Source organism: Procambarus clarkii, chromosome 35, assembly GCF_040958095.1.
Source record: "Procambarus clarkii isolate CNS0578487 chromosome 35, FALCON_Pclarkii_2.0, whole genome shotgun sequence".
NCBI classification, from domain to species: domain Eukaryota; kingdom Metazoa; phylum Arthropoda; class Malacostraca; order Decapoda; family Cambaridae; genus Procambarus; species Procambarus clarkii.
In genome coordinates, this window is record NC_091184.1 from 36,682,324 (window position 1) to 36,736,101 (window position 53,778).

The window sequence follows — 53,778 nt, forward strand, 5'->3', positions numbered from 1 at the left end:
CACCCCTTCCACTGGCTGTTTCACCATCACTACTTGAAGCACCCCTTCCACTGGCTGTTTCACCATCACTACTTGAAGCACCCCTTCCACTGGCTGTTTCACCATCACTACTTGAAGCACCCCTTCCACTGGCTGTTTCACCACCACTACTTGAAGCACCCCTTCCACTGGCTGTTTCACCACCACCATATCCTGAAGCACCCCTTCCACTGGCTGTTTCACCACCACCATATCCTGAAGCACCCCTTCCACTGGCTGTTTCACCATCACCATATCCTGAGCCCCCCCCCCTTCCACTGGCTGTTTCACCATCACCATATCCTGAGCCCCCCCCCCCTTCCAATGGCTGTTTCACCATCACCACCTACAACACCACCACCTACATCAGCACCTCAAGCACCGCCACCACTAGCACTACAATCTACAACACAACCACCACTGGCACCACAACCACCACCACCAACATCACCACCATCAACAGTATTACCTCCAACACGCCATCCTCAACACCACATCTTTCAATACCTCCAACACTCCTCGCCTGCAAAACCTCCAACACCACCACATCATCACCACACCTGCAACATGTGCAGGTGTGCACAACATTCACACTCAACACTACAGCTTGAAGTACCCCCCCCCCGGCACTACAGGAGCCACCAGCGCCAACCCCAGCACCACCACCACCACCTACTGCACGGCTACACACAGCACTACAACATCAGCACCTCCACCACTACAGTATCAAGCTGTGGACTGTGTAGAGCTGGACGTAGAGGTGCTGGAAGCTACAGTGCTGGGGGTGGTGGTGCTGGAAGCTACAGTGCTGGGGGTGGTGGTGCTGGAAGCTACAGTGCTGGGGGTGGTGGTGCTGGAAGCTACAGTGCTGGGGGTGGTGGTGCTGGAAGCTACAGTGCTGGGGGTGGTGGTGCTGGAAGCTACAGTGCTGGGGGTGGTGGTGCTGGAGGCTACAGTGCTGGGGGTGGTGGTGCTGGAAGCTACAGTGCTGGGGGTGGTGGTGCTGGAAGCTACAGTGCTGGGGATGGTGGTGCTGGAAGCTACAGTGCTGGGGGTGGTGGTGGTGCTGGAAGCTACAGTGCTGGGGATGGTGGTGCTGGAAGCTACAGTGCTGGGGATGGTGGTGCTGGAAGCTACAGTGCTGGGGGTGGTGGTGCTGGAAGCTACAGTGCTGGGGGTGGTGGTGCTGGAAGCTACAGTGCTGGGGATGGTGGTGCTGGAAGCTACAGTGCTGGGGGTGGTGGTGCTGGAAGCTACAGTGCTGGGGGTGGTGGTGCTGGAAGCTACAGTGCTGGGGATGGTGGTGCTGGAAGCTACAGTGCTGGGGATGGTGGTGCTGGAAGCTACAGTGCTGGGGGTGGTGGTGCTGGAAGCTACAGTGCTGGGGATGGTGGTGCTGGAAGCTACAGTGCTGGGGGTGGTGGTGCTGGAAGCTACAGTGCTGGGGGTGGTGGTGGTGCTGGAAGCTACAGTGCTGGGGATGGTGGTGCTGGAAGCTACAGTGCTGGGGATGGTGGTGCTGGAAGCTACAGTGCTGGGGGTGGTGGTGCTGGAAGCTACAGTGCTGGGGGTGGTGGTGCTGGAAGCTACAGTGCTGGGGGTGGTGGTGCTGGAAGCTACAGTGCTGGGGGTGGTGGTGCTGGAAGCTACAGTGCTGGGGATGGTGGTGCTGGAAGCTACAGTGCTGGGGGTGGTGGTGCTGGAAGCTACAGTGCTGGGGGTGGTGGTGGTGGTGCTGGAAGCTACAGTGCTGGTGGTGGTGGTGCTGGAAGCTACAATGCTGGGGATGGTGGTGCTCGAAGCTACAGTGCTGGGGGTGGTGGTGCTGGAAGCTACAGTGCTGGGGGTGGTGGTGCTGGAAGCTACAATGCTGGGGATGGTGGTGCTGGAAGCTAGTGCTGGGGATGGTGGTGCTGGAAGCTACAGTGCTGGGGGTGGTGGTGCTGGAAGCTACAGTGCTGGGGGTGGTGGTGCTGGAAGCTACAGTGCTGGGGATGGTGGTGCTAGAAGCTACAGTGCTGGGGATGGTGGTGCTGGAGGCTACAGTGCTGGGGGTGGTGGTGCTGGAAGCTACAATGCTGGGGATGGTGGTGCTGGAAGCTACAGTGCTGGGGATGGTGGTGCTGGAAGCTACAGTGCTGGGGATGGTGGTGCTGGAGGCTACAGTGCTGGGGGTGGTGGTGCTGGAAGCTACAGTGCTGGGGATGGTGACGTGGGTGGTTGTGCCTGGTATGGTGCTGGGTTGATGGTAAAGTAGGCGCTGGAACATATTTTCTTTCACCTTATGCACCTGTTCACCTAGCAGTACATCGGGAACTGTTATGGAATGCATCCTGGTCAATGTCACCAGTTATCCAGCACATCTTATGAAACTTGTTCTCTGAAGAAATATATATAACTTTAATAAACTTTTCTCAACGTTCATTTAACGGGAAAATTTAACATTTATCCTCGTGCACTTGGAATGATTTGTGAATATGGATACATCACTTAACATTTTAACCTGACCCTTGAGCGTGACCACACGACCAATTGCTCAAATAACATGGCCTCAAAAGCAACTAATGCAGTTCAAAAACAGCAAAAGTAACCTATAATCGTTCATTTATAATTCACAAATTAACATTATTCGGGTAACGTCACAATACTCGAACAAGTGACTCCTTATTTTGATTTCCCTGGTGGAAACAAGCTAACAGAACGCTAGCATTTAATTATTTATTATATAGGCATCAAATTCCAAAAGATCGTGTAAATATGAGAGCAAGATGATAAACACGGATACTTGGCATCAAGTTTACAAGGCAACATACCTGGGTAGAATGTCACTAACAACAAAGACTTTCGAAATTAAAAAAGTAATTAAACGCACCACGTCAGAGGACTTTCAGGAAGTGTAGCCAGACACAGAGAGCCACGTCTTATGAGCCCTGGTAGTGGAGACATTATATTATATTAATATTCTACACGTTCGTGGATTCGAGACACCAGGTACGATTCCCGGGTGGGACAGACATGGTTGGGCAAGTTTCACCTAATGCCTCTTCCCACCTAGTAATAAATAGGTTGCCCAACTGTACCTGTTGTGGGGTTGCATCCTGGGAGGGTCAGTAGTTCGACATTTGGGAGACATCAATACAAGCCTAAAATATATATACACACAGGCTTCTTGTCCACGACAAAACTCAAATTATTAGTTAGGATTATTTGTTCCACAGGTTTAACACTTTTTGACAAACATAGCTTCCTTAAACTAATATCATATGCCAATAACTTGAACCTTTGACGAGTAACGTTTAAATAAGCAATATTAAAAAAGAAAACTTCCGTATCATGATTATCGTGTACTTCAAGAGTTGTTAATACTTTTCACCCGAGTGAAATTGTTCTAATATGATTAGAACATGATCACTAAGAACTCTTTGACCCGGCCAGGATTCGAACCTATGCCGTTCAGGATCACCCCACCAATGATCGTCTAACGATCTTTTATTAAAAAGTTTACAAGCATGAAAACTTCCCAATCAACTGTTGTTATTGTTATAAACAGCCTCCTGGTGTTTTGGAGCTCATTAACTATTTAATATTTGTAAACAAAGCCGCCAAAGATTGAGAAAATATGTACAGGTTCGTAAGTGCTTGCGTAACTGCTTCGTGAATCTCGCCCTTGGATTCCAATGTTATATACTCCTACGAGACCTCAACCTTCCCTAATTAGGTGGAAGGTAGGCAAGACACCTGATCTACAAATCTAAAAATATATAATTGATGACGCTTCGTTCCGTACATAATTATGTCATGTAATGGTCTTGACTTAATAATAATCCAGGACGGACCGAAACGTCGATTCTTTATTTACAGATTTGTGGTTTGGGTGTCTAATTTTCTGCCACGTTACTATGACTATGAATTATTGTCTGCGAAGACATAATTATGAAAATTTCCAGAAGCCTGATCAACAAGCACATACACCAGCGAACTAACGAGACTTGGCGCCCAGTTTGTGCTGAACCAATAGATAATTGAGCCAACTAGAGAGGATAATACTCTCGACTGCATTTTTTTTATCTAAAAAAAAAAAAAGATCTTTTTGAATAATCAAGAACTAATCCATGACATCACACTCTCAAATACAGCCTATTCGAATTACTACCTCACTGATGTAAAAACAAATAGAATGTGTATAACGGGTCCCGAACACATTATTCAATTATCAGGGAACCGAATAGACCCAGGTAAACTAGGACCAGAGTCCTGCTGGGCCGCGGGGACTTTACCCCAGGGCTCACGGCAAGGTAAGGAATTATCTAACATCGCCTGAGGAACAACATTGTACTCTTCAACACAATACAGAGATATTAAAAGCGTACAATATCTGCATAAAATGTCTCTTTGGAAAACTTGAGAAACAAATCTGATGGAAAAAAGACCACAGAGGACTACAGTATATAACAGAAGGTTTCAGAAATCGTAAAGCGGCCACAGATGGCCCAACACAGGAAAGCAAACCTCCACAAAGAAATCACTCTTTTTTTTTTCAACCTCTGCCAACAATTAAAAGAAATGTCGCAATAACAACAGCGGAAGCTTTAAAGAGAAAACTGGACACGTTTCTGTTGAAGTTCCCTGATTACCCTGACATTGATGGGTGTGGGCCTACGGGCTTCAAAGACAAGAGCCTCGCGGACCAGACAATAGCCTAGGAAGGCTGGCCTCAGGACAGGCTGTAAAATTTAAACTCAAATCATCCACATGCAATCACGTTCGATTTCCAGTATGCGTTTAATTTCAGTTTTACATTCTTGCCGGCGGTTTTCGGTTTGCTACTGCAATGTATGGTGTTAGAGGAGCTGGGGTGTATGTCCACACCTGTGCTAGCTTCAACCCTCGCTGGGGGGAGGGGGGATATTTTATATTAGTTCATAGTACCCCCTACCTGTAGGAGGCTATACAAGGCCTTTACTTCCTTATAAACCTCTCTAAGATGGTGGCCATTGTTTATGAGTACTGATCGAGTACAAAGGGTTTGGGTTACATACACGACACTGACCACGCTAATTCAAAATTTACTTAATAAACCATACATTACATAAGCTGTATTAAACTATTTTATAAGTACAATGAATAGGATTAACTTTAAAGGCAACCGTTGATCTGAAATTAAACTCAAGACAGCTTTGATGTTTTACAGTTATTTTAAGTGGGGATAATCTCGGCATCATATGTATAATTAAAGTGTATTTAATACACAATTAATATTCCAGGATCACCTCACAGGTACATATTCAGATACCAACCTAAATATCCATCTCGAAACCATGTACAGTATCAGTCATTGATGATCCAGCCTCCACACAATCCACGATATTTATCTGCATGGACAACACTTCTTAATACTGTCAGTAACTCTCACAACACAGTATTATTAAGTAACCTAATGTGGAAACTATGCCTATAAAGTAATAAACAATATACCGACCAACCCACCTGACGCGCCAGCACACACCCGTCCTCCAGTCTCGCTCAACACTAACTGACGCTGGCCACGGTTGCCAAAACTACTGTAGTGAATACACCAAATATATTACCTAAAAAGTATCAAATTTGACTGAAAAATACCAAATTTACAAAATGACAAAAAAAAATTATTTATAAATAGAAGTTAGTCAATTTTGGAGTTTGTTGTACTAAATTCGTATGTTTAACGCGGCAATACTGGCCGTAGCCATTACCGTACAGGTTCACACAACAAGTATCAGTCACTTCTACAATGAAACTTATGAATAAGAATTGAGAAAACTAATATAATCATGATTTTTGTTGTATTCCAATATTTGTTATTTTATATTTTGACTTTTGATCAAACTAGAAAAAATATCAAAAAAGAACCAAATTATAAACGCTTTTTATCAAAAGTATCAAATTGCAAGAAACGAACAACATTTTATACGAGAGTACCAGCAGGAGCCGTATTCATCAAGCACCTAGGCAAGTACTTACCAACCTCTACGTCTTTTCTCAATCTTTGGCGACTTTGTTTACATTTATTAAACAGTTTACGAGTATCGAAACGTCCCAGTCAAGTATTATTACTGTTATAAACAGCCTCCTAGTGCTCATAAACTGTTTAATATATGTAAAAAAAGCCGCCAAATATTGTCAAAAAGATGTAGAGGTTCGCAAGCACTTGAGTAATTGGCTGATGAATCCTGACCCAGACCCCCCCCCCCTCCTGACATTAGTAGAATGTCAGCCTATTAGTAGGCTGACATTCCTAAGGCAATGTCAGCCTACTAATATTTTACTCCGTATCTACCTGTGATTCCTGGCATCACTAATAGACAATTCCAGCTGTTTGCCACATTGATGAAGCGCTAGTTGTGTGATATTTGGGGTTTAAAATCACTAAAGTTAAATTCAAATCCTACTTACAGCTGACTCTATGGGACAAGGTGTCATGGCCGCTTAAGACCTCTGTAGTCAGTCACTGTACACTTGTTTACAAGATTGCAGAGTCTAGAAAGGCTCGTAACTATAAGTAAATACAATTAAAAATATAAATATAGTCAATATTTATTAGTATATAGTAAATATTTGTTCCTCTAAATATAGTAAATATCTAAATTATTATATGTCTAGGAAATAAACATATGTTTCATAAATGCAGCTTATGTAATTTTTCCGCATGTGGGGCCATGTATGTTCGTGCCACCTTACGTGATAAGTCTTAGCCCATTGATTATCAATTGGTCTTGCAGCGAGATATACCTGCCATGACCAGACCACACATCAGAAAGTGAAGAGACGACGACGTTTCGGTCCGTCCTGGACCACTATCAAGCCGTATCTCACACGGCTTGATAATGGTTCAGGACGGACCGAAACGTCGTCGTTTCTTCACTTTCTGAAGTGTGGTTTGGTCATTATATCTTCAACCACGTTGCGACTCATCGTCTGCCAGATATACCTGCTTATTTTCGATGAAATAAAGCATATACATACCACTACCACTTAGCAGCCACTGTTGCCTCACATCACTGTCACAACAATTACTGCCAGTTGGAACCTAACTGGTAGAGCAGTGGGCAACTAACTGTTGGAGCAGTGGACACCTAACTGTTGGAGCAGTGGACACCTAACTGTCAAGTCGTCTTAATGAACCCTAACACGTCACCACCCAAGATGGCCACCAAACGTGTTGACCCACTGGCTCGAAACTCAGGAATTATCTACTAGGAGGCTTTCACTATATTATCTACTCTCACTCTTACACTCATGTATCTACTGCCAGGCTTTCACTTAATTATTTGCTCTCAGATGTCACTATGAATTATCTATTTTTTTATTTAAAATTTTACAATTTGATATACAAAAAAAAGTTAAAATGCAGCAGTGGCGCGGGGGGGGGGGTAGAAATAGCCTAAGCTACTCTATCCCTTTGAGATGTATTTCTTTCTTATCTTAATAAACATACTTGAACTTGACTCCCAGACAAGAGAGGCTGTGTAGACTATAACAGAAATAAACAACAATATTCCTTACGGCGAAATCCTACTCCTCGGCAAAAAGAGTAACAGATCTTTAAATCACCAAAAATATGCAATTGTTCTCACTCCAGTGTTATTAGATCATCATATTATCATAAGGCTCTTCCCCACAAACGACAAGCATTCTTCGCCAGCTTGCTCGCCAAGTCACACTCAATGCACCAACAGACTTATATTATCCATCTTTCAGCCCGTCCTCATCAGCAAGTACGAGTATATATAACATTAATAATTGTGTAACTAGCGTCAAAAAGATTGTTATTTGCTTAGCTAAACGAAGTATTGGGTTCTGTTCCTGAAGCAATTATGTATCTCTGTAACCCTTTACACCACCGCCCACAGGATGGGTATGGGGTGCATAATAAAGAAAGAAATTGAATCATTCCAACCTATCCTCAGGCCAGCCTCGTTAAAGTGGCGGCCAACCCCTCCACCTCCTCCGCCAAAGATACATACATCAATTTTAACTTTATTAAAATATGTTTGTTCTCATATACAAGTTAATTTTATTATATATTAAAGATCTATGTATAATCAGGAGTGGGTTAGGTTAGGTTAGCTGTTTAGGTTGGTTAGGTTAGCTTATGTTGATTATTTGTATCACGTGGGTCAACCCGTTCTCGCAAATTTAATAAGTCAATATTGACTTATTAAATATGTGCATAGGTGACATACTTAACATAATAGATACTCTTAAAAAGATTCATAGAAAACACCGACCTTACCTAACCTTGTTAGTATCTTAAGATAAGCATCTTATTGCTTCGTAATTACAATTATTACCTAACCTATAATAGGTATAGGTTAAGTAATAATTGTAATTACGAAGCAATAAGATGCTTATCTTAAGATACTAACAAAGTTAGGTAAGGTCGGTGTTTTCTATGAATCTTTTTAGGGGTATCTATTATGTTTAGTATATCACCTATGCACGTAGTTCGCGCTGTAGCCCGTCCTCCATTCTATCCAGCGGTCGACCCGAAAGACGCATTCGTCAATGTTAACATTCTGTTCATTCAAAACAAAAAAATATATATAAATTAATATTATTATATATTAGCATATTGTGCATATGTAGGCACTGGTTCGGTTGGGTTAGGTGTTCAGGTTCCGCTCTGGACAATCTAAGACAGTTCCCCTACACCACCACCTACAAGCTGGACACTTTCCATACACCTACCCCACATAAAAGCTCACCTAGACACGTTCTTGCAGCAACACCTACAAGCTGGACACCTCGAAATCATCCATATCCACAGGCCCCTGTGGACCTGTGGCTGAGTGGACAGCGCTTAGGAATCGTAAATCCTAAAGCCGGGGTTCGATCCCGGGCGATGGCAGAAACAAATGGCCAAAGTTTCTTTCACCCTTATACCCTGTTCACCTAACTGTAAATAGGTACGTGGGAGTTAGACAGCCGGTACTTCCTGGGGATGTGTGTGCGTGTGTGTACTCACCTAATTGTGCTTGCGGGGGTTGAGCTCTGGCTCTTTGGTCCCGCCTCTCAACTGTCAATTAACAGGTGTACAGGTTCCTGAGCCTATTGGGCTCTATCATATCTACACTTGAAACTGTGTATGGAGTCAGCCTCTACCACATCACTGTCTAATGCATTCCATTTGTCAACCACTCTGACACTAAAAAAGTTCATTCTAATATCTCTGTGGCTCATTTGGGTACTCAGTTTCCACCTGTGTACTCACCTATTCACCAATGTGTCCCCTAGTGCGTGTGCCCCTTGTGTTAAATAGACTGTCTTTATCTACCCTATCAATGCCCTTGATAATCTTGAATGTGATGATCATGTCCCCCCTAACACCTCTGTCTTCCAGCGAAGTGAGGTTTAATTCCGTAGTCTCTCCTCGTAGCTCGGGTACTGGTCTGGTGTTTACTAGTTGTGTTTTGCGGGGGTTGAGCTTTGCTCTTTCGGCCCGCCTCTCAACTGTCAATCAACTGTTTACTAACTACCTTTTTTTTTTTTTTTTTTTTTCTTTTTTTTTTTTTCCAACACCACACACACCCCAGGAAGCAGCCCGTGACAGCTGACTAACTCCCAGGTACCTATTTACTGCTAGGTAACAGGGGCACTTAGGGTGAAAGAAACTTTGCCCATTTGTTTCTGCCTCATGCGGGAATCGAACCCGCGCCACAGAATTACTAGTCCTGCGCGCTATCCACCAGGCTACGAGGCCCCTGGTGTGTGTGTGTGTGTGTTAGAGAAATATATGTAGTAGACATAATACAGAAAAATAGATTGGTTAGAATGGCGGGGTCCAAGAGCTAGCAGCTCGATTCTGCAGACACCAATAGTAAATACCTGTGTGATGCCCCACCCAGAACTATCAAATGATCATCTAACAGTTTGCAAATAAATTATCAATGTCTTATTAACTTGCTGTAGTGTAATTGTAATTCATAATTTATTAAGTTTCAGTTGCAGAGCGGGAAGAGCCCCTCACCATCAGGGGTCCTGTGGCATTGTGGCAAATACAGTTCATCAGGTCCTCGGGAATATGAACCGCTTACCAAAGGTTCATTGTTTCACAGGGAACAAAAAATGTGGATGTGGGTGAATCTTGGGCACCACAACAGCAGAACCTCTATTGTAACAAGAGGAAGAAAGTGGAGAAATTGAGAAGGTAATGAGAAGAGAGTCAGGAAATCATCTGACAAAAATGTGAATCAACTAGTAAGGGAAAGTGGTGCATAGTTGTGTAGAGTAGAGTAGGTAGTGTGACTTACTGGCAGTATACGGGAGAATGAAATACATGTTAGAGTAGGGAGGACACACTACATCTTACGTTTTTCTGTCTGGATAGGAAAGATTATATTTAAATTTCAAATGAACAATGGGCTGTTATATTTAATAGTAACCACAGGCCACGAGTAAGCCATGAGTAATCACAATTAATACCGCAACTTGGAGCCTGGTAGTCTAGTATAATTTGGCATGACCCCACAAACTATCTGGGGCAGACATGAACTGAACTGACACTATGGCTACATTCCCAACAGAAAGATGAGCACTGATGTAGGTGAGATTGTTATAAAATAGACCATATTACCAAAATCAAAACTTGTACTTACAGTAATAATTCGATCTTTCTTTTGGTTTGGACTTCAAAAATATGTGTACCAATATTTTTGATGTTATTTGACACACAACATCCAATTTGGGTCCTGAATAAGGAATCTAGTTTCAATATTAGATCACTCAAGTGGTACATCTTTAATCTTCCCTGAGCTATTGGGAAGTATATAAAGTTTGTGGTGAAAAAGACAGGCTTGTTCATTTTAATATCAACACCAGAATAGAAGCTGAAAGCCAAGAAAGTATCTAAAGAAGGATCAGAGGAAGAGTCCAGATCATTCAGCTGAGAGGAACAGTCATAATCAGGACAGGACTGCCCAAAAGTCCAGTTAAGGTGCAAGGAATGAACTTTGAGAGGAATCAAACTCTTATACCAGGCTGGCCCAACGATCTTCCAGGAAGAGTTGTGCCTAGGCATACAAAAATATGAGAACTGCACATCCCTACATCACTAGTGCCCAGGGAAACACATGCAGGGACCTCTAGTTGTGCCTTCTCCTTAATGCCAGCTTGACTCTAATCCAGACTAGCCAAGTGATTTAGCCGGGTCACGCTGAACCTTCTGTTTTATCAGTTCTCCACCAAAGAAGTGTGTTGATTCCCAAGAGTCACAGCTTCATTCTAGACAGGCTTATCTTCCAGATGAAGTTAAACTGGGAATAGGTCTCAATGTATGGACACACACTAATCTGAGTTTTTTGTTGCTTCTCACCATAGCCTAGTATTGCATGAGCAGCCTACACACAGCCTTCACTCCACCAAAAAACATTTTCTTTTCCAATCTTAACTCGCCCTACTTTTGATCCATCTTGCATCTTACTAATATTCACAAACTTCTTTAAAAACATGTTTACAGAACTTGTTAGCTTTTTATTTTTAAATTCATATGCCTGTATATATTCTGAACTACTTTTGCTCAATTGTTCAATTTTAGATAACAAAACTGCCCCATATACTTAAAAGAACCGTACAGACTTTTCTTTGTTAATTCTTATTCCACAACCACATTTTCTACAAAGATGCAACATTACTGAAATTTTTATTTTCATAACTAAAATGTTTTTTCTCGATTATGAACAATGGATGTCTACTATAATTCATACATGCAATTACAGAATGCATACTGTAATTCAGCTGTGAGTAACATGTCCCAAGCTTTTACTTGCATATAGTATTTCTAGAGCTGTTATCCACGGTCAGTTATCAGATATCATGTGCCCGACTTACCCACTCTCAGCACCCAACATACAGAGTACAGATACTGTACTGTATATACTTTGCCTTAACCAATGTTTAAAGGGCTATTGACTAAATTCGATGTTTATTCAGAGCTTTTTATCTGAGCTCATTCTCTGTATAGGTTTCAGTATAAAGTAGAGTTAAGGATGCAATACCAAAAAATCCAATTATATATACATCAGGTATATAGCAATGAAAGTATTTAAGTAGAGCACAGAATGGATAATAGAAATATATCCCATTTTTTTTACATGTATTTATAAACAACTGCCATACAAAGAAAGAATCCGTCTCCAATGTTTCAGGCTTAACTCTAATCACTGTTTTAGAAGTTAACAAGCAATATAAAAATACGTCATATAATATCTCTATAGCTCAAAATTACTTTAAGGCCCAATTAACAAAGTACAAAAATTATTTATGCAAGCATATAATTTATAATTATCATTGGTCAATTAGTGTCCATAAACATTTAATAAAAAAAAAGTGATTCAACATGAAAATCGCATATACAAAATTTAAAGCATCAGATTACCGGAAGTGGCACCACAAGAGATTGCTTCGAATTTCAAAAGCTAAACTATTAAGGGCCAAAGGTTTCAAAACATTCATATTACAGTTAATTGGCCGAGAGAATATCCTTATCTGTGATATCACAGGTCTTTGAACTTGATGCATAGGACAGTCTCCCTTACCTATCAGTGATGGGTACTTACCAAAACAGCCTTTTAACTCACAACAATATGCTGTGTCGCCTTACCTACACATATACCTCCGAGTTTTGAAACCTAGAAGAAACTTACTTATGTTTGTCAATTTATGAGTATAAGCTGCATATTGAAGATCAAACAACGTAAGCAAGACTGTCTTTTGTATATTTAAAATAAAAGCATCTGCTACGAAGCATAGTTTGACACTGGGCAACACAGCTAGCAGGCACTTCAGCACTCTAGTATACTGCCATATGTCGAGGTAAATGCAAACAAATGACAGGACTGGCTGCAAATTTGGTATTACCAACTGACCCCAAAGCCTACATACTCATAAAGGAAGGACTTGCAGAGTCAATCACACAAACCTGTCAATTTATTTTCCCTGCACTTTAGAATATGACTATACACACCAGAGTAAATATTCATGCAAAAGGGCAAATCTTCTTAATTACTCTCTCAAATTCAATATTTTTACTTAACCTTCTATACATTACTTGTAACTGGACTTTATACAATAAATATCTTAACACCTATCTTGATATTTATTTTCCCATTAATCTTATCAATGTTAACGATCACAGTTTTCAGTAGCTAGCAACAATGAAATGTTTTGCACTTCACTGTTCTAAAGTGAGCAAACTCCAGACACCTTCATGAGTAACGCATTATGTCAGTAGATGGTGAAAAGTCGACTGCTTTTCATTTAAGAGAACATATCCCAGTTCATACCTCATAATAAATATAAAATACTTTAATTGGAATATATCTGGCAAGGAATTTTCATGTGGTAGTTACTTGCCAATCTGATCATTTATTTTAAGTAGGTAGACAGTAATGCCCATCTCTAACTGGTAATTATTAGGAGGGATTATTCATTTTATATATCTAAATACTCTACTGTACTTAATATATTTTCTTTGCAACAATTTTACTTTACAAGTCATAAATAAATCTCTTCTTTACATTGCATATCAAGGGAATGAGGGACAATTCAATATATATATATACATTTGTAGTTTTCTTCCTCAATTTTCTTTCAATAAATATATCTTTTTCTATATAAAACACAATACATTATACACATTTCACAGTTTATTCGGTTCCTGGCATGCGTCAAGTTATGAGTTCTCAATTATCTGCATTTTTCTGTTCAGAGGAAAAAAATAAATAAAAAATCGGGAGGCCTTCAACTTCAGATATGGGCCACACTATACTGTACTGTATATCTTCTAACACAAACAAGTCTTGGAAGATTTATCGAGGTGTGTTAGGAGGAGCCCATAGTTCTGGGTAATAAAGTAACTGATCATTGCACTCGTAAAGTGTCTTCAGCATTGAACACCGATGCCTTGGAGTACCTCCTGCTCGTGAGGATTGAGGTGTGGAACGAACACGGGGAATGCTGGGTGCTGAGCAAAAGTACTGATGAAGGTGGTCAGATACTGCTGAAGATCCAGATTATACAAGGGGTCACTCACCTGGTGGTAAATGTCAGGACATGTTTTACTAATTACAGAATCAAGCAATATAAAAGAACAGTAATGCCTTTAATACATTTTTCCAATACTGTTATGTCATTTGTTGATGAAATTTTGTTTAATTACACTAATAATATTTATTCCAGTACTCAAAACTTTAAACAAAATTAACAATTTCATTACACTCCTATAAAACTTTGGAAAATTAACTTCAGAATTCAAAGTGGATGTAGGTGTCAAAATTTTTAAGAGAATGGATAAGACTTTGTTACATAATTATTGGTACAAATTTTATTAAATTTGATATCTACCTATTAACCAATATTATAATTTACATAATGAATATTTACCAAATGAAATAAGTAAGTAATTATCAAAAGAAGGCACCAAACCGGGAAGGCTATGTAGCACCATCAAATACGCAAAATAATCAGAGGGCGCTAAATATCACCAAGGATGCCAATACGAGAACAAAAACGCATAAGGCGAACGATATCAAAAGTATCCGAGTCACCAAGAATTCTATCGAGGGACAGGTGACCGCGAGGGGCGGTCGGAAAGCAAGACACACGCTCGTCCTGGAAGTCAGGACATTCAAGAAGGACATGCACGACCGTAAGAGGGACAATGCAACTAGGACAATAAGGAGCAGGGCGGCGCTCCATCAAGTGACCATGGGTTAAGCGAGTATGGCCAAGACGCAACCTCGCTAGAGCTGTTTCCCACCGCCGGTTACGGTGGAAGGAGGACGGCCACGAGGAAACACAACATTTAAGAGAACGTAGCTTGTTACCAGTAACAGACAACCAAGAAGCCTGCCAACGGGTAAGGACTGAGGAATGGATAACCGGGTAAAAGTCGGAATACGGAATGCCTTTACGAGAGATGGGACAAGAGCGGACAGCTTCCTTAGCGGCAGCATCCGCACGCTCATTTAAAGACACGCCAATATGGCTGGGAACCCAACAAAACTCAACCGACTTAAATTTACTGTGAACGAGAAACAGCCAATGCTGGATCTCGACAACTACCGGATGAACTGGATTAAAGCACCCGAGAGCCATGAGGGCACTACGAGAGTCAACAACAACCACAAAGGAAGACTGACAACGAGAAAGCAGGAGACGAAGAGCATAGAGAATAGCATAAAGTTCCGCTGTAAAGATGCTAGTCTCCGGAGGCAAGCGACACATATAAGTGCGATCAGGAAAAACAACAGAGTAGCCAACACCGTCCGCTGACTTAGACCCATCGGTGAAGACAGAAACGGAGCGGGAGTGAGAAGAAAAGTGCTCGAGGAAAAGGCGTTTTAGAACTGTAGGAGGGGTAAAAGCTTTAGTGATACGAGTCAAGGATGTACAAAACCGCGGAAGAGGAACCCTCCACGGGGGCAAAGAAGGAACAACACGAGGAGAAACATCAGAAATACGAACGGAGAGAGAATCCTGCAGGCGAGATAACCGGACAGAAAGGGGGAGGTGGTGAAGAGGAACAGGAACCGCAGGAGGGGTAAAAGTTAAAGCACGACAGAGACGAGAGGAAGGATGTTGCAAGGACCGCGCAAGATAGCGAAGACAGTAGCGATCACGGCGGTCCTGGAGAGACAGGAAGCCAGTGTCAACATACAAGCTAAGGACGGGAGTCGAACGAAAGGCACCAGAACTGAGGCGCAACCCAGTATGGTGCAAAGCATCAAGACGGCGAAGAGTAGAAGGAGAAGCAGACGAGTAAGCAGGGCAACCATAATCGAGCTTAGACAGGACGAGAGAGGAATGTAAAGCAAGGAGAGTGCGCCTATCTGCCCCCCAAGAAGTATGGGACAAGACCCGAAGGAGGGTAAGGGACTTAGAGCACTCAACACGGAGGTAAGAGATATGGGGAGACCAAGACAAACGAGTGTCAAGGAATAACCCCAAAAGCTTCGCGGAATCTTTGTATTCAAGGGGATGACCATAAAGTGACAAAGAGGGACGAAGAACAACCCGTTTCCGCGTAAAAGTCATGGCACAAGTCTTAGAAGTAGAGAACTTGAAGCCATGACCTGTGGCCCAAGACGACACGGCATCAATCGCAAGTTGAAGCCGGCGTTGAAGGAGAGGCGAATCATCACCCTGACAACAAAGGGTAAGATCATCGACATAGAGAGCGGAGAAGACACCAGAAGGAAGAGAGGAAAGAAGACCATTGAGGGCAACCAGAAAAAGAGCAGTGCTCAGAACACTACCCTGGGGCACACCTTCGTATTGCTGAAAAGGGGGAGAGAGAGCGGTACCAAGGCGCACCCGAAAGGAACGACGAGAGAGGAAGCTGCGGAGAAAGAGAGGGAGATGACCACGAAGGCCAAAAGAATGAAGTTGAGATAGGATATGATAACGCCAAGTGGTGTCGTAAGCCTTTTCTAGGTCAAAAAGGACGGCAACAACGGAGGTCTTCGCAGCAAAAGCAGTACGTATATAGACCTCCAAGTTCACCAGGACATCTGTCGTGCTGCGGCACTTGCGGAAACCAAATTGAGAAGGGGAGAGGAGGTGATGGTGTTCCAGGAACCACATCAGACGAACGTTAACCATACGTTCAAAGAGTTTGCAGACACAACTTGTGAGAGCAATAGGGCGAAAGTCCTTAGGGGAAGTACCCAGAGACCCTGGTTTGCGAACAGGGAGGACAACGGCATCGAGCCAGTCCTCAGGGACTGACGACGACTCCCAGATCCGATTATACAGACTCAGTAAATACTGAGACGTGCTCGGAGGGAGATGGCGAAGCATCTCATAATGAATACCATCGGAGCCCGCCGCCGTAGAACCGCAGAGGGCCAGGGCAGAACGAAGTTCAGAGAGAGAGAAGGGATCATTATAGGGAAGCTGAAGATGAGTGCAGAAATCTAAAGGACGAGACTCAAGGACAGGTTTACGAAGAAGGAAAGATTGGGGAAGATGAAGACCAGAGCTAACAGAAGAAAAGTGGGAACCCAGTTCGGAAGCGACCTGCAACGGGTCCGCCACAAGAGTATCATGGAGGTGAAGGACCGGTGAAACATCGGGAACGAACTTACCCGCTATCTTGCGGATACGCTTCCAGATCTGGGCCAGAGGGGTTTCGGACGTAATTGTCGAGACATAAGATGCCCAACATTCACGTTTAGCCGTACGGATGGCCCTACGGGCCACCGCACTCGCTTTCCGAAAGAAAATAAAAGAATCGGTCGTCCGCCTACGGCGGTGCTTCTTCCAGGCTGCACGCTTACAGCGGACAGCCCGAGCACAGTCCGCATTCCACCAGGGAACGCACTTCCGTGGACCCCGAGAGGAAGAGCGAGGAATAGAGCGGAGGGCAGCGTCGAAGACAGTGTCATGAAAAAGGAGGAGAGCGCGAGAGAGGGGCAGAAGGGAGAGGTCAGAGAGAGTAGCACTGAGGGAAAACAGGGTCCAGTCCGCCTTAGCAAACTGCCACCTAGGGAAAGAGAGGGAAGGGCGAAAAGAGAAAAAGGAAACAAGGATGGGGAAATGATCACTTCCATGGAGGTCATCAAGAACCTGCCATGTGAAATCTAAGTAAAGAGAAGAAGAGCAGAGAGAAAGATCAAGACAAGAAAGGGTGCGAGTTCGAGAGTCCAAATGAGTGGGCTCACCAGAATTCAGAAGAGACAGGGAAGAAGAGAGGAGAAACGGCTCAAGGAGGCGACCCCGGGTATTCGTCAGAACGTCACCCCAAAGAGAATGACGACAATTGAAGTCACCCAGCAGGAGCACAGGCTCCGGCAAGGAGTCTAGGAGGTGTTTCAAATCAGGAAGAGAGAGCGGGACACTCGGGGGGAGATAAATGGAACATACTGTGTACCATTTCCCCACAAAGATACGAGCAGCAGAACAATGGAGAGGCGAAGGAAAAAGTAAAGGAACAAAGGGAACATCAGCCCGAATCAAGAGAGCAGAAGAATTAGAAGCCCCAGCAATGGCTGGGGGGGGGGGGAGAGAAAGGAATAGCCACGAAAACGACCAGGACGAGCACCAAGCATCGGCTCCTGGAGACAGACACAAAGGGGCGAAAACCGCGAAACCAGAAGTTGGAGTTCGAGGAAATTGGCGTAATAACCTCGAACGTTCCATTGAAGAATGGACAACGACGAGAAGAGAAAGGACAAAAACAGAGAACAAGGAAGAAACAAAGGCGAAAGACCAACAGAGCACGTTAAAGAATATCAGGGTCGGGATCAGGGTCAGCAAAGTCAGGGTTAGGGGGCATGGGTAAACTGAGCAAAGACGGAGGGAAGGAAACGGGAGAACAGATCAGAGGTGGGCGGGCAGGGTCCGGAGGAGGAGGAGGAGGAGGAGGAGGAGGAGACAACGGAGAGGAGCAGTCAAGGACAGCAGCAGGAAGAGGGGGAGTAGAAAGAGAGGAGCGCACCCCAGCAAGAGCAGCAACCGAAAGGGAAGCAGGGGCCAAAGAAACCTCCATAGCAGGAACAGGGGGCGCAAGCACTGAAACGGGAGTGGAAGGAGCAACAGAGCCAGAAGGAGGAGCTGAGGAAGAAAGCGAAGCCTTCTTACCCGCCGGGGAAGAGGAAGGAGAGGAGCCAGGCTTACGCTTCTGACTTAAAGAGACCGGTGTCCCAGCAACTACGTACCGGGCAACGGATTCCAGTGTCTCAACAGGAGAAGCCGAACGAGAGCACACACGACGGCCGTTAGGAGAGCGATGGACATCCGCCCGCACCGACAGGCGGCGGGGAGAGCCGAGAGATGGAGGAAGAGGATGGGAAGGAGGATCGGAGGGGGACGAGGAAGGAGACACAGAAGACACGACAGACCGGGTAGAAGGAAGGGGAACCCCAGACAGAGGACCAGGAGGAGGATCCTTCGGGAGAGAACCCAAAGGGACAGAGGAGGGGGCAGTGGGCGCATCAGGGTCCAAGGCCTGGAAACGGTTGTGAGTCTGAGGAAGGCGGGAAGGACGAGGAGAGGAAGAGCGCAACACGCGAGCATAAGAGATATTAGCATAAGGCGGGAGCCGGCGAACCTGGCGCCTCGCCTCAGGAAAAGATAAACGCTCCCGGTGCTTCAAGTTGAGGACGGCTGCCTCAAGCTTGTAATGGACACACGCACGGGAGAAGGTAGGATGGGCCTCACCGCAGTTGAGGCAACGAGCCTGGGGAGAAGCGCACTCCGACTTAGAGTGACCTTCGCCACCACACAAAGGACAGAGAGAGACAGTCCCGGAGCAGCGGAGGGCACCATGCCCAAACCTCCAGCACTTGTTGCAGAGCCGAGGAGAAGGAATGTACTCCTGGACAGAGCACCTGGCACCAGCAAGAATGACAGAGGGTGGAAGGGTCCTACCATCAAAGGTAATCTTCACAACCCGGAGGGGTTGACGGCGACTACCACGAGGGGGACGAGTAAACGTGTCCACCTGGAGAATAGAATGGCCCTGGGCAGCGAGGATATGTCGAATATCGTCGTGGCAGTCGCGTAGGTCCCGAACACCGGTCGCAACATGGGGCGGGAGCAAAATAGTGCCAACACTGGCATTCAACTGGACGTTCTTCGAGACCCGAACGGGGGTCTCGCCAAGGCAGGATAAGGCAGCCAAGCGGGAAGCAGCATCCTGAGAAGGAGCAGCAACGACACGCGTACCGAGACGAGTGGGGTTAAAAGTAATGGAGGCATCCACGGAATCAATGAGATGTCGATGAAGGGAGAAATCGTCAGGAGGCGCAGAATCAAGAGGGAGGAGATCAAAATATTTGGCCCACGAAGCGGGACCAAACAAGGCTTGATAGGTAGCAGAACTGGAAGGAATCGAGCGAGGGCGGCCGTGACGAGAACGGCGGTGAGAACCCCCAGAGAGAGAGGGGTTAAAAGGCGCAGTAGTAACAACTAGAGAAGGAGCCGCGCCAGGGGACGAGGTAGTCACCACTGGGGGCTTGGGGCTCGACCCAACCACAGAGGAGGGAGGGGAGCCAGGGGAAGGAGTCAGAGAGGCCAAAGGAGGAGCAAGGTCGGGGCCCAATGCAGCGGAGGCTACAGAGCCCGGTCTTCCAATACGGACCGACTCGGGGGCTTGGTCGCCCACCCCACGAGCCTGAAAAGGTAAGCCAGAAGCAGCCGAAACAGGGGTTATCATCTTGACGAAATTACGAATTCACTCACGAATGTGCCCCCACACCCACCATGGAGCCACAATTAGAGGCAGGACACCCAACAAGAAGCTATCGCCGATCTTGTCGGGGCCTCCTAGGGGTGCGTCGTGAGTATACGCCCCACAAACGCCACCTTAAGAAACCGACAGTCCGTCGAGATCGGGTTCAGTGACGAAGTGGGGATTGACAATAAAAGGTTCCCCTCGCTCTCGACGTCGGGTACTGCAGTTCTACGGGTGCAAGAGTATGCCTCCTCAAGCACCCGGGCGTCAAAGTAGAAGAAGTCCAAGGGAAGAACCAGAACGAGCAAAAGGTCGGCAGGAAACGGCAAGCAGATAGGAGAAGAGGGGGGAGAAAAACGAAACAGAAGGAAAAGGAAAAGATGCCCAGCAGAATTGGAGAGGACGGCAGCAGGAGCACAAGGCTAGAAAAGGACAGAGGACTGTCCCAAGGAGCATCACACTCCGGCAGCCGCCCACTAAGCCCCCAGACGGCGACAACGAGCTGAGCGGGGAGGGGGCAAATGAAATAAATAAAAGCACGGTATAATTTATCAAACTGTATCCTCAGTTTAACCTTTTACGTGATCACTCTTCTTTTCAAATAGTATTCTGTTGATAAACACTTGGAAAATAGAGTATTAGGATACTAGTTCTTTTCTTTACCTGGAGAGGATATAGAGCATATTAAATTTAAAGATGAATACCATTGAACGAGGGGTATGCAACTTAGGACTTTGTGAATGTTCAAGGTGTTCAGGTACATTAGGTGTGGATGGGCTAAAAATTAATCTCATATCACCCATTATGCACCAACACCTATCATGTCATTTTCAGTTTCACTAAAATATTTATAAATATTTAACGTTACCCATTAAAGTTAACCTTATATCAGATTATTATTATTATTATTATTATTATTAATCTACATTTTTTTTACTTGCATTTCTGTTAATGGAAATTTGTCAGCTTGATATTCAGACTGGATAAACATAAAAAATGTCCATTCAAAACAAAAATTTTAACTTTCACATGTAAATATTTTGCAAAAAATATGGGTCAGATGATATTTGATGATATGACATTTGCTGCCCGTTTCAACAGCAAGTTTTTCTTGACTACAACTTAGCGCACAGCAACCACCATGGGTTCATTCCAATAAACAGAGATTCTCTGAAATAACAATTCCAGAAAATTGACTGATACACCCAAATTATTAACATATTAGGATGGAGTTCAGAAATACAGAACTATTATTCTGGGTTTGACAGACCCTTTGAGTACTAACATTTGTATATTTATGAAGTTACAGTACTAGCTTGTTTTGTCAGCCACAGTATCATCGGGTTGCAGGTGTTCGAATGATAAGTGAACCAGTCTTCGATTGTCCTGAATATTGTATTGCATATAACTTTACCATCAGGGCATAACAAAGCAGTAACAAAACCAGGTACTGTTTAAACATATCAAACATATCCTAGCTCATTACCTCATTAAAGACAAAAAAATGACTTACTGCATCAGGGTCATCCTCATCATCTACAGTGTCTGTATCATAACCAGGATAGCTACTGGCTGGAGCAAACATAGATGTTAAAGAGGAGTCCCCATTAGTCTGACCCTCCTCCTCATCGTCTTCCCAGCATTCATCTTCCGACTCCTGCTGAAAATAAATAAGAAATCACATAGTTCACATAAAACTAAGCTCTTATTCAGCATAATTTTCAGCTTTTCAACACTTAAATCATAATTTGGTATAGTATTTCTCTCAAAATATTACTGCATCATCACTCCAACTATCGGCAGTCAGAATACAGTACTTGTGACATACTGTATGCGAGGTATTTCAACTAGCTCAGTTATCAGTTATCTTATGTAGTCACTACCTGCAGCAAGGAAAAAGAATGATAATATATTAATTTTTATATAGAGGAGGCTCCCATTATACAAACACTTGTCCATCCGAATGGCCTCTAAAGTCTACGTTTCATAAGCGAAATTCATATGGCAAAGGTATATGTTTCATAAGCGAAATAAGGTGATCATATGGCAAAGGTATGTTTCATAAGTGAAATAAGGAGATCATATGGCAAAGGCATATGTTTCATAAGCAAAATAAGAAGATCATATGGCAAAGGCATAGGAACAGTATCTTGGAAGGGAAGTGGAACAATGAATGAAAGGGAGGTGGTGGTGGCAGTGGTGGTGAGGGCAGGGGGGAAAGCAGTCACAGCTAAAAGGGTGAAAGAGTCAATGTGGTGTTAGTGCTTCCTGGAAAACTTCTGTTGGGACTACCACCTAATGGCAAGCCCCAGGAAAACTAACGCATCAGGGCTATACATAAATCCAATTTACAGAAAACATTATTATAAATTATCAAATATGCATTGCAAACAATGAACTTGTACCTCATCATCATCCTTCGTCATGTTGGAGTCAATGGCATTGGCAAGTTCATTAATCAGGAGTTTGAAGATCTTTACCAACACAGGCACCTGAGTCCACTGCTCTGGACGTGTTAAACGTTGAGATCTTGTTCGCATTCGGCCCTCAGGGGAGAAAACCTTCAGGGCAAAAATTGTGTACACTTTAGATATTAAGCAAATACTGTACATTAAAATTTTTTAAAGAAATGTAGTAGACTAGTACATACATCAAACAAAAATCTCGAGACCATTAAAAATTTAATTAAAAAGTGGAAGAAAGGAAAAAGAAAAAAGAAACCAAGAAGACAAACAGGAATTGCAATTTTCTGAATCAGTATTTGTATGTGACAACCAATCTGCCATCATTACCACATTCCCAAATTTAATTGGGAAGCTAGGCATTATCAGCTCAGTGAGTAAATAGGGAAGCAGTATGAAAAACTAAATAAAACTACAAAATATTTATTCACCAAAACTTACACATTACGAGTAACAATGACAAGTAACGAGATGACAAACGAGAGGGCCTCATAATGGTCACGAGAGAGATTGTAGTAAGGGCAGATAGAGGTAAGTCACAAATTGTTAGTACTGAGGGACCTCAACTTTAAAACAACAGACTGGGAGGCCTACGAAGAAAGAACGGAGGACATTTGAACAGGCAGATTTGTAAGCCTCATTCTGAAAACATTCATGTATCAACACGTGAAGCAGGCCACAAGAATGAGGATGTTCCATCAATACTGGAGCTAATATTCACCAGGAAGGAAGAGATATTTGCCATCCAATACATTCCTCCCTTGGGAAAAAGTGATCAAGTCCTGTTGGAAATTAAATATGCTTTACGATATAATCTAGAAGAGAATGGGGACATTGAAACAGTTGATAAACTCGATTTCAAGAGAGAACACTATGAGGAACTTAGAATTTTTTTAGTGAGTTTAACACTTTCCCTATCTCGTGACATATAATGCGTTACCAATTTTTCCGGCGAGTCCTATCGCGTGGCATCATCATTGTGTCCAACAATAAAATATTTATATAAAATTAAATTTTTATCTCATCAATTCTGGGATAGTTTCAAAATGAGCGCCTTTAAATTGTGCACAATTTGATATCAAAATGAAAGATGTAACATAAAACTTGATGTCAGAACACTTGAAAGATATAAATAATTTTGTGATGATGAGCATCCAAATTTAAAATGTTTGTTAAAATTCCAGTTATTGCATATTATTATTATGGGACTAGTTTTAAAATACGTGCCTTTATATTGCGAACAATTTGATACCAAAATGAAAGACATAAGACGAAAATTGATGTTATCAAACTGAACGAGTATACACATTTCGGTGTCTCCACACGCTCGCCCGCACCGCCGGGAGCATGGCGTCAAAGTCGGCGGTGCGCCCGCGCCGCACTCTGAGGTGTTAATTGGACCGATTTGTTGCTAGGCAAAGCAGTAAATGAGACCAAAATTAGAATATGCAGCAGTTGTATAGTGCCCAAATCTCAATAAGCACATAAATAAACTGGAAAAGGTGCAATGGCATGCTACAAAAACTCAAAAAACAAGAGTTACGAGGAGAGACTTGAGGTGTTAAACATGCAAATACTAGAAGATAGAAGAGAGGTGATATGATCACCAATTACAAAATACTAACAGGAATAGATTAAACTGACAGGAATTCCTGAAACAAGCAACTTCACCAAGAACAAGAGGACACAGATTGATGGTAAGAAAATAAGAGGTGCTGAGTAAATATTAGTTTTCTTTAGCAAACAGAGTGGTAGACGGTTGGAACAAACTAAACGAGGTGGTGGTGGAGGCCAAAACTGTCAGTAGTTTCAGAGCATTATACGACAAAGAGTACTAGGAAGACAGAACACCACGAGCACAGCTCTCACCCTGAAGTACACCACTTTGGTAATTACACAGCACCCTGGAGAACCACCAATACCACACCCCAACAAACCATTCATAGTATCAACCCAATGCTCCACAAGACTAGTTAGACAGTGCCACTCCTCAGGTGCCATAAATATTAGCCTACCCAAAAAATTCACTTATGAAGAGTGTAATCCAGTCACCCATGTTCAACATCTTGATACAGTCTTCTTTATCGAGAAATTCCCCATCATTCCAGAAAAACAATTTCTTACATATAATCATTACTCCATTTTCTATTTTAAGGGGGGAGGGGGGGAGAAAGGCATCGTCCCAGATAAAAAAAAGTTGAGAATTTTTTTTAAAAGAAGGTAATAGGCATTAAATAAACATTAAAAATATCACTTGTCCATTAATATCATTTACAGAATTATACTAGATAAATAAGCACCTCCACACTTCAGCAGTCATCCACAGAAGCAATAGACCGATACACTCAATCAGGTGTAGGCTACAGGCCTCGTGTATTGACATTCATTAGTGAGCAACACATTCACTCTCATGTTACAAACTGTTACCACCCAGACATTTCCCTCCCCATATCTCGTGTGTTGCCTACACAATTTCCCCGCTTCTGCCCGCTCACTATTTTCTTGCTAACATGCATGCTTCTCCGATTCTCAGTTTTCACTGCTTTATTTTCACATTTATGCCACACCAGTGATTTGCATTCTTAAGTAGTATATGTGCTAGCACTTCTTCATGCAGTTCTCTGGCCGAATCTCTCCGTTTCTTATGCTTTCTAATGAAGACATCTTCCATTGCAACTCTTTCATTCCCCTACTCACTATGTTCAATTTCACTTGCAGAAATTCCCCTTTCTGTCAACTAAACCTCCAAGTATTTTGTTAATGAGCACGTCTGCCACATCACATTTCATATTATAGCCTTCTTTCCCCAACCCCCCCAATTTTTCAACCACAAAATCCACCTTGCTCGACACCAATTCATTTCTCCGTTATTTTCTAAACTCTTTCAATCACTATCCTGATCCCCTCCCCCTCCCTACACATACACTGCTCACTACACTTAGTAGTCTAATGCTCCTAAATTCTTACTTGCTACATTCAGCAATTTGATGAAATAACATGCTTATTAACCACTAAAATTAGATTAACGTTAACTTACCTGGTCTCCCTGAACTATGATATCTTGCAAACGAGTATCATTAGCTGTCACCCCATGCTCCAGTAGCTTCGCTAGAGCAACTGCACTGACCTGTCAGAGAGGAAGTCATAAATAAACATTCCATATTTGAATTAAAGTAACCAAGTTTAATTACCTATATCCATTTATTTTATACCAAAAATACCCCCCCTCTGGCAATGATTCTCTTCTCTCATTATTCAACTGGTCCACTGAAAATCTACTTGCCAACTAGTCTCAAATATTTTCCTGTTCAACCAATTATCAAATCTTGTATAGTACATAATTTATTGCTTTCTTTGAGCTTCATCCATCCTTAAATAAGCAGTAAAAATATTTGTTAAACTTACCTTTCCTTCATATGCACCAAAAAAGAGATGCTGTTTGGAACACCACTGTGTAAGAACAAAATGAAGGGCAGACTGTCCTGAAGGTCCTGGAACTCCTGCTAAGAAGATCAAGACACCCTCCAATTGTGAGTGGACCAGTTGAGCATATACCAACACAAGGTTCTGAACCACTGTTAAAGTCTCGGCACCCTGGAAAACATTGATGAAAACCACCTCAGATTCTCGTAATCACATGGAATCCCTCCTTATCAACATTCATAAAGACACACACACAAAATTAGGAATTTACAAACTTTTCAGTAATATTCTACATTAAAACAAGAGTAAGGGAAGCAGTCAAAGTCTTACCTGAAGTTTACTAAGAACAGCTCTGAGAAGAAGATCCAAATTATCTCCCAAGTGGTCACCAGCTCTCCGGATGAGAACAGTAATAAGCCGACCTACAAATGTTGCCGTGTGTTCACTGGTGGCCGGTGACAACAGCTGTGTTGCAACTTGAACTACATACTGCAGACCTGACCGACCCTCAGCATCATGATATGCTATGACCTTCATAAAAAAATTATATATTCATATATACATATATTATATTTGGGGGGGGGGCAAACAATTAAGACAACTGTATGCTGGTCCCCACACAGGGCCAGGCTATGTAAGTTACGAATCTTAAAACACTGCTGATTTGACAGAATATGTTGGTCAATCAACACTTGTTGTAAAATATTTCTGGTACTGTAGTTGGTGGCAAGACTTACGTCTTGTTTTAAGTAAATGCATTACGTCCCTTTTAACTAAATGCATTACGTCCCTTTTAAGTAAATGCATTATGTCCCATTCATGAGTACTTTTTATTAATTAAAATATTAATTCTACAGATTAAGTAGAAGTTCCCATTCAAGGAAACTAATTATACCAAACAAGAAATTATTTAGCATTATCATTAACAATCCTACACAAGCCAAATATAAAAAATCAGATAGTCAAAATTATTAATACCCCATCATATTCCTCTAACCTTTTCTACCATCTATCACACGATGTTATGAGGGTTCATAATAAATAAACTAATTATTAATACAGACCAATGACAGTAAACAATAAATTACATAATTAAGAAATCATTAGCTTCAAGTCAAATTAATCAAACCACTGTATAATATTACTCTATACCTGATCAGGAGCCACAGAGATATAAGCTCTAAGACATTCCCCTCCATTCTGCAGAGTAGAATTATCATCTGTATTAAGAGTTCTCTGTACTACAGCTGGGAAGGCTACATTGATCAATGGTTCCTCAAGGGGTGGAGTTGAGGATCGAACCATTACTTCAAGCATGTCCAAAGCCACAGCTTGCATACCTGGTGGCACCTGGAAAAAAACAATATTCAAGTCCAGTATAGACAAATATTTCTCCACTCATCACCATCAAAAATGCAAGACTGAAGAATGTTTGTAGCGTAATGCCTTAGTCTTCACCTTCCTCATTGCTTTCTCTTGCTCATTAAAAAAAACACTCGATAAGATATAATAGACACAAGAAACCGGCATCATAAATGATTAAACTAATATTTTTACTGAGCATTGGGGGATTGTAATGCTGTTTGTATTTTCATTATAATCAATTTACAAAATACAAGCTACAAAGTAAATGCTAAACTCATTAATATAATAAGCTAAATGCTTCTGGTCCGGTAACTGTAGCCTGTCATAGCTACTGACCCTTTAGTTTGTAAAGTTCTCTGACCATCCTCTGTATACCCGACATAATACAAAACGTAAATTCTCATTTTACCTTCCCTAACTATTTTCTATATTCTTAACCTATGATGTTTACTGACTTTCCAAATTACAATGAACCTACACCAAATAAAAAAAAAATAATGAACATAAGAACATAACAACATAAGAATAAAGGTAACTGCAGAGAGAATATTGGCCCATACGAAGGCAGCTCCTATTTATAACCACTCAATTAAACTAATGTAACTAAATAATAATAATGAAACTAAAATAATAATGAAACTAAAATAATAAATAACTAACCTTATCTGTTGATGCATTAAGTATTGATGCTAAAGTAGGAATAAACTTGGTTTGAAGCGTTGTGGTGCAACCTGGGTTGGCGCACAGTTCCCGTACCACATCTTGCACAAGTGCAACTAGTACAGGATCATTATTTGCTTTAATAAATACTGCTAAACAAAGAGTAGATATTCGACCCACATTTGCTGCTGTGAAATTGGAATCAACAGAAACTACTATACAGCAGGTCTCCAGTATAAGAGAGAGTACTTCTGAAGACGCTTGAGTTGCTAAGGTAACAAGCCCGTCCAGAATGGAAGGAAGATATGGCTGGAGTGCTCCTGGGTTGCCACTACCTTTTAAATATTCACAGAAGCCCCACACTGACCTGTAATGATACGTAAAAACGAAAATCAATAACAGAAAACTATAGATGAACAATTCATATCTTCACTTTAAACTTAATGGGAGTGAAAATGGGAGCCGGTCGGCCGAGCGGACAGCACGCGGGCCTTGTGATCCTGTGGTCCCGGGTTCGATCCCAGGCGCCGGCGAGAAACAATGGGCAGAGTTTCTTTCACCCTATGCCCCTGTTACCTAGCAGTAAAATAGGTACCTGGGTGTTAGTCAGCTGTAACGGGCTGCTTCCTAGGGGGTGGAGGCCTGGTCGAGGACCGAGCCGCGGGGACACTAAAAAAGCCCCGAAATCATCTCAAGATAACCTCAAGATTAATACATTTCCTTGCCCTCACCATTACCAACATGTGGCTGCAACGGTTAAAAATCTCACTTTTATTTACAAAATTAGTTTTTTGCCCAATCATACTTTCTACAGCTAAAGCAGCTTTTAATAGCAGTTCCCATATCCTGAACTTCAATCCATAATGACATTCCTGAGGCATACACCACTTTCTCCTCTTGAATGAACCTTTTTTTTTATCAAAAACACTAAATTAGATCAAAATGAGTACAATTTCCATAGTTCTCTCAACAAACCATTCATATCTGAGCAGTCATTAGATTTTTCTTATTACTTATAATTATGTACCCACTTGTCTGTATGCACTTGCCCATAATATTAGGTATGGGAAAGGAACACAACGTTTCAAGAGACAACGGCTTCTCGAGAAACATCTTTACTTTTATTTCAGCATGCAAATTAATTACAGTAGTATCCTTCTACTGATGACATATAACTATGTCAGTCTTGTTAATGACATCCTGAAGGTGACAATAATGATTTAGAAATAGCAACATACCTGACTCCAGAGACTTTAATAATAGGGTTGGGACTGTGGTTGAGAGCTGACACTGTAGCCTGGAGAAATCTATCAAGCATCTCTGGAGTAACCGCCTGTCCAAACCTGCTGCCACACCAAAGAGCTCGTCCAGCCAAAAATGGCGAAACTGCAAAGATAAATTAGATTGTAAAAAGAGCAAATTTGAAAACTAAATGCTATATTGCAAATTAAATTTCCCTAAAGTAAAGCATTAAAATTTTCTGCCATTCAGATGACAGGTAAACTCTTTGTTTCTAGTTAAATATCCAATTCACATCAATAACCATTAAACTATACTAAGATCTAGAATAGTTTTTTAATACAACCATGAAATTTATTCTCATTTACAATCATACAAAAATCTTGGTACAGTACTTACAATTAGGGTCAAGGTCAGCCAAAACAACAGACTGGATAAAATTTGTGAGATCAAACTGCAACTGTCCCTTCGTCACTTGATCAAGGATTAGGTCCCGGACAGATCCCATGGCCAGCATGACAGCCTCGTGTGTTTTCCACCAAGCAGGGTCACCCGCAGTTCGCTGGCTAGCTGCTCGCTCCAAATGTCTCCCAACAGCAACTATTAAACCTTGGCCACACTCTTCAGCTAGTTCTTGACACAAGGCCTGAGCACAGAATAAAATGGAATGTATTGCCTAAAAAAATGGGGCAATGTGAGAGTATGGCCTCGCAAGTAAGTAAGCAATTATCAAAAGAAGGCACCAAACCGAGAAGGCTATGTAGCACCATCAAATGTGCGGAATAATCAAAGGGCGCTAAATATCACCAAGGATGCCAATACAAGAACAAAACCGCATAAGGCGAACGATATCAAAAGCATCCGAGTCACCAAGAATTCTATTGAGGGACAGGTGACCGCGAGGGGCGGTCGGAAAGCAAGACACACGCTCATCCCTCAGGACATTCAAGAACATGCACGACTGTAAGAGGGACAATGCAATTAGGACAATAAGGAGCAGGGCAGCGCTCCATCAAGTGACCATGGGTTAAGTGAGTATGGCCAATACGCAACCTCGCCAGAGCCATTTCCCATCGCCGGTTACGGTGGTAGGACGGCCACGAGGAAACACAACTCTTAAGAGTACGCAGTTTGTTATCAGTAACAGACGACCAACAAGCCTGTCAATGGGTAAGGATAGAGGAATGGATAACCAGGTAAGTAAGTAAGTAATTATCAAAAGAAGGCACCAAACCGGGAAGGCTATGTAGCACCATCAAATACGCAAAATAATCAGAGGGCGCTAAATATCACCAAGGATGCCAATACGAGAACAAAAACGCATAAGGCGAACGATATCAAAAGTATCCGAGTCACCAAGAATTCTATCGAGGGACAGGTGACCGCGAGGGGCAGTCGGAAAGCAAGACACACGCTCGTCCTGGAAGTCAGGACATTCAAGAAGGACATGCACGACCGTAAGAGGGACAATGCAACTAGGACAATAAGGAGCAGGGCAGCGCTCCATCAAATGACCATGGGTTAAGCGAGTATGGCCAATACGCAACCTCGCCAGAGCTGTTTCCCACCGCCGGTTACGGTGGAAGGAGGACGGCCACGAGGAAACACAACATTTAAGAGTACGTAGCTTGTTACCAGTAACAGACAACCAAGAAGCCTGCCAACGGGTAAGGACTGAGGAATGGATAACCGGGTAAAAGTCGGAATACGGAATGCCTTTACGAGAGATGGGACAAGAGCGGACAGCTTCCTTAGCGGCAGCATCCGCACGCTCATTTAAAGACACGCCAATATGGCTGGGAACCCAACAAAACTCAACCGACTTAAATTTACTGTGAACGAGAAACAGCCAATGCTGGATCTCGACAACTACCGGATGAACTGGATTAAAGCACCCGAGAGCCATGAGGGCACTACGAGAGTCAACAACAACCACAAAGGAAGACTGACAACGAGAAAGCAGGAGACGAAGAGCATAGAGAATAGCATAAAGTTCTGCTGTAAAGATGCTAGTCTCCGGAGGCAAGCGACACATATAAGTGCGATCAGGAAAAACAACAGAGTAGCCAACACCGTCCGCTGACTTAGACCCATCGGTGAAGACAGAAACGGAGCGGGAGTGAGAAGAAAAGTGCTCGAGGAAAAGGCGTTTTAGAACTGTAGGAGGGGTAAAAGCTTTAGTGATACGAGTCAAGGATGTACAAAACCGCGGAAGAGGGACCCTCCACGGGGGCAAAGAAGGAACAACACGAGGAGAAACATCAGAAATACGAATGGAAAGAGAATCCTGGAGGCGAGATAACCGGACAGAAAGAGGGAGGTGGTGAAGAGGAACAGGAACCGCAGGAGGGGTAAAAATTAAAGCACGACAGAGGCGAGAGGAAGGATGTTGCAAGGACCGCGCAAGATAGCGAAGACAGTAGCGATCACGGCGGTCCTGGAGAGACAGGAAGCCAGTGTCAACATACAAGCTAAGGACGGGAGTCGAACGAAAGGCACCAGAACTGAGGCGCAACCCAGTATGGTGCAAAGCATCAAGACGGCGAAGAGTAGAAGGAGAAGCAGACGAGTAAGCAGGGCAACCATAATCGAGCTTAGACAGGACGAGAGAGGAATGTAAAGCAAGGAGAGTGCGCCTATCTGCCCCCCAAGAAGTACGGGACAAGACCCGAAGGAGGGTAAGGGACTTAGAGCACTCAACACGGAGGTAAGAGATATGGGGAGACCAAGACAAACGAGTGTCAAGGAATAACCCCAAAAGCTTCGCGGAATCTTTGTATTCAAGGGGATGACCATAAAGTGACAAAGAGGGACGAAGAACAACCCGTTTCCGCGTAAAAGTCATGGCACAAGTCTCAGAAGTAGAGAACTTGAAGCCATGACCTGTGGCCCAAGATGACACGGCATCAATCGCAAGTTGAAGCCGGCGTTGAAGGAGAGGCGAATCATCACCCTGACAACAAAGGGTAAGATCATCGACATAGAGAGCGGAGAAGACACCAGAAGGAAGAGAGGAAAGAAGACCATTGAGGGCAACCAGAAAAAGAGTAGTGCTCAGAACACTACCCTGGGGCACACCTTCGTATTGCTGAAAAGAGGGAGAGAGAGCGGTACCAAGGCGCACCCGAAAGGAACGACGAGAGAGGAAGCTGCGGAGAAAGAGAGGGAGATGACCACGAAGGCCAAAAGAATGAAGTTGAGATAGGATATGATAACGCCAAGTGGTGTCGTAAGCCTTTTCTAGGTCAAAAAGGACGGCAACAACGGAGGTCTTCGCAGCAAAAGCAGTACGAATATAGACCTCCAAGTTCACCAGGACATCTGTCGTGCTGCGGCACTTGCGGAAACCAAATTGAGAAGGGGAGAGGAGGTGATGGTGTTCCAGGAACCACATCAGACGAACGTTAACCATACGTTCAAAGAGTTTGCAGACACAACTTGTGAGAGCAATAGGGCAAAAGTCCTTAGGGGAAGTACCCAGAGACCCCGGTTTGCGAACAGGGAGGACAACGGCATCGAGCCAGTCCTCAGGGACTGACGACGACTCCCAGATCCGATTATACAGACTCAGTAAATACTGAGACGTGCTCGGAGGGAGATGGCGAAGCATCTCATAATGAATACCATCGGAGCCCGCCGCCGTAGAACCGCAGAGGGCCAGGGCAGAACGAAGTTCAGAGAGAGAGAAGGGATCATTATAGGGAAGCTGAAGATGAGTGCAGAAATCTAAAGGACGAGACTCAAGGACAGGTTTACGAAGAAGGAAAGATTGGGGAAGATGAAGACCAGAGCTAACAGAAGAAAAATGGGAACCCAGTTCGGAAGCGACCTGCAACGGGTCCGCCACAAGAGTATCATGGAGGTGAAGGACCGGGGAAACATCGGGAACGAACTTACCCGCTATCTTGCGGATACGCTTCCAGATCTGGGCCAGAGGGGTCTCGGACGTAATTGTTGAGACATAAGATGCCCAACATTCACGTTTAGCCGTACGGATGGCCCTACGGGCCACCGCACTCGCTTTCCGAAAGAAAAGAAAAGAATCGGTCGTCTGCCTACGGCGGTGCCTCTTCCAGGCTGCACGCTTACAGCGGACAGCCCGAGCACAGTCCGCATTCCACCAGGGAACGCACTTCCGTGGACCCCGAGAGGAAGAGCGAGGAATAGAGCGGAGGGCAGCGTTGAAGACAGTGTCATGAAAAAGGAGGAGAGCGCGAGAGAGAGGCAGAAGGGAGAGGTCAGGGAGAGCAGCACTGAGGGTAAATAGGGTCCAGTCTGCCTTAGCAAACTGCCACCTAGGGAAAGAGAGGGAAGGGCGAAAAGAGAAAAAGGAAACAAGGATGGGGAAATGATCACTTCCATGGAGGTCATCAAGAACCTGCCACGTGAAATCTAAGTAAAGAGAAGAAGAGCAGAGAGAAAGATCAAGACAAGAAAGGGTGCGAGTCCGAGAGTCCAAATGAGTGGGCTCACCAGAATTCAGAAGAGACAGGGAAGAAGAGAGGAGAAACGGCTCAAGGAGGCGACCCCGGGTATTCGTCAGAACGTCACCCCAAAGAGAATGACGACAATTGAAGTCACCCAGCAGGAGCACAGGCTCCGGCAAGGAGTCCAGGAGGTGTTTCAAATCAGGAAGAGAGAGCGGGACAACCCCGGAGGGGTTGACGGCGACTACCACGAGGGGGACGAGTAAACGTGTCCACCTGGAGAATAGAATGGCCCTGGGCAGCGAGGATATGGCGAATATCGTCGTGGCAGTCGCGCAGGTCCCGAACACCGGTTGCAACATGGGGCGGGAGCAAAATAGTGCCAACACTGGCATTCAATTGAGCGTTCTTCGAGACCCGAACGGGGGTCTCGCCAAGGCAGGATAAGGCAGCCAAGCGGGAAGCAGCATCCTGAGAAGGAGCAGCAACGACACGTGTACCGAGACGAGTGGGGTTGAAAGTAATGGAGGCATCCACGGAATCAATGAGATGTCGATGAAGGGAGAAATCGTCAGGAGGCGCAGAATCAAGAGGGAGGAGATCAAAATATTTGGCCCACGAAGCGGGACCAAACAAGGCTTGATAGGTAGCAGAACTGGAAGGAATCGAACAAGGGCGGCCATGACGAGGACGGCGGTGAGAACCCCCAGAGAGAGAGGGGTTAAAAGGCGCAGTAGTTACAACTAGTGAAGGAGCCGCGCCAGGGGACGAGGTAGTCACCACTGGGGGCTTGGGGCTCGACCCAACCACAGAGGAGGGAGGGGAGCCAGGGGAAGGAGTCAGAGAGGCCAAAGGAGGAGCAAGGTCGGGGCCCAATGCAGCGGAGGCTACAGAGCCCGGTCTTCCAATACGGACCGACTCGGGGGCTTGGTCGCCCACCCCACGAGCCTGAAAAGGTAAGCCAGAAGCAGCCGAAACAGGGGTTATCATCTCGACGAAATTAAGAATTCACTCACGAATGTGCCCCCACACCCACCATGGAGCCACAATTAGAGGCAGGACACCCAACAAGAAGCTATCGCCGATCTTGTCGGGGCCTCCTAGGGGTGTGTCGTGAGTATACGCCCCACAAACGCCACCTTAAGAAACCGACAGTCCGTCGAGATCGGGTTCAGGGACGAAGTGGGGATTGACAATAAAAGGTTCCCCTCGCTCTCGACGTCGGGTACTGCAGTTCTACGGGTGCATGAGTATGCCTCCTCAAGCACCCGGGCGTCAAAATAGAAGAAGTCCATGGAAGAACCAGAACGAGCAAAAGGTCGGCAGGAAACGGCAAGCAGATAGGAGAAGAGGGGGGAGAAAAACGAAACAGAAGGAAAAGGAAAAGGTGCCCAGCAGAATTGGAGAGGACGGCAGCAGGAGCACAAGGCTAGAAAAGGACAGAGGACTGTCCTAAGGAGCATCACACTCCAGCAGCCGCCCACGAAGCCCCCACACGGCGACAACGAGCTGAGCGGGGAGGGGGGGATAACCAGGTAAAAGTTGGAATAAGGAATACTTTTACGAGAGATGGGACAAAAGTGGACAGCTTCCCTGGCGGCAGCATCCGCACGCTCATTTAAAGACACACCAATATGGCTGGGAACCCAACAAAACTCAACTGACTTAAATTTACTGTGAACAAGAAACAAGCCAGTGCTGGATCTCGACAAAAACTGGATGAACCGAATTAAAGGACCCGAGAGCCATGAGGGCACTACGAGAGTTAACAACAACTACAAAGGAAGACTGACAACGAGAAAGCAGGAGACGAAGAGCATAGAGAATAGCATAAAGCTCCGCCATGAAGATGCTAGTCTCTGGAGGTAAGCGACACATATAAGTGCGATCAGGAAAAACAACAGAGTAGCCAACACCATCCGCAGACTTAGACCCATCGGTGAAGACAGAAATGGAGCGGGAGTGAGAAGAAAAGTGCTCAAGGAAAAGGTGTTTTAGAACCATAGGAGGGGTAAAAGCTTTAGTGATGCGGATTAAGGATGCACAAAACTGCGGAAGGGGGACTCTCCACAGGGGCAAAGAAGGAACAACACGAGGAGAAATATTAGAAATACGAACTGAAAGAGAATCCTGTAAGTGAGATAACCGGACAGGAAAGCAAAATAGAAAACCCCACAGGCAGTATATGAAGATTATTACCTATGGGGTTTATTTACTCTTCAGACTATGTGAAGAAGATATAAAGAATAAAACCTTCTACATCCAATAACCCATCACCCAATATGATGACACCTTCAGCCTCATCCACATATCCTTAACTTTAGGTCAAATATTTATAACTAATAAATCCTTTATTAATATTCATAGTACAAAACAAGGAGTGATATTAACCTTATTAACTTCGTTAAAGTGTACATCAAGTGCTGACAACAATCTGGAGAAACCTTAAGTGAAGGATAGACTTTATTATGCCTACAAGGGCTTTAATCAAACTTGATAAAAGTCTTCACAAGCTAAATATCTGAAAACATTTTCAACTAAGTGCTCCTCTCTACTAATCTTTTTTACATTCCAGCTTTGATTAAGCCAAAAACCCACAGAAAGGGACTTACAGAATAGTATTATATTCCTAAACACTTATTCAGTGTTTTAACTGCTCTTCTTCATAAGCACAAGGTGAAAAAGTATAAATTAAGTCCCATGCAGTAATGACTTAATTTTTTTAAATTATACTAATTTAAACTCACCAGCAGCAAATCTTGAGCCGAGATTCTTACAGAATAGGCAAAGCTGTCTTCATCTTCATCCTCTACAAAAGCATCTGGATTACTGCTCCAATTTTCAATCTGATAAATACAATAAAGTCTCAATAAACCATTTTAGTGTTAATTGATCATAGAGAGTAAAGAAAATGTATTAAACTAGTCCTGTGCTGATCAAATCTGATCAAGGTAGGTATGCACAGTCCCACTCAATACATTGTCTTCACAATATACATTAACACTACAACTGCTAAAAGTTAATTGCTGTCAAATCAAAGTTGCAAACCTTTCTCTAAGAATGCAAAATGCAACCAAAATCCAGATATCCAGAAAAAGTTTCCATTTCTTAAAAGTGTTTGGTCACATTCTCATTAACACATTCATATTATTTGGTCACATTTTCCCCTACAGTAGGTCAAACCCCACTTTGAATGCTTACCTCCAAAGTCCAGATGATCATTCAAGATGTTGAATTTATTGTTCTAATATGTTTTTTAATTTGCCAATTACTGTGATTTTTTTTTTTTGTAGAGCAAGCATTCCTACTATTTCAGGAAGTGTTAATGTAACATTTAATGAAATATCATGCACAAACTCATAAAACTTTCTATGTGACATAGAAAGTTCACATACTTTCTATGTGAACTTCTATATCCTTTGCCTCATATTGAAGTAAGCTTCAAGTAATCTCTCTACAGGTGTTATAATCGAGGGAAACGTGTATACTGTTGTTCAATTGCAGAAACCTTTAGAATACCATGCATAGCAAATAGTGTTTAAGTAGTTAAAACACACACTTAAAAAAACCATAAACCACTGTTTGTATAAACCATAACCAAAACACAAAACTCTGCATAACATACGCAAAATTATGTGCAATACTGTACTTTACACCACATTTCTTTATGTGTAAAATCACTTGACTAAATGACAATATATTAAATACTGCGCTTAAATGTGTTGATCATTGTACATTTGTGTACAAGAACCGGGCAGACTGATACCCTACATATACAGTACATGAATTTTAATTACATATACAGTACTAGTAGTAATAAAAATACGTAATAAGAATTACACAATTTCAAAAAGATAACAAAAAATAAATATATACCTGATCTTCTGTAATTTGCATATACAGGAGAATGTAGTAAGCAAGATCAGCAATGCCTTGTTTAATAAGTTGCTTGTGTTTAGTAGTTTCCACTAGAGCATGTACAAACTCAAATATACTAAACACAAGATTCTCAAAGCCAAGTACTTCACCTGGAATGTTCAAAATAAGTTAGCAACAGAAGAACAAAACTGCACAATAATATTAAATCATTCCATAAAACCTAGTTAAGGGGTTACCCATCAATATTTTTCTATTGAATTGGAAACTTTAATTTGTATTTTGTAACAAGTCACATCATATCAATAACCTCCCTCATGCAATGTCATAAAAATACAGTCAAGCTTTCATATATACAAGAACTCGGTGAGACGAGTAGTATTTTCAATTTTACTTGAAATTCCCTTCCCCTCTGCGAGATGTATTGATATTTAAAGTAATAATGAAAATGAGGCATAAGGTGAATATCCAGAATGAGTTATTCAATGAAAGAAGCATTTATACTGGAGTGTTCCACGATACAGCATAATGGAGCACCCGATTCATTCTTGTGTATATGGTTGTTGAGAAAATATTCACACTAATTGCAACACCATTTTTCCATGTTATTCATATCAAGGGTTGAAAACTAGCCATAAAACAAAATTTTGAAATCCAAATTTTGTACAACACTTCTAGTAAGAAATATAATGGTGCCTTTACACAGAAATGAAACTATCAAGTCATAACAAATGCAATTCCAACATGGCTATCATGTAAGGAAGGAGAGATGATAGGAGGGAAGTAGCTCTTCTGGTTAGGGAAGACTGGAGATTATAATCTAAGGTTGTGAAGGATTCAGAAACTGTTTTAGAGGCACCATAACAATTGGAGGACCTAAGAGGGATGAAAAACCAACAAAATGAGTCAAGAACAAACCCAACTGTGTCACATGTTTGTAGGATGTATGAGAATTTTTTAATCAGAAGTGTGTTCAAAGGTGAAATAAGGGTTTCATATGAGAGACAGACCACCAATCAGGGAAGGGAAGATTTAACAATATATGTAAGGGTGGTTGGAAAGGGGGTTTGAAACCTTTAAAAAAAAAAAAGGTGAAAGGTTTATGTGGTGATAGAGCCTCCTGCAGAAACTTCTGAAGTAGCCATCATAACTGGAAACTTCCTGGAAGGGGCAAGGCATTAGGGCTCTAGATAATTCTGTCAACAGTTTATCACAAGAGCCCCTTCTAATATGTAATCAAGCAATAATTGTGATGCAGCCTCACAGTAGAGATTAAGGAATCAAAGGACATTACTTATGGACAAGAATTATCAAATGAATTCTCAAATTATCAAGATATTTACCAAGCCTCGGAGATTATTAAGGATATTGCTTGAAAATCCCTTACATCAAATGTATACGTGAAACGTATGACACTATTTTTTCTGAAGGCATAACTTCTTAATAATAATGAAACTAACCAGCCCTCATAATATACAAGTACAGTAGTAAGTTTGTGCATAAAATCCCTTGTAGCACTAAGTACTAACCATATTTTCATAAATCATTTAATTCTATTCTAATCAACATTATCAAGACAGATATACTTACCATCCGAGTCTACTGGGTCATCAGCATCCTCTCTGGCGTTAACTGTGGTATTAACATAAGTATCGGCACTTGTAGTGAGGGTCTGCCACACAGGCCCCAACACCTCCCCTAGGTATTGTCCCATCTGTTTTGGTACATTCTTCATCAGAACTGTTAATGCTGAAACAGACCATTAATGCAAAATATTACCACTAATTCAGTAATCTGATTATAAAGATGTAGTTTTAACAATATCCATCATAGTTTTTGTAAGTTAAATGCTCTTTTACTTTTTAATTTGTGCTTTTTAGGAAAGCTAAATACAATTATGTAATTTTTTGGGGGGGATGGCTGCTTCATTATATTTATTTTGGATTTGGATATATACTATGCTATACATTAATACCTAGAAAATGCATCTGTAAAGCTTTTAAATGCATTTAATTATTTAATTATTGGATTAAACCCTAGATAAGACAGGAAAAACATATTATATAAGCAAGAGTAGTCTGAGTGAAGAAAGTTCGCTAGCCCTCTGAATCTCTTTCACTGATCATCTTTCTAACAAGATTTTAATTGCACCAGACACTTTTTCACCAACTCATTCTACTCTTACCTTCACTTGCACAAATTCCTCTTATTGATCATAAATACACATAACATTGATCAACCACTTACACACCTATCTACATTTATTTTACACACAGCTTCCTCCTTTCTTCGCAACAGTATACTACAGTACATATTCCCTTTTAACCTACATACCACTAAGAATTTCTTTCTTTAAGCCGGAATCAGAGGTAAAACCATCGGGAGTCTGCAGACCCTTGACAAGTGCTTGTGTAAATGCTGGTAATGTTGGGTAGAGAAGTGTCTTAGCCAAGTTCCTGTTATATTCCCCCATCATACAGATTAAGTTAGCCAAGGTACTGAAAATTTCTACTGCTCTGCCTCTCGTTCTAATCCCATATTTCTGAAAAAGAGAGTATCCATTAATAAATCTAGGAGAAAAAAGTATTATATTTATGCTAATTGATGGGTGAGAATTATTCAATATAAATTAACAGAATCAGGTAGAATTTGATATGCTCAGAAGTTTAAGATAATTTGAGGATTATCTTGAGGTTATCTTGAGATGATTTCGGGGCTTTTTTTTTTTTTAGTGTCCCCGCGGCCCGGTCCTCGACCAGGCCTCCACCCCCAGGAAGCAGCCCGTGACAGCTGTCTAACACCCAGGTACCTATTTTTACTGCTAGGTAACAGGGGCATAGGGTGAAAGAAACTCTGCCCATTGTTTCTCGCCGGCGCCTGGGATCGAACCCAGGACCACAGGATCACAAGTCCAGCGTGCTGTCCGCTCGGCCGACCGGCTCAAAGTAGATAAGTACACAGCTCATTCTATTTTTGAGGTATGAGTGAAGCAATGGTGTGCTATACAATATTCGACTTCTCAATGGTGCAAAAGATATTTCCATATTTTCTACAAGTGAAAATAAAAAGAGAATTAGTGGAGAGAATATGGAAATTGAAGGTAAGAACTGTCATAATTGAGCAGAAAAAACAATTGAGGATGAATAATAATGATTGTGGCAAGCAGATAATGGATGAGAAAATCAGGAGTCATAAGGTGGATTCAAACCTGCACAGTGGGTACTCCCAAGCCCACGCCCTAGACCACTACACCATGACATGGTCAAAAGTAATACCACCCGGGACTCAATTGAATCCTCTAGGGGGTCCTGAGGCTTCCACTGAAGCCCAATCAGCGGTTTCTGGTGTTGTCCCCCATGCATTCTGCCTTTGGTCCAGTTCTATCTCCAACACTTCTCTTCAAATACACAATGAAATCACATTAATTAACATGATGTATCTGAGAAAATCCATAGGACACCCTAGTACCACTTGGTACTCCCAAGTGTTCTAGGGTGTGGGAGTAACAAGTGTAGGTTCAAATCCTCCTCATGGCTTTACTGATTTTCTCATTGATACATCACATTAATGTGACTTCACTGCAGATAATGGATGACTACATGCTAATGAGCCCACACACGTGGGGCTATGAAAGGTAAACAACTAGGTGAAAAGACGAAGAGTATGTGAGTGAATCGGTTGCCAGTACACTAAGTAGTATGGAAATTTTTAAGGCTAGGAATTCTTGACATTTTGCAGCCACAATCCTATTAATTAAAGGCAAACTAAACTGGGAGTGTCTTAAAGAAACTTTGAAAAATGTATCCCCATCTTACCTCCTCCTCACAGAATATGCGGTACATCTCGGGCAGTATAACAGGTGCCACCTGAGGAATGTGTTGATCTGTCAAATCCCGAGAAAACTCGGTAAGGACGCGCATGGCTCCATGAACGGGGGATTCTTCCCCAGTTTTCAGAGCCACCATCAACAAATCAAAAAGTCCACACCACTGCTCTGGCCAATCCCAGTGGGCAATGGCTGATATTGCATAAGCTACAGATGATCTGGAAATAGATTAAAAATATATGACACATTCCACAAATAAAGCTGATACAGTATACAGAATTGTTGGCAGCAATGAATTTCACTAATTATTTTCAGGCTTGCATACTATTAATACAGAAAAATAGTACAGTACTCCAAGCGTTAAATACAGTATTTATCAACAGATAAAAATTCTATCCTCTATACTCTACAAGGAAGCAAGGAAACCACACAGTTAATAGGTGGATATTATTCCTGGGGCATTGCTACTTATTAAAATTACTATTTTCAATTAAACCTTTCTTGCAAATACTATACAGTACTGTAAATCTCTCTTGGTTTTGCATCATCAGCAATGATTTCCTATACAAGAACTGTAAATTATATACTTTACAAATAAGTCAATTTATTACCAACCTGACTTTGCTAATTGGCTCATGTAGGCCATGTGGAAGCAGCTCTCTGATCTTTACTTTCGCATATTCAGGGCATTCAGGCACGCGGAACTGGGGAAAAAGTATATATTATTCCAGCAACTCCACACTTAAAGATCACCATAAGTTGCCTCAAAATAACACATACACATTGTAACTTACAGAGTAACATATACTGTATTAGGAAACCTAAATGGTACACTTTGATTAAAGAAAGATGGAAGATTTAGAAGTTAGGCAATGAGCACTAGATGACAATAACAAAAAATTATAATCCTTGGAACAATTCTAAAAATATAGATTGGACTTGTAAAAATAAAAATGAGATCAAGTTACTCTGAATGATTATTAACACAGCTTAGTATCTTCTATAGTAAACATATTTGGAATACTTTAGTATTGACATTCTCTTAGATTTGTACACCATGATTGATGAAAATATTGTATTGTTCCCCATCGTTGGATCATTAGTATCAAGGATCACGTCATACCACTTTGCAGTACGTATAAGATGAGTCATGATTTATAATACTAATTCAAATCTTAAATCTATATAATTCTCACCTTTTCCGAGTCTGTGCACCAATGGGCTTCAACATACTGTTTGAGGAGTACAGAGGCCAGTTGGCGGATGGGCAAGGGGCCATTACGGTCTAATGTAAGCTCTACCAAATGGACCCCAAACTCTGAGGGATAAACGAACAAACTTTACTAAAAGATGTTATAATTTGTTGATAAATGTGTCAAAATGAACCTAGATTTCTCTTCACTTCATATATGGGTATGGGAGTACATAATAAATGAATAAAATCAAAATTCATATAATCTATTTGTACAAACTTTATTAATTGCATTCCCAATTGAACATTTTATCAGACAAAATACTGTACTGATGGAGAAAATGACCACATCAGTCAATACTCAAATTTCCCCTGTCTTATAACTACCTCCATCACTGTGGTGAAACATTTACCAAATTCTGTACATGATTCTTCATAAATGCTGGAGCCCCTAAATCATAATATCAACACTGCATTTAATATGACATTCAGATGTTTTATTTCATTTCATAAAAGCATGAAAAAAAAAAAAAAAGAGTGCAAACTGCAGTAAAAATAATAAATAAGAGAAGCAAACTAAATCCTACTATGAATAGTTAAACAAATCTTTGACTTCAAGGAAACGGTAGCTAGTAGATGAGGTAGATGAGCACAGAGCAAGCTCATCTTCCCACACAATTGCTTTGGAGAAAAATCAACGCCAGGCGTGAACAATTTTTCCTGAACCAAGTCGACTTATACCAGAAACAGCCGAGGGCCCCAGGACTGGCACCACTACAAACCAGACATGACAGCGTTGATCTCATCGAAACTTCAAATAGCGAACAATTTTGAGGATATTGATCCAGACCACTTGTTCAAAAGGTGAGATGTAATAAGAACAAGGATCAATGGTTTCAAGCTCAACAAGACAATGCAGGACAGAAAACAGATGATTTTTCACCCACAGGGTTATAAACCCATGGAATCGTCTACCCGCTGAAGCTGTAAATGCCAATGTACTGCCAAGTTTAAAAATCCGGCTTGATAATAGCACTAGGACAAATGGGGGGAACCTTTGACAAGCTGCCAGCTTCCTGTCCGCATTGAGGCAACTAGAGATAATATGGCCGTCGGGTAAATTCATGTAAATTCAGGTAAAAATATTAAATACAATCGCTGGTCAATATTAATTTCATTATTAATTCAAAGCTTCAGGTTCTGCCTTTGTAATTTAAGTACATTAAATTAGCTTTCAAAACTGACACAGTGCCAACTTGCATATAGAAACCCAAGTTTATCACAAGCATTTAAAGTCCTTTATAAAATAAGGAAGCCTGTCTCTCCAAATACCAGAGCATCAGTTTACTGCCATATGAGGAGACACACTGCTGGAGCACCACCCAGCACATGTGTCGTGTAATATGTGTCATATGCATAATACACCATTAGGAAATCACAATATATTGGGTGAAATGACAATGTCATAATTCCCCAGTGATTGTCCGGCGGTGTCAGGTGCTGGAGTGCCCCTCGGCTCCTGCAGGTGCCGCTCACCACAGCTCCTCCTCCTCCTCCAGGGACCTCCTCACACCACTAATGTTTCTTCCCCACACAGGCGTGACAAACCCCAGTTTGGTCATCTATATATCTCAACCTCTATTCGTCCAGCTGTTAACATGGCAGTACAGAGATACAATAACCTAGATGCGAGTGGGGTTTGGACGCGGGACCAAGGTCTCGCCGACCACCATTGTCACAACACACTCATATTTAGCCCTTCCCGGGGCTTAACCACACCTTCTGTCACTTCTAAAACGTGGATTTGTTCCTCAGCTGCTCGTCGGACATCTGCTTGAGGTGACAAAATGTTGTTTAGGTTCTCTATTAATGCCTCTCTCAGGCCGTTGTTCACCTCAACACCGGCCATGTTTCCTCAAGTCAGACATCACAACATTGGTCCGCCATTCCCGCGTTTTCATCACGCTGACGCTCGCTATGCGCACCCTCTCCCACTCACATTATTTACTGTTCCTCAACCTTTCTCAACACCTTCATTACTTTGAAGAAAATGTTTTAAACATTTAGCGTGAGTAGGAAGCGTTGGTTCATCGCAAATATATGATATAAGACAAATGTTGAATGTGGCGCGAAACACGTGGAGTTTCAAAACTTCATGTGCAGCTGATACTAAAATACATCACGTTTTTTTTTTTTTCATCTTACAAGTAACTAATACACCATAAGTGCAAATTGTTTAACGAAGGAAAGGAAGTTATTAACTAACTACATGACTGTGACCTTTATACTAATTAAGCCAAAACTGTGAATAGACTAGTGATATGTATATGTAAGCAAACTCATCAATGTTGCGACTTGCTTAGCAAAACGAATATTGGCGTTCATTTCCCCATTCTTTATGTTCCTCAGTGGCCTTTTTACACTACCACCCACAGGAAGGACATGGTGTCCACAACCACCCACAGGAAGGACATGGTGTCCACAACCACCCACAGGAAGGACATGGTGTCCACAACCACCCACAGGAAGGACATGGTGTCCACAACCACCCACAGGAAGGACATGGTGTCCACAACCACCCACAGGAAGGACATGGTGTCCACAACCACCCACAGGAAGAACATGGTGTCCACTACCACCCACAGGAAGAACATGGTGTCCACAACCACCCACAGGAAGGACATGGTGTCCACAACCACCCACAGGAAGGACATGGTGTCCACAACCACCCACAGGAGGGACATGGTGTCCACAACCACCCACAGGAAGAACAACTTAGTGCTAGAGTCGACAAAGAAGTTGAAAGTCAGAATAGTTCATATGAAACTCAACAGGTACAAGGCTATAGTAGGTGGGATATAGAGCTAGGCCTCGTTGCCCGGAAACACACTCATAGGTAAGTACTGATAGGTAAATACTCACAGGATTATCACTGGACCAACAGCCACTCACAGGATGGTCGTGGGAGTCCACTACCCATGCACTCACAAGATAAATATCGGTTGCATAATAAATGAACTGAACTAAAACACATTTTACCTTAACCATTTTTGTTTGGATTTAACATCCATTCCTTCAAACCCCGACCGTCCAAGTGGTTGGGCACCATTCCTTCCCCCCGGCCCATCCCAAATCCTTATCCTGACCTCTTCTAAGTGCTATAAAGTCCTAGTGGCTTGGCGCTTTCCCCTGATTAATAAATAAAAAAAAATAAAAAAAAAATTAACATCCATTCTGGAGTTACTTCAATTTTGTTGGTAAGTGTATGTTGTATACATTTACCGAGTATATTAATTTATATGTCAGTGTATATTTCGGAAACAATTAAACATCATAAGATTAAAATGTAATTTGTATTATCTACGATTTATGTTTTACTCTAGTAACGTACAAATGTTGTGTGTGTGAATTCACCTAGTTGTTCTTGTGGGGGTTGAGCTCTGCTCTTTTGGCCCACCTCTTTTGGCCCGCCTCTTTTGGCCCACCTCAATCAACTGGTGTACAGGTTCCTGAGCCTACTGGGCACTATCATATCTACACTTGAAGCTGTGTATGGAGTCAGCCTCCACCACAGACTGTGTGCGTGCGTGCGTGCGTGCGTGCGTGCGTGTGTGTGTGTGTGTGTGTGTGTGTGTGTGTGTGTGTGTGTGTGTGTGTGTGTGTGTGTGTGTGTGTGTGTGTGTGTGTGTGTGTGTGTGTGTGTGTGTGTGTGTGGCTGCACCTGAAGACAGCCTCTGGGGTGACCTGTCCACCATCCGGGCCTCGGGGCGTCTCCTTCCGGTCAGCGGGGAGTGAGCGCACCACCAACAGCTGCCAACACCATAAAGGAATGAAACAGAAACATTATACTAACCTAACGGCCATGCATGACCAGCAAAGTATAAAAATAACACGTTATTTATAAACATATATATATAACGTAACATTGTAAGCAGCAGCAGATAACCTTAATTTGGTCGCCTTTCCTACCAGCAGCTTTACCACATCTACTAAGTACAAGGTGATTTGCTGAACCACTAAATCCTTCACATAATTAAAATTCTGCTGCTAACTTGTAATCTAGTCCCTTAATTGTGGCTTGGTAGCCCGGGTACGCGCCCATAGGTAACCTGTTATTGTTGTTTAAGATTCGCTACTTGCAACAAAAAGTTCCAAATAGCACGGGCTATGGTGAGCCCGTAGACTGTCTTATATATCATAGGTAACCCTTTTCTCTGCTGTTCCACGGCACCTGCGCCTGCTGGTGGCTTCAGCCGCGCACCGGTTCACCGCTAGTGATGTCTCAAATATGTGCCTCAGTTTTCACGCATATATCCGCGCTCAGAGATATCAAATATAACTTTATGTCTCCAGGTTTAGTATACGTGGCCTTCACTGCCGTTCTGACGTCACTCGGCGGGGACTATATGCACTATATGGACACTTTTTTTTTCTACCACAGACGTGGCCACACATTTACAATGCTAACCACCATATATACATTTTCTTCTGTCCTCCATGGACAGGGTTAGAGATGTGTTATGGACAGTATGTGTATATATTGAAAATGAAATTGCTATAAGTTTTTTTGAGGTGTAAATACACATTTGGATGAGGTAACTCAAGCTCTATGTGTGTTTATACCTCAATAATCTTATAACAATTTCAATTTCAATATGAAGGTACTACCAACTACCGTATATTACTGTCCATATAGTAATATACGGACATATAGCTACATATTAACTATAATATGCCCACTAGTATTACATTTGATATATTACTTTTGTTGACTTCCAAAGCCCTGCAAGTTCTCGAGCAACTTCTCAGTGCTTTACTCAGCGCAGTACAGTGGTAAAGCACTCGCCATGCGTTTCGCGAGCGCTTTGGCCTGGGTTCGTATCCTGACCGGGTAGGATTGACCCGGAAAGCCTCAATCTTTATCTGTAGCCTCTGTTCACCCAGCAGTGAATGGGTACCTGGTTGTTAAACGATTGGCGGGTCGTATTCCGGGGAAAATTAGGATAAGGACTTGCCCGAAACGCTATATGCGTACTATACAGCGGCTGTATAAGAATGTAAGAACTCTTGTATAAATAAATAAATACAAAATATATATCTCAATCGCTAGTTTTAATTATTTGTTCAAAATTGACTCTACCTTGTAAATTATAAATCACTACTAATTCCCAATGCATATCTTAATTATTTTATTGGCTTTAAGACTTGCCAAAGGTGCGATAGGTAGGCTGAGAGAGAACTATCAACATCAGAGGCCCGAGACTGTTCAACACGCCTCCACTACTCATAAGGGGCATAACTGGCCGACCCCTCACAGTGTTCAAGAGCGAACTTGAAAAACACCTTCAAAGGATACCTGATTAACCAGGCTGTGACTCATACGTCAGGCTGCGGGTAGCCGCGTCCAACAGCCTGGTTAGCCAGTCCAGCAACGAGGAGGCCTGGTTGAAGACCGGACCGCAGGGCCGCTAAGCCCCGAAATCATCGATCGCAAGGTAACCGCAAGGTAAGGTGCCCTGAACGCTTTTTTTTTTACACAGGCAAGTACAGGGACAGCCGACTTCTAACTCCTGTTAGCAGGCTGAGAGCTTTACCTTCCCATGCACTGTGGCCCCATCTCTTATGGACCTCTTGTACTCCCACTATTAGCAAAATACAAATCAAAATAAGCTTCAGCTTGCACAAAACACACGTTGGACATTTGATACGCAGTAGCATGACTTCACAAGTGAAAACCTCCATATGTAGGCATCTATACCAGCGCTAATTGTGTTTTGGAAGACGCTAACAAATACTCAGAATTACAACGCACAACAACAACGTCACATTCCTCAACACTGCTCTAAACAGACCCACAAACACACACAATATCTTCAACACATTACGAGAGAACCACTAATCTCCAGCATGTACACCTACCAGGCATCGTGAACCAAGTTGTCCCAGGACCTAGGGGGGGAATCCCGGTAATCTGACCTCTCCATGACAAGGGAAGGTCAATATACAGTCCTGTAATTCAAGATGCGCGCCAGCATCAGTTGGTAAACAAACGCACATGTCCGCAGGTGGCCTGCCTCGTCACTCGCAGCATCCCACAGTCAGAGAAAATGGTTCAAGGGGATCCTAATGCATTAAAGTATATCAGAATTCTGTACTACTATTACTGTTAATACTACTACTACTACTACTACTACTGTTACTACTACTACTACAATTACTACTACTACTACTACTACTGCTGCTATTACTACTTTACTACTACAGCTACTGTTACTACTACAATTACTATTACAACTACTACTACTACTACTACTGCTACTATTACTACTTCTACTACTACTACCACGAATAATAATAATAATAATAATAATAATAATAATAATAATAATACTAATACTAATAATAATATTATTATTATTATTATTATTATTATTATTATTATTATTATTATTATTATTATTATTATTATTATTATTATTATTATTATTAAGTTTTTTGGAATAACTTAATATAATTCACTTCATTATTTATAGGCTTAATGGTTAATACTAAAGGAGAAGTACACTTACATATGATATTTACCTGATTTACCTGATGGGCACTATCTCTCTAGTGGCCTCGACGAGGACAGGAAGCCGGCGGTTTGTCGAAGGTCCCCCCTTCCATTTATGCAGATGATTCTGTCCGGCTGGATTTTTAAATTGAGCAGTGTTTTGACAGTTGCGGCTTCGGTGGGTAGATAGTTCCATGGGTTTACAACTCTTATCAGTGAAAAAACATCTGTTTTCCATCTTGCATTGTGGCTTGTTGAGATTCAAACTGTTGCTCCTTGTTCGTGTTACATCTGACATTTTGACGAAGTGGTCTGGATCTATATCCTCCAAATTGTTCAGTATTTTCGAAGTTTCAATGAGATCAGCCCTGTCATGTCTGGTTTGCAGTGTTGTTAGTCCTGTGGCCCTCAACCGTTCCTGGTATGAGAGTCGACTAAGTTCAGGAATGATTTTTGACGCCCGGCCTTGAATTTTCTCCGATGCCGATATATACTCACCTAGTTGTATATGTCTTTCTAAAGATGGGGATCTCCATTATTGGATACAATAATCCACGTGTGTGCGCACCAGAGATTTATAAATTATGAAAGGCATAGCATACTTTATTATAGAATAAATTACAGGTATAGTATTAATTATTCACAATAACAGCAAGACACAAAATTGATTTTTTGTTGCATTTGGAAATGTGAGTGAAATTGCATGTTACATGATTTAATTATATATTTTTTTAGTTTCTCTTTTACTGGTCGAGATAAATGCCGGTTTTACTCTTACTTAGGAAGTCATTCCACAATATGGATAAGGATTTTTGGTTATTAAGGTAAATAAGAATTTAGGCTATGAAATGATGAAAGTGTAATAATAGTAATAATAGGGACATCCTATATTTCTAGAAATAATCGCCAGAATGTAATGGAGACGCAAGCAACACACTTAAGACTATTTATTTGTTATTAAGCTTAAGTACACAGCAGTGTGCTGCTAGCCTAGTTCTTGTTCACAATTAGAGCGGCGCACTGTATTACGTGTTATAATGTTTGTTTGGACTTCAGTGGGTTTGTAATCTGAGTATTTGTGATTGTAATGCCCATAATTATTTCTTTATTGTTGTAAAGATCAAATCTAATGCACTTCATTCATATTTGGCTCCGTTGTCTGGTGTTTGAGAGCAATTTTATCATAGTCTAATTAGATCTCTGGCCTACGTTTGATCATTTCCGGTTTAACTCTGTGACACTATTATTGTCTGTTATCCCGATTCTTAAGCTCGTTAGACTAAAGTCTCCAAAGAAGATAATATCCAGCACAAGATTTTAAACAATTTCTAGATCATTTTCCATTTTATTCATCTATTCTGGGAATTTCTCAGTCGTTGCGTATTGTGGTATATACATGAGAAAAAACGAGGTATTTGTTCTCTATATTGATTCCATGCGTGTCAATCACATAAAGTTCCTCTTTAATATACAGATCAAGTCCTTTATCAGTCTATTTGACATATTTACTTAATCACAGCTATGCAAGTCATATTTTGGTATCCTGCCAGCTGGACTTCGCTGTCCATGTAATCTCTAATATGAGTTCCTTTGAATGCTCCAAACATTGTATTCTACTCTAAATCATTTAAAAACGGAAGTTAGTTTTTTATTGTTGACTTCAGGCCTTGTATGTTGACACATATAAAGTTACTTCCGTTGTATATTATTTTTGGGCCTGATTGATTGAGCTATTACAGCTCCAACTTGATCCAAGATGTGAGGTAATTTGGACTTGATATGTCCAATGTTAGTAGTTACAGTGGTGGATGATTAGTCTGAAAAGACGTTAAAAGCTAAACTTAAGATGATAAAAATTCCCGTATTGTCCATACTAGGGATTCTCTTTTGCATAAAGACGATATTATGATTTGAGTTATTTCTCCCGTTTGGAGTGATCATCGGCAGGAACAATGTAGTCAAGAATCGACAGCACATTTTGTTCAGGCTTCTACTATTAGGATCTCACAGTTGGAAAACAGACACACCATAATGACCATTGATAAGAGGCACTCTGGTCCAAGTGGCAAGCTGATAAGATTCCCTCAGAATTACATTAGTCCCCACTTAACTCTGTATAATTGTGTTCGCAAAGTTGAGATTTTGTTCTAGAGGAAAGAATGGACGGTCAAAATGCACTTAACGGCATTTATTTGGTATGATTCTATTTCGAAATTCCAGGTCGATTTATCTTTCTTGCCTGTCAGCTGAATAATGACTTCAAACGCACACTTCCTTGGAGAGTCCCGCTCCTGGTTGTGCAGTCAGGCTCGTTCTCGACTCATAACCAAGAATTCAGAGTTCGAATCCCGGGCGGCAGAGAAAATTGTTGGGCGCGTTTCCTTTCACCTAATGCCCCTGTCCACCTAGCAGTAAATAGGTACCCAGGAGTTAGTAAGCTTGTTGTGTACTTGTATCCTGGGCGGGGTCAGTAATTCGACCTTGGGGTAGGGGGGGGTGGAGAGGGACCTCGAAACAAGCCTATATCTATAACTTGACTCCCAGTCCCCCGACACAATGAATTATTATTAATTACTAGGTTAGGTTATATGCTGTGTATTCCTCCCACACGTCAGCCATTAGCTTGTGGCACATACCTTGCCTACATGACAGGCAACTCGACACGCTTGAATCCTTTCCAATATAGTGGGTGAAGTAGCCTTCACCTAGGACGAGGTACAAGCAGCTTTCACCTAGGACAAGGTGCAAGCAGCCTTCATCTAGGACAAGGTACAAGCAGCCTTCACAAAGAATGAGGGAGCAGTCTTAATCCAGGAAATGGACATGTGTCTCAAACCCGTTTCCTGTTTCTCTTCAGTAATCACAGAGACACTCTGGATTTACATTAATTTATTCTAAAGTAATATTGCCCATGCAGCCTATACAAAATGTTACAACTATATATAAAATTAACGCCACAGGCTGATTCACAATATTTTTCTTAATGAAGCCATTTAAATCATTATAGAAAATTGTAGTGTATGCAGATTATGAAGTTTATTTTATATATCGGAATAACTGAGCCGTTATATAGTTTGCACAGAGATTCTGAGGTACACTGAAGCCGTGTACCATAGGCTATACGTTTATACTCTGTGTGTGTAGCACAGAGGGTACTAAACTCTTTATGGTTATTACCCTTTTTTCATACAGCGCCCTATTAATGGTTACCTACACTCGGCATTAAACCCCCCAAATTGTGTTCTTTCTCAGTAAGTCCATGTATTTTGTTATTATAATATAAGATGTGTACTGCCTGAACTTATGCCCCCCCCCTACATATTTCATAAAAGACCCCCCATCGGGGGGGGGGGGGCTATGGCCCCCAGTTTTGGAACAAGTGGTGAAAGACCCCAGCTTGGGAACCAGTGGCGGGAGACCCCAGTTTGGGAACTAGTAGTGAAAGACCCCAGTTTTGGAACCAGTGGTGAAAGACCCCAGCTTGGGAACCAGTGGTGAAAGACCCCAGTTTTGGAACCAGTGGTGAAAGACCCCAGCTTGGGAACCAGTGGTGAAAGACCCCAGTTTGAGAACCAGTTGTGTAATACATATTGCAGTCTCACGTATCATCGTATTAATATCAAGATTCTTCAATTTAACAGACTTATCACAGGAGGAAGATAAACATACCATTAATTATGCGCACAATGAAGCATCATCCTCTCCTTATCTCTGATCAGATAACAGTAAAAAATAAAGTTGAATTTTATCAGACACTCAGGTGTATTGAGCAGGTGTCTTCGGGTGGCGTCCGGTGGGTTCAGTAGCCTAGCCATACCTTCACGGCCTGACAGGTGTATCCTTATGTAGCTTCTCGCTGCATACCCACTCAGAGTTTAATTTATTCCTGGATTATGCTCAGGACTTAAGTGTATATGTTGATTGGACAGAAAGCTATTGTGGTGGCCTTAATAACCCTCCAGTCGTTGATAGGTCTTAAGCCCAACATAATCAAACCTGGGCAATTCGCACCTGTTTAGTACAAATTACTATTAATTAATCCCGGAGCCTATCTCTGCGATATCACTCAAGTGGTCAAGTAAACTTTTAGTTTACCCAGAGTTAGCTCTTTAATATCAATATACGTAGTCAAGTAAACCTTAGTTTACCCGGAGGAAGCTCTGCGTTACCTCTACACACGGTCAAGTAAACCTCAAAATAAGTCACATGGTGAAATTCAAATCAGTTCAACTTTGATGATGAGGGAGACTGGGCTACAATCAATTTAGGCAAACAGCCTCATAGAGCAAGCAGTCACCAATTAGGAAGGCTGGCCCCAGGCCACGCTGCAATTGGAGAAGGCATATCGAAATTACCAACAGGTAAATGGACCTTCGGAGACGGCTTCCCGCCAATGATCGTCCAAGCTACTGCATTCCTCAATATTTTCTTACTGTGCAATCATAAACGAATTTTATTAAAATATAAATTAGTATTATTATATATTGTATTTTTCTGTAGTTAGGCCTACGTTAGCTATTGACAA

General features: G+C 42.2%; 1 protein-coding gene across 2 annotated transcripts; it reads right to left on the reverse strand.

Annotated features, from left to right (window-relative positions):
- Window positions 1-12,134: 12,134 nt before the first annotated feature.
- Window positions 12,135-44,664, reverse strand: Ipo9 (Importin 9). Of its 2 annotated transcripts, none has more exons than XM_045758941.2 (18): window positions 44,480-44,664; window positions 42,705-42,826; window positions 42,124-42,212; window positions 41,498-41,726; window positions 40,017-40,224; window positions 39,273-39,431; window positions 37,683-37,834; window positions 36,554-36,652; window positions 29,779-30,025; window positions 29,379-29,526; window positions 28,141-28,507; window positions 27,268-27,465; window positions 26,446-26,646; window positions 26,098-26,286; window positions 25,730-25,819; window positions 22,636-22,791; window positions 21,744-21,887; window positions 12,135-14,086 (listed from the first exon to the last, which is right to left on the reverse strand). In XM_045758941.2, exons 1-18 carry the CDS (start codon window positions 44,607-44,609, stop codon window positions 13,937-13,939), a joined length of 3,078 nt encoding a protein of 1,025 aa, XP_045614897.1. In that variant the 5' UTR covers window positions 44,610-44,664; the 3' UTR covers window positions 12,135-13,936. The 2 variants fall into 2 exon arrangements, with proteins under 2 accessions (XP_045614897.1, XP_045614896.1); XM_045758940.2 differs by having other exon boundaries at window positions 21,744-21,890.
- Window positions 44,665-53,778: the final 9,114 nt, after the last annotated feature.

What these genes read in the sequence shown, in the direction of transcription:
- Ipo9 (XM_045758940.2), bottom strand. Translation starts at nt 44,609, where the DNA reads ATGGCCGGTGTTGAGGTGAACAACGGCCTGAGAGAGGCATTAATAGAG. An exon ending in GGTGCACAGACTCGGAAAAG is followed by an intron (nt 42,213 to 42,704) that starts GTGAGAATTATA and finishes CTTTTTCCCCAG; the next exon opens with TTCCGCGTGCCTGAATGCCC. An exon ending in TGACCCAGTAGACTCGGATG is followed by an intron (nt 37,835 to 39,272) that starts GTAAGTATATCT and finishes TGAACATTCCAG; the next exon opens with GTGAAGTACTTGGCTTTGAG.